Source organism: Myotis nattereri (assembly GCF_964212035.1).
Source record: "Myotis nattereri genome assembly, chromosome: 8".
In the NCBI taxonomy this organism is placed as follows: Eukaryota; Metazoa; Chordata; class Mammalia; order Chiroptera; family Vespertilionidae; genus Myotis; species Myotis nattereri.
In genome coordinates, this window is record NC_138083.1 from 38977579 (window position 1) to 39037739 (window position 60161).

The following is a 60161-nucleotide window of genomic DNA, read 5'->3' on the forward strand; positions in this document are numbered from 1 at the left end:
GGAAAGCACCCAAAAAACCCTGTAGCTGGGGGCCAGGCCCTTGCTGGACTTGGGCAGGGGGGTGTGAAGCAGCCAGTCTGGCCTGTGTCTGGCCAGCATTGTTCTCCTGGGAGTGCGGGCTGGGCTGGGGAAGATGCTGACGCTTATCAAACACACCGCTCCGGGCCCTGCACGTCTTTTCAAAACCTTGCAAGGTCGGCCCTGTGCCTGTTTGCTAGAGTCGGCGCTTGGGGAGCCTGAGGGAGCCGAACCAACTTGCCCAAGGTCACACAGCTGAGGACGGAGCTGCGACTGGCCGCTGGAGCCTGTGCCTTCCGGATTCCAGGTACTGCGGGGTCCTTCCCTACAGCACCCTGCTTGCATACCTCCAGCCATGGTGAGCTCACCCCTCCTCCCCGCTTGCCCCCGGGCAGCCTGCCCAGCGGGAGGACAGCTCTGACTGTGGGATGTGTGTCCTTGTACAGACCTTGCCTCACCCCCTCCGGCCCCACCTTCAGGGCCCAGCTCTGCAGCTTGCCCACCTCCTTCACATCCCAGAGCAGAGACCTCCAGGCTGGGAAGAGCCTTAGAGGTCTCACCCAACTCACTCTTTCTCCTGGGGAAATGGAGGCCCAGAGAGGGCCCGAGACACCAGAGAGACACAGAGAGCTTCCCCAGGCTGAGGTACAACTCCGTTCCTTCTTCCGTTACTTCTTTCCCTCCTCCATCAAGGACATGTACGAGGCCCCCATGTGCTGGGCTCAGAGAACAAAAGAGTGGGGGAGATCAGACACCCTGGAGGTGCTCACAGCCCAGTCAGGGGCATCAGGGCTGCGAAGGAGAGGGGTGAGGGGTGAGCACCGGTGATAGGGAGTGCGGCCCCTCTGGGAAGTGGCGCTGGAGCCGGGTCTGGGGGGAGGGTACTCCAGGCAAAGGGAGCTTTGGTGGGAGGGAGCATGGTACATTCCAGAAACCGCCAGAAGGCAAAGTGGCTGGAAGTGAAAGTGAGGGGGAGCTAGTAGGAGGGGAGGTCACAGAAGGAAGCTGTTTGGATTTTATTCTAAGCAGCAGAAACCATTTGGAGTTTTAAGCAGAAGAGGATGATCGGATTTGCATTGGTAAAAGCGCACCCTCTGGCTCCCCTGGGGATGGGGCGGGGGCAGGGCAGAGGGGAACAGGAGGAACCTGCAGCTGGTGAGAGCTGGGGCTGCAGACCAGGCCTGCAAGGGGAGAGGTGGACAAATGAGTGGGCAGCGCTCAGGGCTGGATTAGACCCCGGGGTGCAGGGTAGGCGGATGCATGGGGGCTACTCTCAAGATGGGGAAGCCTGGAGGAGGGCAAGACAAGGGGAAGATGGAACATGGGTTGAGGGTGTGCTGGGCTGCAGGAGCAGTTCAGGAGGAGCTGTCTATAGGCAGTGAGGCCAGGGTCACGGCTGCTGAGAGCCAGAAGCAGACTTGAGGGTCCTCCCAGCTGCTGACAAACTCACGCGGCTGAAACGCGTGGTCCAAACTCCTTCCTGATGCCCGTCCCTGGTCAGCAAGTCAGTGTCAGGGGAGGAGGAGACCAAGGCTGGACAGAGCAGAGCCGACACCCCTCCCTCGCTCTCAGCTGTGTGCTCCCCATGGTGGTCAGTGGGGCTGGAAGCCTCCTGAGGGCTCTGGGCCTCACCTGACTCTCAGCTGCTCTTCCTCCTTAGACTCCTCCAGTCCTGGGCCGGAGCACCTGGAGAACGGCCACGGAACCAGACCAGTGACACAGGAAGTCAGGCCCTGCGGGGCCTTGGCTAGTGGGTGGCCAGTGATTCACTGCTCCATTACTGAGGGGCCCGTGCTTGCCGCCCACCAGGAGCTTCAGTGAGTGATGGATGTTTAATTCGTACAACAATCCTTTGTGATAAGCTATGCTTTTGTTCCCATTTTACAGATGAGGAAACCGAGGCCCAGAGAGGTGAAGAGACTTGTCCAAGGTCACACAGGTTAGGGTGTGCTCTCACCACTGCACCACACCAACAAAGAGCAAATATTGGATAGATGATCAATATTGGATGGAGGGAAGGATGGGTGGATAAGTGGGAAAGTGAAAACGTGCACAAACCTGGGAACAAACTCTCTGAAGCTGCCTTGTTGCTCTTAACCTGGTTTCTCATGGGGGCGGGAAGGCTTCTGGTCCAGGGTCATGGGCCTCAGCTCAGCCTGCTGCATCCCACACCCACTTCTGCTCCCAGAGGCTGCTTTCCCCCTGGGTGGGGAGGCTCTGAAAGCCGTGCATGCTGTGCTGCATTCTGGAGAAGTCTTGGATCAGAGGGGAACTTATCCCCTCCTAAGCTGTTCAGCATGATTTACAGGCCCCGCGAGCACCATGAAAGAATGGAGCAGGTTCCAACCATCCTATCTAATAAAGAGGGGAGATGCTAATTGACCCTCATGCCATCGTAAAGATGGTGGTACCCACAGCCAATAAGGAGGGAATATGCTAATTGATTGACATGCCCTCAAAGATGGCAGCACCCAGTCCCCTCAGCCCCACCAGGGCAGCAGGCGCATGCCTGCCTCTGGAGTCCCCCAGTCCCCTCAGCCCCCCAGTCGCTCAGGGCCGGCCCAAGGTGCAGGCAAGCCTCAGATGGCAGCTGCGCAGCTGCACAGGGCCGCCCAAGGCTCAGGTAACCAGAGCCGGCCAAGGTTTGTGCTGCCAGCAGTGGCAGCAGCAGAGGGCTCCCAGACTGTGAGAGGGGGCAGGCCGGGCTGAGGGACCCCCCCCTCCAGTGCATGAATTTTCATGCACTGGGCCTCTAGTTTTAATATAATTACTTGGCACCTCCACCCACATTCTGCCAATCAGTTATTAATATGAGAGGCCCAGGACACCCAACGATGCTGCCACTGTAGTAGGGACCCCTGGGAGAACCTCTCTGCCAAGACCCAGGCCCAGCAGCCTGGGTCAGTTTGGCCAAGCCTTTTCCCACCTCCATCCTGGCCTGAAATCTCACCATTAGAATGTCATTTCTTGGGTTTAACGCTCCGGCTCTGGTTTCAAAGCCTGGGTCCCTGCCGGGAGCCGGTCCATGCTTGCTGTTTCAAGGGACCTGGCATATATGGCATACTGTTCTTAATATGTTTTCTCACCTTCTTGGCACTATGTGTTTCAACTAAGGTCTCTGAGAAAGGTTGTTTCCCCAGGTAGGGATTTTCCCCTGAAGTTAGGGAGGGAATAAAACCTCTTAACTAAGTGCCAGGTGGATAATTAATCACTTTAATTATGAACAATCATGCTTAAGCTACATAATCTTTACTCCCTGGAATGGAGATAAGAAACGCCCTAACCTTTGGAATAGAGATTGATAGGATTGGAATCAACTGGTATAAATACAGATGTAACAAGACAGAACTTAGAAGACAGAACTTAGAAGACAGAACCTACACAGAACCTAGAGACAGAAGAACTTTGCTGGAGAGAACATGGCAAAAGATCCTGGACTGAACCTGACTACAGAAATTGGCAAGAGAACCTGACTAGAACCTGGTGACTGAATCTGGCTGGAGAACCTGGACAGAACCTGGCTGGAGAACCTAGCGAGGGAACATGGCTACAGAACCTGGCTGGAGAACCTGGAGAACCTAGCAAGAGAACACGGACACAGAACCTGGCTGGAGATCCTAAGCAGAACCTCTCTGGAGATCCTAACCAGAACTAAGCTGGAGATCCTGACCAGAACCTGGCTAGAGATCCTGGCTAGGCTGCTGATCAACGGAACGCTGCCTCTGTGTCGTTCCTTCTTCGCCGACTCCGTCCACACCTTGGGGAACCCCTGGACCTGCTGGGGTTGGACCCTAGCAGGTCCCTGAAGCTCTTTGTTGGAAACTGCGTATTTTGGTCAGGTCACTGTCCCTCCTTTCCTTCTAGAGCATTGAACTCGAGGGCTCTGCAGCGATGGTCAAGTTGCACGCTCCAACTTAGAGTTGGGAAAAGCTGCGGTAGGAGAGGGTGGCTGCCAGAGGTGGCCTGGAACTCAAGTAGAGGGCCTGAGGAGGGCCAGCTGTGCCTGTTTCCCAGGTCCACCTGACGGGGGGAGGGAAACCAAACCCCAACCGAAGGAGTTGGCTGGGCTGACCCTCTTCCCTCCACCCTGCTGAGGTCTGGGCCCCAAACAACACCTTTGGAGCCAAAGGAACCTCCTGGTGATTCAATGCTGAGGCCCTACAGACAGGCCACCTATTGTGTCATCTTCAGCACACCTCAGGGCGAGGCTGGGCGAACCCTCTGGGTCAGCGGTTCTCAACCTGTGGGTCGCCAACAATGAAAATACATCCTGCATATCAGATATTTACATGACGATTCATAACAGTAGCAACATTACAGTTATGAAGTAGCAACGAGAATAATTTTATGGTTGGGGGTCACCACAACATGAGGAACTGTATTAAAGGGCTGCGGCATCAGGAAGGTTGAGAGCCGCTGCGTCTGGGTGCTACCAGCTCTGCAGCAGGAAATCTCAAAAAGATGTTGCGACTCAGAGGAAGAAGCGAAAAGGAAATAACTCCCGAGGGAGTGTGCTCTGCAGACAGGCCCAGCCCTAGCTGCCCTCCCTGCTCCTCTCGGGCCTGAGCCTCCACCTGAGGGCTCCGACAGCCAGGCCTGCGGCAGCGGACCCTGGTTCTAGCCACTGTGGGACTTCAGCCCAGTCACTTCACCTCTCTGAGCCTCAGTTGGCTCAGCTATGAGATGGGTTGAATACCCGCTACCTCCCAGCCTTGTTGTGGGGATTTATGGAGACAAATCCCAGAGCCCGCACACAGTGAGTGTTCAGTAGATGCCCCTTCCCTCTTCCTGTGTGGGATTTATGGAGATTCTAGCCCCAGGCCTCACCTGGAAGGGTCTAGATCTGCACTGCCCACTCTGGTAGTCGTGAACACGTGTGACTATTGAATACTGGAAATGTGCCCAGTCTGAATTGAGATGTGCCACCAGTGTGGAATACACAAAGGATTCTGACAACCTGGCACATAAAGGAACGTAAAATATCTCATGAATAATGTTTTATATTGACTATGCGTTGAAATGACAATGTGCTTGGTAGATCGGGTTACATGAAATACATTAATAAATTAATTTCACTTGTTGCTTTTTCTTGAAAAAGAAAATTTAAAATTACACATCGGCTTGCATTTGATTTCTATTGGACAGCGCCGGTCTAGCTAATTACTCACAGTCGTAGAATATTTAGACTGGCATTAACCACGCCATTAAAGTCATTTCAGGATTTTAGAAACACTCTCACAAGCAGAGCCTTGAAATTGGCAGAGACCGTGCTGTCCCGTCGTGTTTAATAAGCACCCGGTTTGCAGGGTGAAGGGCCGTAGGAACCCCATCTCTCCGATGCAATTAATTGCCTTTGATGGGAATTATCATTAGGCTCCTTGCTGGGACAACACAGATACATGCCATATGAACACATCACTGGGCTTGGTAGAACACAGTTTATGGGCTCAGGTTCAAATTTGAGAGTTTAAGACCTAGAGGGATTCTTTGGACCTTGGAGAGGTGCTCCCTTTGAGAGGCCACAGAATTGGGGTGTCTCTGAAAGAGCTGCTGGACGGCAGAGGGGACAATGGGTCCTGTGTGCCCTCCCCAGACAGTGAGGCGTGAAGACCTCACGCGGGGTCGGGAGACCTGGTCCTGAGCCTGGCTCGGCCATCTCCTCCCTGTGAGATCCTAGGCTTGTCATCACCCCTCTCTGGGCTTCAGCTTCTCTATCTACACAACAGGGGCAGTGGTGATGATCCTTCTCTGTTAAATAAAAAACAGATATTTTAAATTCTATGTTTTAAACAAAATCTTCACTCTGTGTGACACACCCAGGCTAGAACCCAGAAAAAAAACCTCAGAGTGACCCAGGGGTCTTTATGGGGCTGTGAAGTCTGACAGGGGCAGGGGCAGGGGCAGGGGCCAGACTGAAATGACCTCCCCCTCCCCCTGGCCTCTGGCCTCTGGCCCAGGCACAGCCCTCAGCCTGGACAGAGGCTTCCTCATTGGCCCATGAGTTCTGAGGAGGCAGAGGGCAGATGAAGGCTCAGAATCCACGCAGATGGAGGACCTGGGTCTGCGTGAAGCGGGGCCACATGGGCGAAAGGGCCAGAACCTGGAGGCTCATATGACGGGGACAGGGCCTGACTGAAGAGGCCTCTCAGGGCTCCTGCCCAGCTTGTGGGGGGGATGTGGATAAAGAAACCAGTTATGAGAGGAGAGGAGTGTCCCAAACCCGGTGGGAGGTCACAGGTCGGATTCCTGAGCTGCCCTCGGTTTCCTGAGATTCCTGAGGGCGGGGTGGGGGTGGGGGGTGGGGGGGGAGGGGGTCTCTCATTAAGACCCTGGCTGGCCCAATTCCAGGAACCCAAGAGGAGGAGCCCCTGTCCTCGCCCCCTGTTGGAGTCCGCACTGTGGCCCATCGTGGATGCCTACGTGAGGTGCACCTGGGTACTGTGGGTACATGCAGGGCTGGCAGATTCCCAGATATCTCCCCCAGACAGGCTGAAAGATAACCCAGGGTGGGGCCTGGCCTCTGCAGGCACCACTGGCCTCCTAGAGCTTCTAAAGTCCACTAACATCTCAGAATTCTGAGCCTAGACTAGTGGTGTTCAATCCCAGCTGTGCGCTGGGATCACCTGGGGAAATTTTTAAAAGCTTAGGCCTCAGCCACACAGATTGTGTCAGAATTTCTGGGGTGTGGCCTGAGCATTAATACTTTTCAACGCTCCCCTAGCCACTTCCACGTGCATTCAAGGGCTGCCCCAGCCCCAAATCAATTCCAACAGCCTCAGATGGATATTTGGGGAAATAGGGAAGCCTGTGTGGCTCAGAGAATTCACTCGTCCTCTCCGGGTCTTCATTTCCTAAGCTGCAAAGAGGGTACATCGAACTAGGTCACACAGCGAGGTGATGGCAACCCAGCCCTAGAACCCAAGCCTCCTTCCTGAACCTGAGCCAATTTTTCTCCTGAGGTTGCATCTCCTTTTACAAACCAGAGCCCTGGCAGGCAATGCCCACAGTATTTCACTTTAATAATATCGGAACTGGTACAGTCAGGGCCACCACAGTGCTGGGGCGGGAACCGAGATGGCGATTAGCAGAGCCATAAGTCTCTCCCTTTATCCAAATCTTGGGCAGTAATTTAGGAAATTTAATTAAAGGGGGAGAAATGGGGACACCTCAAGCTCCTTGCCTCCTGTTATAATGAGTGAAATACACCAGGCTGTAAAAGGAAATGCTGTCTGAGACGCACTCCGATGTTTTATTGCCAAGTTTTATTCACTGATGTAAACGTAATCGCTGGAAACTGGAGCTCTATTAATGCACATATTTTCAGACATCTGGGCCCCGCCTGCCTGCCCCCTCTGGGCTTGTTCCCCCACCTCCCAGGGTCAGCTCTGGTGTTTTCCGGGCAGGTCTATACCAAGTCTGGCTTCCCCGGCTGGTTTCAGCCCTCCCATGGCAGATAAGAGTTTAATAGGATTCCATTGCTCCTCTGAGCTCAGTAATACATTCTGGAAATTAGGCAGCTACATACTGAAGCCATTGTTCCCCCTTATAAATGGGTTCCTTCGAAGCCAGTGACCGAGGGGTCTCTGATAAGCTCCTATGAAGCCGTGCTCCACATGTTATTGGTGTGTTAAAAGGTGCAACTCTGGGCTCACATTGCTCATTGTTAGGGGCTGATACATTTAAGTAGTTTCTCCATGAATCAGGCAGCTTAGGTATTTCCCCCATCTTGGCATTGATAGATGAGCAAAAGGAAGCCATTTAGACGGCACTATATAGGGTGCTGGCCCACACGGTGAATGATTTCCAATGCCTGGTTTAATTTATTTTTAAATGAAATTTGCTATTGATTCTGGATTAAAAGGACAAATCTTACGGCTGTTACCACTGACAGAGCCGTGGCGCTCAAGTGACACCTCTCAAGGAGGGAAGGGAGGGTGGCCTCCCTGAGTCAGGGGAGGGTGTGGACTCTCCAGGGAGCTTGGGTCAGAGGAGGGGACAGTGTGAGATCCCCTGCTTGGGGGGGGGGGGGGCACTTTAAAAAGATCATCTTTCCTGACAGAAATGCTTGACATGATGTTCGCCTTCTGAGCTTCATTTGGGTAATGGAAATAGCAGTGATATTTGCCTCCTGGTATCCACGAGACCACTGGATACTTGTTTAATTGCCGCCAGGGACGGGAAGCTTACTATCTCCTGGAGCGTTCCCCGAGTGAAATGAGTGACAAGAGTCACCCACCTTGGTGAATTCCCAGAGACCATTTTCCAGGATAGTCTGTGTTTACCACCAGCCTTCACTAGGCTCCCAGCTTCCACAGTGCCTGCAGTTGGCACTTGGATCAGTGAAGCAGAAAAGAGACAGGATGACACAGGGGAGGAATATGGGCCGAGGACTCATCCTGTCACATCTAGCTTCTGCCCCACCTCATTGCGCAACCTGTGCTGGATCATGGATGTGAATGTGCTTTATAAACTGTAAAGAGCAATGTAGGAAATTGCATAGGAAATGCATATGGGACAGAATGGTATAGTGGGGGAGCCGTGAACTGGGAGGCAGAGGACTTGGATCTAGTTTTGTCATGGTTGGCTGTGTAACTCTGAGGAATTCACTCATCCTCTCTGGGTCTTTTCCTACTCTTCAAAGGGGTACATTGAACTAGATGTGCTTAGGTATTATGCCTAAGAGCATGTGCCCTGCAATCAAACATATTATGCCTCTACAACTGTCTTGCTATGTGACATTGGATAAGATTCTTAACCTCTCTGAGCATGTTTCCTTACCTATTAATAATAATAGCCAACATGTATCATGTATTTGCTATGTGTCAGGCTGTTCTAAGACCTTTCCATGTAGCAAGTCATTTTAATCTTTATAACAATCATGCGACAGAGGCATTATTATCTCAGTTTTACAGATGACAAGCTCAGGCACAGAAAGGAGAAGTAACTTGTCTAAGGTCATATAGCTAGCAAGTGGCAGGATTTAAAACTAGAGTCCACACTTATAATCACACTATTCTACTCTATATGACCTGGTTGTTCTGAAGTATAAGTGAGATAATAAAAGTTCTTAGCATAGTGCTGGGTAGACAGCGATGGACCAATAGAGGCCTGGGGACTAGGAGAAGGCAGCAGGCATTACTTTCTGTGAAAGACTCAGGCTGGACCGTGGCCAATGGGGACTCAGCTAGATAGGAGAGAAGGCATGCATGCAAGCAGAGGGGAAGCACCGGGAAGGGTAAGGACATGCTGAAGTTAGGGCATGTTCAGGGAGGGAACATGGAGGGAATTGTGCCTGGAGCAGAAGGTATATTCAGGAGGTGAGGCTGGAACCTTGAATGCAAACTAAAGAAGTCAGGATTTCTCAAATAAACAAGGCCATTGGAGGGTTTTGAGCCAAGCCATCACAGCATGAGCCTTTTCAAAGTCATAAAATCCCTGGAGGTCTGTCCTTGAAGGAATCTTAGAGGTTACTGGGTTTAGCCCTGTCCCAGACTGTGAGGAGAAAGGACTCCTGAAGGTCAGCCGGTGGGTTACTGGCAGAGCAGCAGTGTTCCCGGCCTCCTTCCTCTGCAGCCCCCAGGCAACCACTTGTTTTCTCTTCTCTTTTCTAATCTCCTCTCCCTTCCTGCCTTCTTTCTTGATAACACCCCTCACCCCCAATCTGTGGTTTGTGAGAAGAAAGCCCTGAATTTGAGCGCCAGTTTTGCCACCACTTTTTTCTGGAAAGATCTCAGACTGGAATTAAAAGAGTCCTAGGTTTCAGACTCGGCACTGCTACGTGATCTTCAAGATTCTTAGTTTCTTCATCTTTATAATGGGGGCGATGGAGTCCTTTGCATTGGGAGCGGGGCTCAGATGAATTAATGAATGAAAACACGCTTTTGTAGAATCCATGACACTTCTGTGTCGGAAGGAAGCGATTAGTAAATCAATTCGGAAAAACAAACAACAACAGCAACAAAACCGGCCATTTCCTGTAGTGAATGCGGGCCCCAGAAGCTGGTTAAAAAGGGCCAGGATCTGTCTATGGTGCTGAAACAGCGCTGCGCCGCTGGTCCTGTGGGGGCTGTCAGTTGTGTTGAAACATTACTTGGAAGTGCACGACACTTCAGGAGGATGGCTAGTTTTGAATGAACTGCATCCTTGCTGGCGGCCACAGGCCCCATCCGGCGTGCTGCCCGCCCTAATATTAGAAGGGAGAGTGAGAGGACAGAGTAAAGACAGAGCGGTGGGGGGGCTGTCCCTAGGGTTCTAACCCCATTCTCAAACTTGGGGCGCTGTCCACAGTGCTATCTATCCACAGGATACTCCTGTGATCTGGAAGGGAGTGCGGGGCATCTGCGGTGCTGAACTCCGCGAGGGCTGGTGGGGAAATCGCTAGCTCTGTCCACGGTGCTGAATTCTCGCGTCTAAGAGCGGGCCGAGGCGCAGTACAGTCCGTGAGGCCTAAAGAGGCTGGTTGCCGGGTTGGCGCTATCCTCTCCGTGGTGCTGAAACCTCAGCAGAGCCGCCTGGAAAAGGACAAAGGATGAGAGAAGGAGGGACCTACCTGGTCGTCAGCGACCTCGCCCCAGACTCACCGTGGGACCTCGGAGGAGACACTTCTCTAATTTAATGTGCTTCCTCATCGTTTAGATGGGGCCATAGTCCACCCTTGTGTCTGTACTGAAAGTCTCTCCCAACAGCCCCAGCAAACCCGTCAGGGAAGGGATCAGAGGATCTAGTTGGATTCCTGCTCTTGTTAATGAGCGTGGCTTCGCTAGCTATCCCCTCCCCCCGCCCTAATATTCCATTAGGCCGGTCGTGCTAGGAAGGGAGCCCCAGAGTCCAGAAGGGAGTGATCCAGTCCACTGCACGGAGTCCAGCAACTCCGTTAGAAGGAGCCCCAGCAGCTAGCCCACCTCACTCCCATTATACAGACACGAAAACTGAGTCCCAGGGAGTGGAACAACAACAATAATAACTCTTGAGCTCCTACCATGACGGTGGCGTTATGCTAAGTGCTTTAGACACACGTTTTCGTAAATCCTCACCACGACCTCTGGAGGTAGCTATTATTTCCATGACTCAGATGAAGACCAAGCGATTCAGACAGGGGTGGACACCCGGACATGATCACACAGGATTCCAAAGGCTGCGGCAGGACTATAACCAGGTCCCTTGGGCTCTAGCCCTGATTTCTACCCTCCTCACTGTCACCTCCACCCCGACCTGCCCCCCTGACCCGGCACCTTCCTGCTAGCAAAGTTGAGGAGTCCCTCTCTGCGCGCTGGGTCTGGCGGCAGGTGGATTGGATTCCTTTCTTATCCCGCTGGATAGTATTTCTGCTTCTGAAGCCAGTGGTTTTATGTTTTGAGGGAACCGGGTTCCTGGGGTGGCTTCCTCCACCCCATCCCGCCCCCTACCTGTGCTCTCGGGCGGGGAAGTTGAGGGTACCGCTTTAAAAATTCCAGCCTGGGCAAAACTTTGATGATAAATCAAGCGGCAGATCCCTCCGCCACCGCCTCCTCGGGGCGGGCGGGAGGAGTGGGAAGGAGGGGGTGCGGCGGCAAGCCGCGCACAGTGGCCTTCCGCGGAAGGGAAGAGTCCCGCAGTCGGAGGCGGCCGGTTGGGCGTGCGCTCGCTACCAGCAGCTGGGGCTGGGCCGGAGCCCGGCGAGGGCTGGAGCCGGGTCGGGCCGGGTTCAGCGGGCAAGGGGCAGAGGTTGTAGCCGGGCAGCCAGGCCGCATCCGGCAGGGGACGGCGGGCGCAGGGTCTGCGGTCTCCTGAGCCCCGATGTGAGGCGGCGGCGCCCCTGGCCCGAGCGCGCACCATGGGAGCCCCGCTCGCGGTGGCGCTGGGCGCCCTCCACTACCTGGCACTTTTCCTGCAACTCGGCGGCGCCACGCGGCCCGCCGGCCACGCGCCCTGGGACAACCACGTCTCCGGCCACGGTGAGTTCGTCGCCGCCCCCGCGGACTTCCCCCACCAAACCCCACCCTGGCTGCGCGCTCCAACTTGGCGCTCCCCAGGCTCGAACCCGCACTCCCCGTGGCGGGAGTCCCGAGGCGCCCTCTGCCGGGTCCACGGACCTGCCCTCCTCCCCCCACCCCGCACTCTGGCCACCCCGTGCGCACCCGGGATCCGGCTCTTGAGGAGAGCCCCTTCCTCCGGCCCCCCCCACCCCCCGCCACACACACCCACTCTCGCTGATACACACACCTCCACGATCTCCACGATTCACAGCCACGGGCAAGCTAAGAGCCATACTCACTGCTTTCTCACACTCACAACACCTACCCTCACACATCTCCACACACCTTCTCAGTTCTCCTCCTCACTCATAAGCACTCACACTTATGCCCACCACACACACACACACACCCATCAGACACTGTGCTGCTGGGCTTACACCCTGCCAGCTGGCATTCGGGCTCACACACTCTGCACAACTCTTGCCTGCCCTCCCGCAGACATACTGGCAAATACACATACACACTTGTGAACACACTTTGCTCACCCACCTCTCCCTGCCCATCTGCCTTTCCCCTTTGTGGGTTTAACCCCACAGCTGCCCTTGTCCCCTCCCTCTCTGCACTTGTCCCTTATGCCCTGGGAAATGTGGGGAGGGTGAGACTCTGCCTCTAGAGCCCTGGGAGCCTGGGCTGCATCTGCCCCTGTGGGGTGGGTGCATCCCAGGGACAGAGGCTTGGTGGGAGCCCCTCAAAGACACTGGAATAGTTGGGATCGCTGCTTCCAGCCAAAGGCATAGAAGAGGGAAAAGGATACCAGATGTTTTTGTCTGCCTCTGGGGGTGGGCAGGAAGCCCCTGCCATCCCTCTATAGGGTACCACGACTCACCATTATCCTCTGCTTCCGAGGACTGAAATATGGGAAATCTCAACTCCAGCCGTGGGAGCTGGGGAGCAAGCATTCCCAGCACTAGTTGCCTAAGTGCCAGAGCTCATCTAGCCCCAGAGGAATCCAAGTTGGCAGCAGAGTTAGATCATCTAAGACGGCAGCTGTGGGGGCCCCTGTCCCCTGTGAGCCAGGCTGTTGTATGGGGTAGGGGGAGATACCAGGGCGCAGGTAAAATGGAGACCCTTCCTCCATCCACTCCGTCCCTGCAGAGGCCCCCAATCTGGCGGGGGAAGCTGCAGCACCAGTGCTGGGCACTGTATGCCCAGGGCTGGGGGGAGGTTTGCACAAAAGGCAGCGAACTGGGTGATTTATTCTTATGGGAAAGAGTAAGCTCTGGTACGGGTGGGGGCGTGGGGGTGGGGGTAGATGATGAGAGACGCTTTGGCTGGACTGGGGTGTGACGGATAAGTGGGATTCTCCAGAGGGTGTGGGGGCTTCCCAAGCTCTTCTTGGGGTCTCTCTTTTTGACAGCTCTGACTCCCTGCACCCTCTCTGCCTTAGCACGTTTGACAGTGACTGCTGTGTGTGTCGTTTGTGCACCCTTCACATCCCTCCTCTAATTTCTACTAATCTGTTTGGAGCAGTGGTAAATAGGAGAACGGTTGTTCTAATCCTCAATTACAGATGGAGAAGCCAAGGCTCAGAGAGGAGACGGGACTTGCCCAAGGTCACACAGTGAATGAGTGGCTGAGCTGGGACTGGCCCCAGGGTCTGCCGGAAAAGACAGCGCTTTTTCCAGGACATCCATCTCCCTGTCAGATTCCCTCCCATTCAAGGGAACCTGGGAATTCCTCCTTCCGCTCCCCTCCTTGCTCCGCTCATTTCCTTGGCAAGGTTGAAACTTCCTCTGGGAGGGTTTTCCAAGGAAGGGCTTTCCTGAGTTTGCAGTCCCGAGAGATCTGAGGACTGGGGCTCTGAGGGTGATGGTCACCTGTCCCTGGAGCACCAGACCCCAAGGATCTGGGTGCCACTCTCACTCCTGAGTTCAGGAGGCGGTCCTCTGTAGGGAAGCAGGATTTGTCCTTTGTGTGGCACTTTCCACTGGTGCCAGGTGTGCTTAGGGGCACAGCTCTGTCCACCAGCTGTATTGTCCCTCTGAACTCTGGAAAGGTCAGCTGCGTGGCCCAGAGGAGGGGGGCTGGAGGGGCTAGATGGAAGCGGACTTTTCTCACCCACTGCCGATGTGGCTCCGGGCAAGTGAGTCACCCCTTCGGGGCTCCTTTTGTCCCTCAAGAAACGAGGAAGCCAGGCAACTCTGCGGGGACCAGACTGCCTTTCCCCAGCATCGCAAGGTTCAAAGTCACCAAGTAGTGGCTGCCAAGGAGCCCACACAGCTGCCCCTCTTCGGGGCCAGGCGCCCGCCACCATAGGAAGGGTTTGGAGCCACTCACTTAATCACAAAAAGAAACTGTTATTAATGATAGTGAGACGCGGTGAATAAGTGGGTCATGTCTAATAAGCCATTTGTGTTCAGGAGGAGAATACCAATTTGATAAAAGCTGTGTGTGCTGAAAAAGCCCAGAAATTGCTGTTTAGCAGATTGGAGCCTGATCGTTTCATTATTCCTGGGCTCCGCATGTCCTGAGCTGATTCAGGAAATGCGGCCGGGTTAGGAAGGTGTCTCCATGTCTGGTGTGGGGGCGGAGGCCGCAAGCAGGGGCTCCTGGGGAGAGGCCCACTGACTCTGACTGCTTGCTGGCTGCTTACCTCTCCAGCTCAATCTGAGCCGAGCCCGGCAGCCCAGCTAACGCCTTCTGCCTGCCCGACCGAGGGCTTGTCACAGGGAGCGCCTGTGGTCAGATGGGTCCTCAAGGACATCTGTCTCGCTTCCCATCTCCTTGTTACCTCCCTTCAGCCCACTTCACAGAGAGCTTTCTAAAGGCATGAAGAATGAATTGGGGAATGAATGGTTATGCCTTTTAGGGAGGCATCAGGACTTTGGAGGCTGGGGTGGTACCGTCAGTGTCTGCTCAGTAAATAGCAGCTATCTTGAGTTTTCCTTATCAAAGAGGGTTAGATCACTGCCATGAGCACAGTCGGGGTGGGAGGAAAGGGAACTAACATTTATGAAACACCTACTGTATGCTAGGTGCTGCCATATCCTGCCAGTGTTAACTCACTGATGCTGACATTATTCACGGAAGGCTGGTGCTGGGCATAAGAGGATCTTGAGGTTCAGAGAGGACCAATGACTTGCCCAAGGTCGCTGAGTCTGTACAGAGAGCTGGAGGGCTGTGCCTAGAATAAAGGTGTGCCTGGCAGGTCTGGGCCTGCCTGCTTCAGGACAGCCTTGAGGTGGGCTTGGCAGGTCATGTGACAAGACTTGTTCCCCTGCACAGTTCCTACCAAGCACACCCGCTTCCAGCTCCCTAGAGGACTCGTAAGGCAGTGGGCTCCACCCAGAGGAACCAGCTGCTCAGAAAGATGGCAGGATCTTGCTGAGGCTACGGGCAAGTTAGACAAAGTCTGCTGGGCTGGACTCCTCCAGTAACCTTCCAGAACTAGCCCAAGGGAGGGGACCAGAGAGGGTCTTTGTGAGGATCTTTGCAAACCCCCTGCCTTGGAATAAAGAGAGTTTATTAAATGCAGATCCAGGGTTTCCCCAGACCCATTGGCCAAAATGATCATTTATGGAACCCTGGAACCTGCATTTTAATAAACTTCCCAGATGATTCTCCTGCAGCCTGGAGTTTGGGAGCCATTGCCTTAAGTATTCACACATAGGGGCAGGAAATTGCCCAGTGCCAGGAGCTGCTGGTTTGGTCTGGTTTTGCAAGAGAGGGAGAGGTCCAGGCTGGAGTAGGTATGTGGACCCTGAGAGGAGCCCTAGGGAGCCTTATACTGCAACAAACATCCATCCTTCCACCCCGCCCTGCCACACACACACACACACACACACACACACACACACACCTAGGCCAGCACCTTCAATTTCAATTATTAATGCACCCCAATGCAGACAAAGATCCTGACTTGGCGGGCACTTTGTCCATTGAGTGATTCACTGTCCTGAGGTTCTCTCTGTTGCCAGGAGGGAGTAGTGGGGCGCTGGGGGAGGGGTGGAAGCCATTGGGCCATTTGGCAAACAGCCTGCGTACTGAAAAATGACTGGCGTTCTCGTGTTCCTCGAGAACTGTTGGTATCTCGCCGTCAATAAGCTGGCTAGTTTGGTGGCTGGGAGATGGAGAAAATTGAATACTGTCTTCCGAAGGTTATGATGTTAAAAATGTGTCCGCCGTTGTCTTGGGTGTTAGTGATTATTCTATCAATTACGCCTGCAAACACTCTGCCTTGGGCTGAGGGTTTCCTGGCGTCCTGTGGGGAATTGGCCCTCACAAGCGGTTTTCCCCAAGTCCTTCACACCAATTGGCTTTGACACCTTGCCTATCAGCGGCTCCTGCGGCCTTTCCCCAAGCAAGGGGAACTGCGGGCGGCCAGCAGGATGGGGAATTCAGCTCATCACCATGGTGACAGTAGGGGTGTTGGGGAAATCTCCCACAAAGGGACAAGGTCAGGGTTGAGAGTGATCCCTTCCAACCCACCAGCTGCCAGGGCAGGAGATGGAGCACTTGGAATGAATCACCAAGGCTCAGACCTAGTCAGCAAGGCCCCTTGAACCATCTTCCTCAACCCCTTTCACAGAGGGGAGGACCGAGGCCATGGGCAAGAGAGCATTTCCCCGAAATCTCCTGGGCGGTATTTGACTTTTGGAATCGCCTTATCCAAGTCTGTACAAATAGGGAGAGAAATACGTGGAAGCAAATGTTTGAGTGTCATGGGAGGGCCTTAAATGGCCTCATCTCATTTGATCCTCAGAAGAAACCTAAGGGGGGGGGGGCTTTCCCTGGAGGGGAGGTTGAAAGGCTTGCTCAGGGCCATGCACGTAGCAAGTGTAGGAGCCTGGATCTGAACCCAGGAATGTGGCTCCAGAGTACGTGCTCACAGTGCTGTTGAGGCCCCAGAGAGAAGGAGGGAGAGGTGGCAGGACCAGGGACCGTGGTGACCACGTTCTGCACTGGGTGTGGGAGGGGAGCAGCAGCGGCAAACCTAGACCCAAACCCTGCCTCAGTGACCTTATAGCTGCCCTGGAGGCTGAGAAAATCAAATGGGGGGGAGGGGGTAGGAGATGTGACAGTGATGTAAATGCCCACATGAGGGTGGGTATTGGAAAGAGGGGCAAAATGGTGGCATGAAGCAAGCCCACCTCCAGGTGCTTGGCCATGACTTTGAACTTTAGGGACCAAAGCAGTTATTGATGAGATTATGGCAAGGGTGAGCCTCAAAGGGAATTCCAGAATCTGGGCCAGAATCTGGGCCAGAATCTGGGCCCTCTGACCCTCCTGCCTCTGCATTGTAATGACTGGGGCTCCAGGGCAGAGACAGGTCAAGAGTCCCTCGTGTCCTGGCACCCACTACAATGCCCAGCCCAGGGAGGTGGCAGGGAGTGAACAGATGGCAAGAAGCACAAGGCAGAGGTCTGAGGTCAGAATTCCTAAACTTTTGCTCATTCCAAGTTAATACACGTAATTTTAATTTCATAAGGAATCCAGGTTTTTTCGTAGAAGAATCACAAGATTGGAATATTGGAATCTTTCCTCAACCTACTGCCTATGGCAAGGACATCCTGGGGTGGGTAAGGCTGGTTTCACCTTGCGATTGGCAGACCCAGGCCCTGCCCCATGGAGTGCATGAGATGCTACAGCCTGGCGGGAAATGGGGTTTCAGGGTGTGTCCTCCGCTCCCAGACCCTGATGAGACTCTCTCATCAGCAAAAGGGTGGCGGTCTCACTAGGGGAAGAAATCCACCTCTCTGTGAACCCTTCTTCAAGTCCCCCAGGGACCTTCGGTGAGACTGGGTCCTACCGGAGAGATGATTTTAGGCAGAATCCAGACACACCTCTTCTGTTGTAATAGTTATGCATCTATTTTAATGTAGATTAGAAAAATATAACCAGCACATCAAAGCTGTGATTTCACGGATATGATTGCTTAGAATGGCAGTAACGGGGATATTAAAAAATAGTGGGTTAGTTTATAGGAAAACATTAAGGTCATAAGGGGTGGAACACAGGCACGTCATGTGTGGGAATGACAGGACTGGGCATGTGCTGGCCCACAGGCCACCCCTCCCACCTCATGCTCCCTACTTCTCATACTGGGAACCTCTGGTCGACCAGGTGCTGCTGCCATGAATTGGAAGTGTAATCATTCATTCATTCATTAATTCATTCAACAAATATTGACTGAGCGCCTGCCATGTACCAGGCTCGGTAAGCCACTGGAGACATATCAGTGAAGAAGACAGATATGTTTCTTGCTCAACTAAACCTATAAAAATATATGCATAAATTGTGCTAAGTAGCAGAGATGAAGCCCAACCTGGAGAAGGGCACTTGCCCCAGGCAGTGAGGGTATTCAGTAGTGAACGGCTCCTCACAGAGCGCATGCGTGCTGGACCCCACCAGCAGTTATTGGAGATGTTACAGAGGGGATTCCTGCTTTATTTCCCAAAGGAGCCAAAACTGGTGAAGTGGGCAGAAGCCGGAACACAGTGAGAGCTTAATAGAGCTCTGTCTGCCACACAGCAATTCAGTGATGGTGCTGGGAGAAGGCCCACGTGGCGGAGGATGCCTGGCCTCACACAGGGAGTGGCAGGGGTGGGGCCCTTGCTGTCCCCTGTCTTCAGGCGTGGGCGCAGTGACTGCTTTGTGACGTCACTTCAGCTCCGAGGTGAAGTGCTAGAGCTGAGGCAGGGGAATGGGCCCTGGGTTTTTATCCACCCTCCCCTGCTCCACCTTCTGGGTGGCTGGCAGGTCCTTGCCCCTCCATTGGGCCTCAGTTTCCCCACCTGAACCATGCTGAGTTCGCCCAAGCTCAGAGTACCTAGAATTCTTCCAAGCCCCACCCTTTGTCCTCCAATCAGCAGGTGAGGATGGGGCCGGTGGCGGAATTCCATCCAGCACTTGGTGCTCAGCTCTCAGTGGCCCTCCGGGGTCTGTAAACTGAAGTACCAGCCAGCGCTCATCCAGCATGTCCTGTGCCTACCCCTTCCCCACCCCCTCTCATGTAACCCCCATCGGCCCTAGGAGGAGGGCACTCCCATTCTACAGAGGAGGGCACTGAGGCTTCCGGGGGTGATGCCACTTGCCTGAGGGCACACAGATGTTGAATGGCAAAGCCAGGCTTGAGCCCAGCTTGTGGGACTGCAGAGCTGGAGCTCTCGGCCGGCCGCTCATCTGTCCGCTCCTGGCTGCCAAGCAGGTGGGTGTGCGGGCAGGTGCTTTGTTCCGGAGCGCGCTCTGGCCTCATGGGGTCCTCTCAGAGTTCACAATCCAACACAATCCAGGCCCGGGCCTGGCTGAAAGAGCAAGGGTCCGAGAGTCTGGGCTCCTAGATCTAAGTCCAGGACAGCGGGTGGGGAGTGTGGGACCCGGGGGCATGCCTGTGACCCTGGGTGCACCTGCCTAGTATTCTAGGAGGGGCTGGCATTTCTGTCTGAGCGAATGTGTGGAGGGAGTGTGTTTGGGTGGGAAGGACCCTGGGTGGTCCTTTAGCATCCTGGCCAGGCTGGTTTCCTCTGCCCAGTAGCCTTTGCCTCAATGCCAGCCTCCCTGCCCGCCCCCCCTGCAAGCTGTTGCCCTTGGGACAGAGCATAGAGGCTCTGGGAGCATCTGGAGCTGGGAGAGGGGGCCTCACTCAGAGCTATCAATTAGGGGGGCTGACAGTGCCCATCTGTGGCAAATGCTCTGCTGTCCCTCGTTCCCTGGATCTTCCTCTCCCATGGTTTGTCTCTATCTTTATCTGGTCTCTCTCTCTCTCTCTCTTTCTCTTCCTCTTTTGCTCTCTATCTTTGTCTTTCAGTCTCTCTCCATCTTTCTTTGTTCCTTTCTTGGTGTCTGCTGTATCCATTTCCCTCCCTCTTCTCACCTCTGTCCTCCCTTTCTCTGCCTCTCTGCACACGCACACACACACACACACACACACACGCACGCACACACACGTGCGCACACACACCGCTCTTCAGGTGACATCTCGGATTATACACACATATATTCTGTATATCATAATGACTTCCACACGGACAAGGCACTCAAGAAATGTTAGTTGAATGAATGAAGTGAATAGAAGAATGAATGACCAAATGATGAAGCTACAAGGGACACGAACCCGTGTGGACTAGCGGTTCCTAACTATTTTGGAGAACACAATCCTCTTGACAATCTGATGAAAACTGGATCTTTTCCTCAGAAAAAAATACCACATTGTTTGCCGAGGGTTTGTTGAGGTGCCAAAGCCCACCTGTGGTCCTTAGGAGAAGCAGCCTTCATTTCACCAAGGGGGAAACTGAGGCTCAGAGAGGAACCAGGGCTGGCCCCAAGACACAGGGCAAGTGTGCAGCAGGGCCAGGCGTGGACCTGGAACCTTCCCCTCCCCCACAGTCCTCTCACGTGACCGGGGGAGGGGGCAGCCCCTGGAATGAAACCTCATTCACTTTCCCCAGCAAGCCCTTGGTGAGTGAGTGTCTTCAGGGGGTGGGTGTTGGGGAGAGACAATGGAGGACAGAAAACCAGAGATGAGAGCCCAGGAAATGCAAGAGAAGGTGAGTCATCCCTAAGGAGGTCTCTGCAGGTTTCCAGTGAGAGTGGTTGCTGTGTCCTGGTGCAGTCAGGGAAGACTTCCTGAGGGAGGTGGTCTCTTTCTCAGCCAGTATCCAGGGATCTCCAGGGCTGAGAGCCTGGCCTGACGGCCTGGGTCTGGCAGGGGCTTCATTTGGAGAATCGTGTGAATCTGGCAAAGCAGACCACGGTGCTTGGTCTTGATCTCCAGGGCAGGGGAAGCCTCGGAAGATTCCTCAGTGGGGAGGGAAGGCTGTGGCTGGTGTTTGGGTGGGTGTGGCCGGGGAAGTGGGGAGTGGCAAGGGACTGGAGCCCAGCGGCTGGCGGAGGAGGAGCTGCTCCCTGAGCGAGGGGCTGAGTCTGTGGGCTCAGGATGCTGGGCTGGCCGCAGTGTCCAGGGGATGATGGAAACCTGGGTGTGTAGCCTGCGTGCCTGGGTGTACAAGTACCCTGGGGTTCTGCCTAGGGCTTGAGCACACCCAACTCCTTCCTCCTCAGGGCCATTTCCCGAGCATTTTCCTCCCCTGGCAGCCTCTTTTCCGACCTCTCCTGCCTTCTAACTCTCTCCTTCGTGCTTCATGTAGCTCCTCAGAGAGGCCCATGACCTCCTGTCAGAGCCTCGTCCTGACCACCCCTTGAGGCACCCCCGGCGTCCATCAACGTACCCATCTTGCAGAGGGGAAACTGAGGGCTAGAGATTTGCAGCGGGCCAGGGGCCCCACACCTGGTTCAGAGCAAGGGGGCAAAGCCCGAACTTTGTTTTCTCCCAGCCTGGCATGTTAAGGGTGTCTCTTGGAGTTGGGGGTCTTAATTGACCCCCCTTTCTTAGAACCCTCAGGCTTGGTTCCCTGCTGAGGGCAGGGAAGGCAAGAGCAGGGGGGCAGAGTGTCTGTTTTGCTTTGTGAGGTTTTAAAAAAATTATTTCCAGCCTCGGAGGCGGCAGCAATTACGGCCAGCTCACAGGGGAGCTGTTTGCTGGCTGTCATCGGCCAGAGAAAGGGTCTCTAATGGAGGCCGGCGGCCAGAGCGCATGGCAGTGGAAACAGCGCTCAGAACGAAGCAGCACTAATGGTCCCAGGCAGGCAGAGGCGAGGGAGGGGGAGGGCAGGCTGGCTGTCGGCTGACAGGAGGCCGAGGGAGCAGGGGCTCTGAGACGCACCGGCTGGTCTCTTTATGCCCCTAGAGACCCAGGAGCGGTCCCTGAACTCCAGCGAGGTGCTGGGTGCCCAAGCCCCACCCTGCTTCGCTGCTGCTGTTAAATCCCCTCCCAGGCAGAGGAAACAGTAAGTGCAAAGGCCTCGGGGAGGGGCAGAACCCTTCAACTAGTTCTAGAATAGTCCTTGCGTTTGAAAAGGCCAGGCTAGTCTTCTAGGTGAGGAAAGGGAGGTGGGAGCTTTGGGGACAGGGAAGCAGGAAAAAGACTTCCCAGGGAGAGGCAGCATAAATAGCAGCCTGGTCATCACCACCATGATAATGCCCCACGGAGCCCGCTGTTGTGACAGACACAGGTATGTATGAGCCTGTTGAGTCCCCACAGCACCCATTTTACAGATGAGGAAACTGAGGCTCAGAGATTGGCCCAACACGAGAAAGTGTAGTTGGGGTTCAAATCTGGCTCAGCCTGAGCCCACATATTTACTGCTGCAACCTTGAGGTTTCCCAAGAACACCTGGGCAGGAGGGGGAGGGGCTGGGAAGTGGGGGGCTGGGCTCCACCCAGGCCAGGTTCGGCAGGGAAGGGCAGCATGGGCACTCTGTCTCTGCCGGTGCCCTCCGGGAGCATCCCTGGGATCTGCCTCAGTTCTCCCCGCCTCTTGGTCTCTGCACCTGGCTTTCTGGTGCCCTCATCCCTGCCTCTCCCCTTCTGCTCTGTCCCCCGTGGCTTCACCCAGGGTGCCTCCCCACACCTCTCACTTTCCTTTCTCCTCAGTGGATCGGGGGGGGGGGGGTACTTCTCTCTGGGTTCTGGGATACCTGCTTATCCCTGTGGCTGCTGCATCCTCCTTTTCTTCCTCTGTCACCCCCTCTCTGCCTCCAGCAGGCAGCCTGGACGAGTACATGCCTGGGCTTTGGGGTCAGACGCTCATGGGCTCCAATCCTGGCCCCACTCAACCTCTCTGAGCCTCACTAGCCATCGGTGCAATGGGCTCACCCACTGACTCGGCAGGATGTGCAGGTGAGGATGAGGGGAGATGCCTGTGTGCCTTCCCCCATCCGCGGATCCCTGCGCATTCCCACACTTGCCTCTCTCCCTCCCAAACCCTTTTCCTCCGTGTAGCTCAGGCGTGTGGGAAGCGGAGGCGGGAATTCCACGGGGGAAACCTGCTCAACTCCCACACTCCTGCAAGTGCCAGGATATTTTCACTCCTCAAATCTTCCTAGATTTGCAGTTCCACTGCCGTCTCCCTCCATATGCTCCCGTGGCCTTGGGAGGCACCCTGCCCCCAGCCCCAGGTGCCAGCACGGCCCCCTGGCTGTGTCAGGGCTGCCTGGCAGGGGACCCTCGCAAGTCCCCACCCTCTCTGTGTCTCAGTTTCCCCATCTGTAAGGAGAATGAGGACAGTGGCTACTTTCCAGGTTTTTTGGGGGGATTCAGTGAGAGATTTTATTTTGTTCAAGAAACAATTCTATAAAAAGGAATGGAATACGATATGTGCTACAATGTGGATGAACCTCAAAAACATTATGCTAAGTGAAAAAAGCCAATCCCAAAAGACCATAGACTTTATGATTTCATTTATGCGAACTATCCAGCACAGGCAACTCCACAGAGACAGGAGGCAGGCTGGTGGTTGCCAGGGGTTGGGGAGTGACCGCTTAATGGGGACGTGGTGGGGGGGGGGGGGGTTGAAATGTTTTGGGACAAGATGGAGGGGGTGGTTACACAACACTATGAATGCACTAAATGCCACTGATTTGTTATTTTAAAATGGTTAATTTTATGTTATGTGTATTTCACTTCAATTGAAACTAATTAAATAAGGAAACAACCCCATAGCATACACTCTGTGCCAGGCAGTCCACTTTATAAATCTTAACACATTTAATCCTTACAACACCCCTTCGAGGTAGCTATTATTATCCCCATTTACAGATGAGGAAATTGGGACACACCATCACCAGGTACTTAGTGTGTGGTAGGTGCTCAAAAACGTTAGCCATTTTAATGGTTATTAGGCTGAGCAGGGGCCCACCTGCGTGAATATGCCTGTGTGTGTGTCTAGATCTCAGCAGGGAGTCGTGCCACCTGACCTGAGGCTCCACTGTGTCCCAAACCCTGAAACAGGCCCTTCACGTGTATTAGTTCATCTAATCCTCAAGCTTTTCCAGTGGTTCTCAACCTTCTGGCCCTTTAAGTACAGTTCCTCATGTTGTGACCCAACCATAAAATTATTTTCGTTGCTACTTCCTAACTGTAATGTTGCTACTGTTATGAATCATCATGTAAATATCTGATATCCAGGATGGTCTTAGGCGACCCCTGTGAAAGGGTCGTTCGACCGCCAAAGGGGTCGCGACCCACAGGTTGAGAACCGCTGCTTTAAGCCATGACACACGTGGGACCCAAAGCTCAGAGAAGTGGAGCAGCGTACACAAAGCCACACAGCAAGCCAGGGTGAGCTGTGACTTACATCCTCACCTGTAAATCCTGGGCTCCACCCACCCCGTTCCCTCTCTTTCCTCCTGGGCCCCTTCCCCCTTAAGCCACACATCCACACTCCTGTGCACAGTCTGAGGACCCCCCAGGCTGCAGAAATGAACAAGACCTCCGATTGTGTGGGTCAGGAGGCCTCCGATGTGTGTGTGTGTGTGGCGGGGGGAGGTTGCGCCCCCACATAGAAGAGTGAACAGCTCCCACCAGGGCCAGCGTTTCTTTGATGTCTCCTATTCCATTTAAAATTCATAAATTCTGTGTTGTGCTCCGTAATATATTCATGTTTGTTTTAAGACGGAAATAATGTTCTCTCCCCGTTCGGGGGAGGGAAGGCAGTGCCTCTGGAAGTGCCATAGGGCGTCCTCCGTCCTCCATTCGTTTCTTTGTTCCTTCGTCCTGTGAGCGCACATTCGGACCTCCTGCTCCTAACGTAGGTGTCAGTCCTCGCCATGCGCAAGGCACGGGAACCCTGTGGGGAATCAGCCAGACGGGAAGACTAGGTAGGACTGTGGTAGGTGAGTGGCTGGGAAGGCTTCCCAGTGGCCGAGGGAGCCAGAGCCGGGTGGTGGAGGGGGCGGGGCGGGGGGGTGAGGGGGGGCGGGGGATGGTGGTGGAGGTGGCTGCCCGCTGGTGTCCGCCTTCGGCAGGACCTGCATCCAAACCCCTTCTCCTCAAGAAGAACGTCTCTGCTCCGTGCTGCTTTGAATTTGACACCTCACTCTCGCCTGTCTCCCTTGTTAATGAGAGAAATGGAGATGGAGGCCTGTAGCCTCCGATAAACAACCCTTCCTGGCTAGAATTTACAAACGCTGTTTGGTTTTCATCGTGTTTATTTTTACACTTACCCTCTATTTATGGCAGATGATGCTGATTTTCTGTTTATGGCAGTAATAAAAGTCTCCTTTTAAGCTGAATTTTTTCAAGTAAAAAGGGAAAGAGGCTTTGAAAATAAACATCAAGTAAATGACAGTGCAGGTGGTACAGGAACGCTGCAGAGACCGTGAGGGTGATCCCCAAAAGGCTGAACTTGGGAAGCCCTCTCTCTGGTATGTCCTTTCTTGTTCTGAGCTCCCCCTGACTGTTCAAACCCCACTCAAGTTCAAGCATGCCCCCTCCTCCGAGAAGCCTTCCCTGACTCTCCAGTTACACATAGGCTGGCCGTGGCCCCTCCTAGCACTGCACTTTGCACAGCTATGTGACTAGTGCACACCCTGGACAACTGTACATTTATTGTCCACACAACAGTCCCTGGCGTATGTCTCCTGTGGACTGTGGGCTCCTGGAGGGGCAGGGCCTGGTCTGAGCCTTTTGGAAGCCCAGCAGCATGGAGCCTGGCCCAGTGGGGGATCATTCCCCGAGCTTCTACTGCATGCGGGGACCAGCGTGTCTCCACTCAGCACGGCAATTCTGTAAGCTTTTGTACAAGATACCTCCCTCTCCACCTCTGGAGAAGAGGAAATTTGTCCACTCCAAGATGAAACAACCTTTCATCGCCTCACAACCTCGATTCCTCTTGCTGCAGGCAGCCTGCCAGGGCCCGGGAGGGAACAAAGAGAACGCTCAGTGCCTCCCCGGCCCATCCCAGGGCAGTCACTCTGCACCCATCCCTGGGGAGGAGGGGAGGCCCGCCTTCTCAGTCCTTGGGGGGTTTCCATCTGCTTATCTAGGTCCTTCTCTAATGGACAGTTCCATCTCCTGATTTCAGGGGTGCAGTGAGGCTCACGGTGAGCAGGGTGTCACTGAACACTCCCTCTGTGGCCCTTTCCCCCTACCCTGCCTCCCACAGGAGTTAAGGTGGTCACACACGCTTCCAGCCCCAGCACCCAGCTGCGCTGGGCACAGAGCAGGCAGGCTCTCTGGAGATGGCTCCCACAGTCACACTTTTTACAGCTGAGGCGGAGCAGGAGCTTAGAGAGGACTCGGGTTTTGGCTGGGAAACTTTGTGGTCCACGGTGGGGTTGAAATCTGGCTTTGTTCCTTCGTGCTGTGCGACGTCAAGCACCAACACATCCTCGCTGAGCCCTGGTCCTCCTGTGAAGTGGGGCTGACAATAAATGGAACCACTGGCCCTGGCCGGTGTGGCTCAGTTGGTTGAGTGTCGTCTCGTGCGTACTCTGACGTGCGTGCTCTGAAAAGGCCGCCGGCTCCATTCCCGGTCAGGCCACACACCCAGGTTTCGGTTCAAATCCTGTTCGGGGTGCGGGAAGGAGGCAATGGATCGCTGTTTTCCTCTCACATTGATGTCTCTCTCTCTCCCTCCCTCTCCCTTTCTTTCTCTTAAAAAAGAAATAAAACACGTTTTTAAAATAGAGCCACCTCCTAAGGTCCTTGGGAGGATGAAGTGGGTCCCGTGTACCGTGTCTGGCACAGAGGCGGGTTTCCTTCCGCCGGCATGGGGGTAGGGGACTGGCCACGCTGGCCCCCGGTTCTCTGAGCCTCCGTTTCTCCTCCTGGAGTAAAAGGGCAGTGATCCCTGCTCGGCGGGTTGCTGCGAGGCTTTTGTGGGATGAGGCACATCAACTTTCTGGCTTGTGGGCCTCTGCTCAGAAGGATGACCCACAGGGTTGATGGGGCTGGTCCTGGACCTCAAGGTTGGTCAGGGTGGGGAGCTGCCAGCAAAGCAGCCCCGGCCCTTCCTGCACGGCCAGCATTTGTTCATTCCCCTTGCATTCTTGGTTGCACTTCACATGATGACTTTATGGGCCCTCGGGGGAGCTGCCAGCTTGCCGATCCATTTGGCTGGGCACCCCCTCGGCTTGGGCACCAATGGTCGTGAGGGCCACAAGGAGGGTGGCTGAGGAGGGGCTGTCCTGCTGGGGCCTGATCAGGCTGCCTGTGCCCATGTGTCTGTCCCCATCCCTCCTCTTCTGAGTGCAGTCTCCCCGAAAACTAGTCTGGCAAATAGTAGGTGCCCAATAAATGTTGCATGAATGAACGACTGTATGAATGAATGATGTCTATCTTTTTTGTTTTCTTTCTCTTACAGTCTCTAACTTAAGTTCTCTGGGTTTCTGCCTGACCTTTCTCACTTTCTTTCTTTTTAAAATATATTTTTTTATTATTTATTTCAGAGAGAAAGGGAGAGAGAGAGATAGAAACATCAATGATGAGAGAGAATCATTGATCGGCAGCCTCCTGCACGACCCACACTGGGGATTGAGCCTACAACCCGGCATGTGCCCTGACCAGGAATCGAACCATGACCTCCTGGTTCAGAGGTCGACGCTCAACCGCTGAGCCATGCAGCCGGGCTATTTCTTTACTTATTCAACAAATGCCTAATAGCACCTCCTCGTGCCTGCTCCCTGCTGGACAATGCGGGGGCCCTGTCCTGGGGAAGCTCTCAGGCTGGGGGAGACACAGACACTCATTATCTTCCTCTTACGCATTCTAGTGGGGCAGGGAGGGGAGGACTCGGAGACGCGGGGGACACCAAGGAGGGCCTGGTCAGAGAGGTGACCAAGGGCCCGCAGGGCCACCCACACTGGTTCTCTCCGCTCTCTTCCTTTGCTTCTCTCACGCTCCAGCTCCGCCTGGGTTCCCCTGCCCAGGTGCTGCCCCCACCACCAGTCCCCCTGCTCTCACTCTGGCAGAGATTGATGGGTGGGCTGGGGTCTAATTCCTGCAGGCTTCCTGGAGGAAGCAGCCTCAAACAAGAACTTTGAAGATTGGAACAGCAGGGAAGACTGTGCAGAGGGAAAGGAGACTTGCGACTGAACCAGAGGGTCTGGGATGGGGAATCTGAACTCAGAGACAGAGGGAGCTGGGGCCTGGGCTGGGACTGCCTTTGTCGGACAAACCCCTTTTTGGGGCCTATTGGTTGCTTGGGAGAGAAATGAGGAAGCAGAGGAGATACAAGACTGATGATGAGAAGTCGTGGGGCCGGGTGTGAATGAAATACAGATGTTGTGTCCACTGCATAATCTAATGAGGCTACAAAGAAGCATCTTTAAAATCTTTCTTGGGAGAGAATTTTGAGCTAGAAGGTGAGAGAAAGCAGTGCTGTTTCTTGAGCACCTACTGTGTGCATGAGGCATATGTTGCCTTGTGTAATCCTCCCCTGCATACCCTCATTCTCTATGAGATAAAGAATCCAAGGCTCAGGAAGGTAGACAGGCTTGTCCTGTCACACAGCTAGGGGGTAGAGGAAACAGGATTTGAACCCAGACCTGAAGGCAAAGCCCTAGGTATTCCAGGGTCTGAAAGTTTTGGAAGAAGGTCAGGCCCCTGCTCTTGAAGGGCGGGTAAGCTCTTCCAGGTCACTCCTGCCTTTCCAGAAGCCAAGCTGAGGGGGTGCGCTGGGGCCACAAGCTCTTTCCTGCAGGTGATGCCCTGATAACTGGTATTAAGTACCGCCCCCCCCCCCCAATTAAAAGCAGAAAGGAAGATGTTGCATACAATCAAGCCTCCTCCTCCTTTTCCTGCAGAACCCTAATTTGCGGACGGTGGTTTTAATTGTCTTCCCAGCAAGCCCAGCCCTGCTGGGGCCCTGGGGCTGGAGAACACAATTGTGTCCTCAAAAATCTATAATTATACCCGCCTCCCCAGGGGCTGGCTGTGAGGAGTTACCTGGCAGGGAGGAGGGCTCAGGGACAGGAGGAAGTCAAAGAGGAGACATGGATTTTATGTCCTAAACTCAGCAGGGATGCTAATGTGGAGATTGGGGGTCTGGGTGGCTGGAGGGAGGAGGTGGGGGTGGGGGATCGGGAAGAGGAGCTGCAGGAGCAAGTTCTAGAAATTATCGGCTTCCACTCCAGAGCCCTCTAGAACTGGGTGCAAATGTAACTACCTACTCACTCTTAACCTCCCTGAGCCTGTCTTGGGCATCATAGTGATCACACCTGCTCCTTAGCATGGCGGTGGGAACATGAGAAATGAGTGTAAAGCAGCGGTTCTCAACCTGTGGGTCGCGACCACTTTGGGGGTCAAATGACCCTTTCACAGGGGTCGCCTAAGACCATCAGAAAACGGATCTATAATTACATATTGTTTTTGTGATTAATCACTGTGCTTTAATTATGTTCAATTTGTAACAATGAAATTGGGGGTCACCACAACATGAGGAACTGTATTAAAGGGTCACGGCATTAGGAAGGTTGAGAACCACTGGTGTAAAGGGTTTGGCTCAGTGCCTGCCACAAACCAAGGACTCTGTATGTATTAGAGTTTGTTATTGCATCATCATCATCAGAATCAGGGCGGGTCACCTACCAGTTTCTGGTGCCAATAGGAGGTTTTCACTCACAGAGTTAGGAGAGGGAGCAAGAACCTCTCGCCCGTGAGCGCTGCCACTTTCGGGGGAGGTGGGAGGAACTGGCTGCCCTTGTCAGAGTTAGGAAGCAGATGCTGAAGTGTGGAGCCTGGCGGCTGAATTTCACCTGATAATTCGGACCAGATTCTGAGGCTGATGGACCCCTGGGTCTTGGTCACAACTGCTGGTCAGATGTAGGTTCAAAACCCAGTTCTGTGAATCTTGGGCAAGTCCTGTCATCTTTCTGAGCCTCGTTTTCCTCACCTGTCGAATGGGAGTGAGTGGATTAGAGACAGTGTCTGCCTGGTGCTAAGATGCTCAATGAATGTTGTGCTTTTTTTTTTTTTTAAGGCTCTCTGGCTTTCCCTTCTTATTGCCTTGGCTCACAACACTCCCTTTCTTCTTGCCTCTGCCACCCGTCCTTCGGGGCCCAGCTGACATGCCACCTCCTCCTCCCTCAAGCTTCCCTTCCCCCAGTAGCAGTGACCCATCCCTCAGATTGTCTGAGCTGGTGGGGTTCTCCAACCATGAATTCTAATCCCCATTGTACAGAGGAGCAAATTGAGGTTCAGAGAGGAGGAAAGATTCTCCCAAAGTCACACAGCAAGTCTTTGGCAAAAACAGGCTCAGCTCTCCGTTCCTGGCTCCCAATCCTGCACTCGGGGTGCCGTCTCAAATGCACAGCTTCTCCCTGAGTGAAGGGTCCCCCGGTGGTGGGTCCTTGGGGCGGCGCCTCCTGGAACAGGCCTTCATGTTGCCACCGGTAAACAGGGAGGGAGACTCAGATATGCCATCCAATGCCCAGAGCCTCAGTTTCCCCACTTGTCCTGAAGACATACTGCCCCCTTCACCACTAAGGTTGGAGCCAATGGATCCTGAGGGGCCCTTCCCCACCCCACCCCACCTAGGCAGTTCCTAGGAGGGTCCGAGGGGATCAGAGAGAATCTGGGACCAGAGCCCACGCCCACAGCCAACTCACGTGGCTCCATGAGTTCTCGGAGCCAGACTCTCTCTCCGTCTTCTGACCAAAAGCCACTCTGTGCCCACTCCTGACTCAGGACTGTCTGGGCAACACCTCCTCTAGGAAGCCTCCCCGATGGCCTCAGGCTGGGACACATGTCTCCTCTGTGCCCGCCCGGGCCTTGCGCTCAGAATAAAACAGACCCCTCTGGCCCCACAGCCCTTCCTTCCACCTGTGTTTCTGCCCTGCTGGGCGGGGCCTGGAGGGCTGCAGTGGCAAGATGGGGCCGGGTGGGAGGGGGGGGCGGGGAGGGCCGACAGAGGCAACATTCCTGGGTGACCCTACACTGAGCATTCGGGTTGGGAATAACCCGGGAGGGGCCTGGGGTGCAGGCGCCTGGAGAAATCAGGAAGAATTGATGAGACGGGCAGCTTCCTTCCTGGCCTCCTGGCCTCCTTGCTCACACCTTGCAACCCCGCCTCCTCTGACCCATTGCTCCCTGCGTGAGTCTCTGGTGGTGCCACGGGCTCTGGGACAGAAGCCGGGCTCCAGTGGGGCATTCGGGGCCCTGGGCCAACTCCTTCCTCCCCCGTCTAGCCAGCTGCTGCTGCACACCCCTCGCTGACTTCTCCAGGGGCCCCACCCGCAGGCCTGGCGGCTCCCACCTTCCACCTCCCCCAGCCACCAGCGCTGTGCCCGTGGCCCGGTTTCCTGAGCCCCGGCTACTCCTCCCCCGTTTCTCCGCACAGCCCTGTTCACAGAGACGCCCCACGACATGACGGCGCGGACGGGCGAGGACGTGGAGATGGCCTGCTCCTTCCGCGGCAGCGGCTCCCCCTCCTACTCGCTGGAGATCCAGTGGTGGTACGTGCGGAGCCACAGGGACTGGACCGACAAGCAGGCGTGGGCCTCGAATCAGGTACTGCCGCCCAGAACCCGGCCCCGGGTGGGGTGTCTCTGACCCTCATCTCTTCTGAGGGGTCTGTCCCCTGCAGCACCCATCTCTCCCCCCCCTCCCCCGAAATGGAGGCTTGGTTTCTGGCAGGAGGCAGAGCCGGGCTGAGCACTTGGGATGGGCACCACCAGAGAGCCCTCCATAGAGCACAGAGTGCACCCTGGGCAGCTACACTTCCGTGTACAGGTGGGGAAACCAAGGCAGAGGGACAGAAGCTGGTTCCAGGTGATCTCCTGACTCACCTCCCCCCACTGCTCCGAGCTGAAGGACAGCTGTGTTGGAAAGGCCCCTGCGAACACGGCAGACACTGTTGCCGAGTTCGCAGCATCATGCATGTCCCCTTCCACACACGTGCAGCACACCCCTGCGGCCGGCCTCCGTGCATGCATTGGCCTCCACGCACCGACACGTTCATATGTGCCCGCCACGGGACCAGATGCTGTTGATGTCCCTGCCCACACACCCGGGCATACACCATCCCCTGCCGCCAGCCCCACTGCCAACTGCCAACCCCGTGACTCTAGCTGAGGGTTTTCTGTGGACAACAGAGCCTGCTGGACCGTGAGGCCGGCTGGAGGAGCCCTCCGCCGTGAGCCACAGGGGTTGGAGGATAGGCCCCCAGTGCCCTCGCCCCGCAGCTGGGAGAAATGAAGAGGTCTGTGCTCTCTCCTGAGGTGCCCAGTGGGAGTAAGTCCCAGCTGCCCACGTGGGTGCTGGCTTGGTGATGCACCCATTACTGACCTCCTCCCTTTCTTGTCCCCCTCACTCACTCCCCTACTGATGTTTCCTGGGGTCACCTCCTAATACGCTACTTGCACTCAAGTCTTTGTCTTGGGGCTGCATCTGGGGGAACCAAAGCTGAAACTCTTTTATTCTCACACTTGTGTACTAGTATATGCAAATCATATGCAAACACACCCTCTCTGCCCACCCACTCCCATCTGAACACATACATTCACACACCTCCCTGTGCACACATGGGGGTGGTCACACATTCTCGCAGGTTCAGGAGAGAGCTGCTCACATAGTCACAAACGCCTGTTAAACTGTCCTGCTCCTGGGAGTGGCGACTCCCCCCACACAGGCTCAGAGGACTCCGGTGCTCAGAGACGGCCCTGAGGCCGGTGCTGGTCTTTGCAGCTGGGTCCCTCCGGGCCAGCTTGCAGGGTCCCTCCGGGCCAGCTTGCAGGGTCCCTCCGGGCCAGCTTGCAGGGTCCCTCCTGGCCAGCTTGCAGGGTCCCTCCGGGCCAGCTTGCAGGGTCCCTCCGGGCCAGCTTGCAGGGTCCCTCCGGGCCAGCTTGCAGGGTCCCTCCTGGCCAGCTTGCAGGGTCCCTCCTGGCCAGCTTGCAGGTTCCCTCCTGGCCAGCTTGCAGGGTCCCTCCGGGCCAGCTTGCAGGGTCCCTCCGGGCCAGCTTGCAGGTTCCCTCCTGGCCAGCTTGCAGGGTCCCTCCGGGCCAGCTTGCAGGGTCCCTCTGGGCCAGCTTGCAGGGTCCCTCCTGGCCAGCTTGCAGGGTCCCTCCTGGCCAGCTTGCAGGGTCCCTCCTGGCCAGCTTGCAGGGTCCCTCCTGGCCAGCTTGCAGGGTCCCTCCGGGCCAGCTTGCAGGGTCCCTCCGGGCCAGCTTGCAGGGTCCCTCCGGGCCAGCTTGCAGGGAACAGCTTGCGGGCAGGGCTCCGACAGTTTCTGCTGCAGACACTCGCTCATGTGTGTGACACACCTGAAAATACAACCCCTTCACAGATACAGGCACACGTGTACAGGCACACCACACAGACTCAGGTTTCTGCCTTAACACATACCCACCCCGTTTATCGCCAGATACAGTCGGTTTTACCCGGACTCACTTCCTCTTCCTGAGTGGACACAGAGCTGAGGGACCCCCAGCTCTGGATCCCAGGGTCCCCAGAGTTCACCTGCTGCTAGAATCTTAGCTGTTGTCCGAACCCCCACCCAGTGGTGCTAATGGCTTCTCTCTGCTTTCTCCGCCCCTCCTGCTCCCAACAGCTAAAAGCATCTCAGCAGGAAGACGCAGGGAAGGACGCCACCAAAATAAGTGTGAGTTCTGTAATGACTTCTCGCAAGGGCTCTAATGGAGGACACAGCTGTAATTTAAAAAAAATTTTTTGTCCAGAACCGCAGGGAGCTTGGGCAAGAGGATGGAGGAGAAGAAAAACAAGGGGGAGGGGAAATGGCTCTGATCTGTTTTTTAAAAGCTGGAGATTTTTCAAGTTCATTGAATGACAGGCACAAAAAATGACAGGGGGAGAGAAGACGCATTCCCTCCTATCGGGAACCAAGGCTGTGTGCGTCCCTGATGCTTCATGTCTGTCTCAGCAGCATTTTTTATTTGGGGAACCAACAGGGCCTAATGAGACCGAGCTGGCTTTTTTCGGCCCATCACGACTGACAGCCGCAGCCTCTCACGGTCACTTGGGTGCTCTGGCTCCTGGGGTGAGGCGGGTGGGGGAGCTGTGCCAAAGGATTTGAGGACTGGCTAGGCCTTTTATGCATTGACTCGTTTTATCATTGCTCCACCTCCACAGGGAAGGGCAAGCACTCACCCATTTTACAGGTGGGGCAACTGAGGCCTAGAGACTTGCTAGAGGGCATGGTGTGACTGAGCTGACTCCAGTTCTTTGTCTGTAGGCTATGCTGGAGAGAGTGGCATTTTCTGTGGTGGAGGGGCACCCAGAGAGGGGCCTAGGAGAGGCAGGCACAATGGAGAAAGGAGGCGAAAGTGACTGAGCAAAAGGGACGGCCTGCGGATGCATGTGGCCATGAGTCCAGCTGGGATTGCGCGTGGGGCAGGAGGTCATCCTGGCAGGAAGCCAGAGCCCACACCAACACACTCAGAAAATGCAGGTGCTCAGGGGTATGGGTGTGTACGCGTGGGGAGTGGCCTCCAAGTTCGTTCTTCTGCTGCTTCTTCCACAACTTTTCAAGGACTTGGGGAGCTCAGGACCCCAAAGGCGACTAGACACAGACGCACCAAGGAGCCACTGCAGAAGTCACAGTGTCGAGCAGGCACTGGGAGGGATGGGGTGGCAGAGTGGAGGCAGGAGGCCTGGGAGGAGGCTCCCACAGCTCCTCAGACAAAAGGTGGGCAGACAGAGGGGAGGAGAGGGCCGTAAAAGCATCATTTGTGCTGTTTGCTGCAGGGCCTTTCAGAGTTGGGGTCTAGAAATTTGAGCCATTTCCAGTTTAGGGTGGATGCTGGTCCACCCCTCTCCACCCCCGGCCCCTCACCCTCACCCTCTCTGCCAGGGGCACATCCATATGTGATGTCCCGTTTCTTGCTCAAACACCACCTGGTAAGTCCAGGCAGGTGGACATCTCTGTATATTTATACACCCCGCTTATCGAAACTCTCTCTCCTATGATTTTGTTTGGGGTTTAAGGAGCACCTCAGGCAAAGGAGAGAATAATCTAATTGATTTTAGAGGATTAGAATTAGAGGCTGCTGGCCCCACGTGAGGAGAATGCGAAGATGCTAATTAGATAATAAAATAAACGCACTCAGACTGATTGTGCAACCACTCTCCCCCAACCCTGGCCCCTGATTTCCTGCACCAGCTGGGGCTCTCGGGGTCTGGTTGGGGTCTCACAGACAGCATCACACACGTGACGGCTCTTAAATACACGGACGTTTAGTTGGCGGCACCATCAGCAGATGCCCACTCTGGTTTCCTGCAGTCTAGGAGAAGCTCAGACTTTTCCTGTCGCCTTCAAGGCTCTGGGCTCCCTGCTCACCCTCTGGGCTGTCTCATCTTGCTTGACCCGGCTCCCTGCCCCTCCCAACCCTGCTGCCTTCCTGCCTTCTCACAGGCCAGTCCCTGTCTGTTCCTCTCTCTTCCTTTAGCGCTAAAGTCATGAAACCTTCCTTGACCCTGTGACTCAGCGGGCATCTTACTTTCCCCTGCTGGCTGCATTTCCTTTTGTAATTATCCATCCTGTGACTCCCCTGGAGACAGTAGGGCTGAATTGTGCCTGCTTGATTCACTGTTACAGTTCCAGAGCCTAGCACAGTGCCTGGCCGGTGTGGCTCAGTTGGTTGGGCATCATCCTGTGCACTGAAAGATTGCTGGTTCGATTTCTCATCAGGGCACATGCCTAGGTTTTCGGGGTTGGTCCCGACAGGGGGCGTGCAGGCGGCAGCTAATCGATGTTACTCTCTCACATTGATGTTTCTCTCTCTCTCTCCCTCTCCCTTCCTATCTCTCTAAAAATCAATAAACTATTCTTTAAAAAAATTATCAAATGACTATTACACATGCATACGTAGCCTCAGTATGTGTACAGGTGATGTGAAGGACTCGTGCAGGGCTTCACTCCTTCATGTCCAGCAGAACCCAGGCACTGTACTGGCCCAACAGTTCCATGTCTTCTAAAAATCCCAATTTTAGTGGAATATCTCCTGATATTTATTTATTTATTTATTTATTCATTTATTTTTGTTAATCCTCACCTGAGGATATTTTTTCCATTGATTTTCAGAGAGTGGAAGGGAGGGAGGCCGGGGGTGGGGGTGGGGCAGAGAGAGAAACATTAATTGGTTGCCTCCTGTAGGTGCCCCAACTGGGGCTAGGGATTGAACCTGAAACCCAGGTATGTGCCCTTGACTGGGAATTGAACCCAAGACCCTTTGGTCCACAGGCCAACATGCTAACCACAGAGTCTAACCAACCAGGGCAATATCTCCTGATTTTTAACTATTGGGACCTAATTTGATTTTTGGAAACATCATTGGAGCCAAACAATGCAGCCTACCAGCTGGGTAGCATTGGGGTTCTGAAGGAGGGAGTACAGTTAGCTTCCAGGGGCTTCATGGGCTCAGGAACCTGTTGGGGGAGCGGGGGCATGGTAACCCTCGGAGGGTGCAGAGGGTCTGTGCTGAGCTGGGGGCGGGGGGGATTATGAGGACACACTGGGGCCAGCACTGAAGTCCCAGGAGCTGAGTCCTGGCTCCAGCTCTGCCACCTCCCTGCGCCTCCCTTTCCCCCTCACTGATGTCCGACACCTATATGCAAACCCTTTGGAAACTGTAAAGTCCTATGGATAGGGCCGTGTGGATGACTGTGGTTACTAGAGTGGAAACAACATGAATCTGTAAATTACAGATTTCTATTCCCGGCGCACGGGGTGGGGGCGGGGGTGGAGCAGTGAAAGAGGCCCAGCTTTTCTGCAGGAAATCGGAGGGGAACCAAGGGATGGCTTCTGTGGGTGGGAGGACAGGCACCTGGGATAAAATAGTAATAACAATAATAATAATGCAGTTATCATTCATTGAGTGCTTAGCATGTCAGGAGCCATGCTGAGTGCTTTACAGGAATTATCTCATTTAGCTAGGGGCCTGGGGAAGGGCCTCTGGCCTTAGAAACATCTCCCTGGGCGGTTGAGTCTCATTCCTGTGATTCAGGCAAATCCTCCTGCTTATCGGCCATTTTCACGTTCTGGAAGTTGTTCTTTTGATCCAATTGAAGTTCTTTGTTTTACACGTTAGGTTAAGTTCCCCTTAGCCAGTTTTGCAAGTAGAGATGGTTCCCAACTTCCTAATTTTAGGATGAGGTGAAGTTCTCCACACACACCTTTGTTCCCAGTGGCCCAACTGCCTTCTTCACCGGTAGTTCCTCCTTCCGTCCCACTGACGTTGGTGCTGTAGACTCAGTTCACGTCACCTGCTTCAGTCTGAAAGAGCCACGGAAGCCCAGGTCCCGTGTACACGTGGCTTAGTGCTCTGGCCCACTCATCCCAACCTGCTAACCCCCCCCCCCGCCAGCCAAACCCCCAAAGCCAGGAACAGCCCAAGAGGTCTCAGGAAGCACTCTGCAGCCCCACCGAGCATCTCCGTAATTGGTTAGTTAAGAGGCAGCTGCGTTTGTGAGGTCAACCAAGTGGCCTGCAGGTCAAGCCCCTCCTGCCCTGCCTGGCTGCCCCCCACGTGTGGTGCACCTGTGGGTGCCGCACGGATGGGGGTGGGGGTGGGGGCCGGGAGCAGTCCACGAAGTCTGCATTATCAGGCCAAGCGGTGGGTCAGGGTGCCCTGTGATTTCATTTTCTGCTGTAGACATTTCTATCTTTTCTTGAAATTCCTGCCGTAACTCACAGCACACATTAGGCATTAAGTCCTGCAGTCTGCAAGGAAGGCAAGGCGAGACTCATGTGGAGGCAGAAATCACTCCATCTGTTACCAGGGAAGTTGAGGTGTCCCTTTCCCCCCCTGAGTGCTGGGGGTGGAGTCCTTATGATATCTCCAGAAAAGGAATTTTCTGAGACTCACACGGGAGGATGAGTTATTTATTTGTGTGGTTACACCCCTGGGTTTCCCAAGTCCCATTTCCCTCAGTCCAGTCATAGAAGACGTGTAGTGGGGGCTTCGGTACAGTTAGAAGCAAAGCCATTGCCCTGAGTTTCTGTTCCATGTTGCAGCCAGGTCCAGTCCAGCATCAGGCTGGTTACGGTCCATTCGTCCATTGTGTGTGAGGTCCACATGGCTATGGGCCACAGGGGAGAATGCCAGGAAGCATGTGTTTAGGGGATTAAATATCTCAAGTTTCACACCCTTGCAGTGGCCAGGCCCAATTCTGGCCAATGACCTGTCCCCAGGTGTGACTGACAGACAAGTGCATTCCTGATGTCACCCCCGCTTTCCTGGGCATGCACCCATCTTCCCTTCCCCTGGGGAGTGCAGAGTTGTAGCTTCCTGGCGAAGCTGCCCAAATGACATGCCTGTAATAGTCTGGGTTTTAGGTTCAATCCTTAGCCCCAATATAATAGTTGGCCTTCCCTTTGCTCCTTTCCTGTCATTAATAACTAGGCTAATTACAACAGTAACACATCCATCCTGGGAATCCCTTGAAACATCCATAGAGCAGCTGGGCTCCAGTTGAGAGCCATGAAGATGCCTGTGAAGGCCATGGTCACACACACCCAAGCCCTCAGGGTGCTCCCAGTCGGTGTGGGAGACGGATGGTAACCCAATAATCACATGATGAAAAATCAAATGACAATTGTGATCATCAACATGAAGAGAGCTGCTTGGGAGTCTGAGCCAGTAACAGGACCTGACCTAGACTGGGGGGCCTGGAGGGCTTCCAGAAGGAGGTGCTATTTGAGGTGAGCACTGAAGTATAGAGGGGTTGACTAGCAGAAAAGGGAACGTCTCTGGCTGTGTGTGTTGGAGGAACGACTGGAGGCTGGTGTGGCTGCGGAGAGGCAGGGATGAGACCCCAAAGTGCTCCCCCTCCTGACAGTCACTTCAGGGAGCCATAGAAGGAAGGCTTCTAAGTTGGGGGCATTTTGAAAAGATCTGTCTGGCTGTCATGGGAGGACAGGTTGGAAGAGGCCAGAGTGGCTCCACAGGGACCGGGAGGAGGCTGGGGTGATGACCCAGGTGAGACAAGCTGGGGCCTTGCTCTGGCCAGTGCACGAGGGTCTGGATTCTGGAGGGAAGGAGAGGGGCCCAGTGATGTTCAGGGGAAAGATCAATGGGCTTCGGAGATGGACTGTGCCTGAGTGTGGAAGCAGCGTTGGGAATGATGACTTGGGAGGGTCAAGCTACAGTGGGTGAGGCTTTCTGGGGCCCAGAATTGGGGAGACCCTGAGTTGGGTTCTTGAACACGCCGGCAGGCTGCTGGCGTGGCTGGGTGCTGCTGATGGAGGCACGGGAGTAGCAAAGCTCCGAGCAGGAGCTGGCCTGGGACAGGGACCATCTGACCCCTGTTCCCCACCCCGGGCCCACCGCATCACTCTTAGGCCTCAGCCGTGAGGCCACACGTAGGAAAGGCCTGGCACCAGGCACCCACATTGACGGTGCTCAGGAGAAATACCAGCCTGTCTGCCGGATGGCCCAGGGGCCCTGCCGTGCCTGCAAAGGCCTGGGCCACAGGCGAGCAGGGAAGAGGCTGAGCCTGGTCATGGTGTGGACTTGCCTTGTTTCTTTCAGCGTAATTAGGTGCTTAATTGCACCACTAGGGCCTGTCGATGCCTGTGCTGCAGTGATTATGATTTACAGCCGGGCGGCCGTGGGGGGCCTCTTCTTCTGGCCTCTTCCGTCTCATTGGACGTCTGGGCCGCAGGATCTTCTGCCCAGTTTGGGAATGATCAGATCCAACAGGGTGCTTCTGCCACCCCCAGGAAGCAGGGCAGGATAATGGGGCCCCTCCCACAGGCTGTCTCTGAGAAGGGCTGGGCCCCCCTAAAGCACGGAGGGTTGGGGGCCTGGGGAATGAGGTAGGGGTGAAGAGACAGGCTGAGGTTCCCTGGTCCTGGGAGGCTCCCCAGTGCTGTGTTTAAGGCCTGGTTTCTCTCATCACCTTGAGCCAAGCACGTCACCTCTCTGAGCCTCACTTTCCTGACTCATACAATGGGTATTTTGGGTATTTCAGAAGTGCCTGCATCACGGAGTTATCTCGAGATTTAGATAAGATGTGTGAAGCTTTAGCACATCATCTCACAGTGACCACAGACGCCATAAACACTAGCTCCCAGCACCAGGATCACTGTTATTGTTCTCAGTATTTGCCTGCTCCAGACGGTGCTTGGCACAGATCACTGGGGCTGGGAGGGGGCAGTGTCCTATTAGAACCAGCTCACTGTGGTGCTGGATTACAGGTGTGAGGTCTGGATCCTCCATGTGACCATGAGCCCATGCGGGCATTGCTCAGAGGGGGTGCTTGATCAATGTGTGTCAAATGAATGGATGATCTAGCCCAAGAAAACCAGGGCCAGGGCGCCTTGACTGTCGGGATCAGAGCCCAGCCTCCCGCACCCCTACAGTGTGCTCAGTCCCCCTCCTCCTCTGGGGTGGGGAGGGGACTGGGGAAGAGCTTCTGAAAGCCACATGTGTTTGCTGGCAGAGGGGTGACAGGGTGGGAGGGAGCTGGGGGAGGAGGGAGCCTGTCCAAGCCTTAGCGCCCTGAGGTGAGTGAGGGTGGGCTGAGGGGTGGGCCACGCTCCATGCTCCCTCCCTAGGAGCTGGCTGCTCCCAGCGCTTCGCATTATTACTCCATTAGCGCCTTGTAGGGTTGACAAATGAAGGATAATTAATATCCGTGAGGGAAACAGATGTTGAGGTAATTCATTTCCCGCTGCGCATTTGCAACAGCATCCCCTCACTCCCCGAGAGCATGGCAGGGCCAGAGGACCTCTCCCTGCCCTTGGCCAGAGGTGATGGAATCAGCAGGGCTGACAGCCTCCAGCTGGGCCCAGCCTGGCACTGGGAAGGGGCGCCTGCCCCCACACCAAGAGGGCTGCTGTCAGGTTTCCCACGGCTTGCTGTTGGGAAGTTCTGTCTATGGCCCATGGCCCACCTCATGCCTCCTGCTGTGCCGCAGCCCATGTTTTCCCGCTTCCTGGGGATGATGGCCAGCATAGTGCTTGGAATCAGGGCGGATGGGCAGGCTCCCTGCTGCTGCCCACCTGCCCTCTTTCCTTCCGGAGCCTGGGAAGCACCCCCCTCACCACGGCCCTGCCAGCTCCTGGTGACCCTGTGTGGGCCTGTCACACCATTTTGAGGGATAGAATGCGTGGAGTCAGGCCTGGGTTCAGTTCCTAGCGCTGCCACTCACTGATTCAGTGCCCATGGGAGAGTCACTCCTCCTTCTGGAGCCTTCGTCTCACCATCTGTGAAGTGGGTATAATTGTGTGTATGTGACCTCAAGTTAGCAAGGCTGGGTACCACTTCATTTGGAGAAAGAAGGAACTACAGTGAGTCCATTCATCCAACAATTTATTATTATTATTATTATTACTATTATTTACAGGGTACCAGACCCAGTGGTGGTCACTAAAGTGAACAAAATATATATTCCTGTCTTCATGGAATTTATAGTTGAGCCAGAGAGAAAAACAAAAATCAAATCAACAGACAAATCAATTAAATGGTTCTCAAATTGTGATGCCTGCTATGAAGGAAACAGTTGTGATGGAAGGCTTCTTGGAGGAGGTGATGTTCGAGAATGAATGGGAGTCAAGTAGGTGAAGAGAGATGGGGCAGAGCACCCAGGTAGGGAAACCAGCCTATGCAAAGGCCCTGGGGTCAGAAAGAGCTTAGCATTTGGGAGGAGATGAGAAGGCACCAGGGAGGCCAGAGCAGACCAGGAGGTGATTGGAAGTTACATGTGTGAGTGCCCAGCAGAGTCTCTGAAACAAGTCTGCAGAGTGAACGAACCCCGTCAGAGACTGCCCTCCTTCTCATCCTGGCCTCACTGTGTGCCTGATCAGCAGGGGCTTCCGCCTCCAGGAGTTGGGGCCTGGCAAGAACAGACCTGCTGAGGGGCCAGTAGAGCCCAGTGCCAGGGCCCCAGGTCTGGAGCCTACGCAGCTCCCACCTGAGCCTGGAGAGCCTGTGTGTGAGAGGTGGGGAGACCACCGGGAAGGGGGTCACGAGCTGGCAGTTGGGGACTGATCTCCAATGTCCTGTCTAGGGGGGGTGGGGGCTGCAGGAGGTGGGGCAGGGAAGTGGGAAGGGTCTAAGTACTAAGGGGCAGGGAAGGATGAAAGCCCCGCTCACTATTACCCTCCTCTCCACAGGCCCAACTCCCCCCCCCCCTTTTGTAACTTTCTAAATTTTGAATTATAGACTCACAGGAAGTTGCAAAAACAGTCTCTTGTATCCTTCACCTAGCTTTCCCAGTGATCGCATGATGGAATGCTACACAGCGATGAAAAAGAACAAACACAGACATGCAATATGTCGATGGAGAATCTCGCTGGTACTATGTTCTGTGAAAGAAGCTACCCATGAAAGAGTTCAAGAACAGGCTGCACTGAACTATAGTGATAGGAGTCAGAGCAGTGGTTAACCCCATGGGGGGAACGTTGGCGAGGAAGGGCCACAAGGGTGCGCTCTAGGGTTATAAATGGTCTTGCCTTGCTCTGGTTGGTGGTGGCACAAGGAAACACTTGTGCGCACTTATAAAATTTTATCAAGTGTGCACTTTGCTGTGTATAAGTTAAATTTCAATTTTTAAATAAAATTTAAAATCCCAATCGAAGACATAAACAAAAAGCCAAAGTAGAAAGACAAGTATCACAGACACTTGTTCTGTTCACCCCAACAGAGATGAACAATTATTGAAATGCTGATATATTTGTGATCAGCCTGTATTTTTAAAAAATATATTTTTATTGATCTCAGAGAGGAAAGGAAAGGGAGAGGGAGATAGAAACATCAGTGGTAAGAGAAAAATCATTGAGCGGATTGAGCCTGCAACCTGGGCCTATGTCCTGACCGAGAATTGAACCAGGACCTCCTGGTTCATAGGTCGATGCTCAACCCCTGGGCCACGTTTGCCAGGCTGTGTTTGTTTGTTTACGAAATAAGACATTTTGGACTAAGCTAAGAACTCACTTTGCATTCCACCCCAGTCCACAGCCCTCTCCTGGGCTGTATCCTCAAGGCAGCCTCTGATATGAGGCCGGTGTTCCCTGCTGTGTGTTTTGAACTTGTACACACACAAGTCTCCAAAACCAGAATAGAGTGTTTTTATGTGTTTATGTACAGAAATGGTAGGAGTTTTGCAATGAGATCTCACTTCCTGCGTGTCACCGAGCTGTGACATGCCTGGCTCTAGGGTATTCCTTTTAACTGTTGTGCCGTGTTCCATGGAATGAACTGACTTCCGCTTATATGTCTGCTCTGTGGATAGACATTTAAGTTGCTTCTACCTTTTTGCTATTGAACTCCCCGTGCCCTGGTGGGGGTGTCTCTGGGGCCCCGCCCTAGCAGTGGGCTGACACTCTCGTCTTCCCGCTGCCCCAAGGCCAGGTCACGGTCTCTCTGTCGCCCCCAGGTGGTCAAAGTGGTGGGCAGTAACATCTCCCACAAGCTGCGCCTGTCCCGGGTGAAGCCCACAGACGAAGGCACCTACGAGTGCCGGGTCATCGATTTCAGCGACGGCAAGGCCCGGCACCACAAGGTCAAGGCCTACCTGCGGGTGCAGCCCGGGGAGAACTCGGTCCTGCATCTGCCCGAAGCCCCGCCCGCCGCGCCCGCCCCGCCGCCCCCCAAGCCGGGCAAGGAGCTGCGGAAGCGGTCTGTGGACGAGGAGGCCTGCAGCCTCTGACGCTACCCCGCCGCGTGCCCCCCGCGCCCCTAGGCTGTACAGAGTGCATGAGGAGCTGCTGGACTGTGGGGACGGGACTGCCGGGTCCAGCCGCCTCCCCATCCCCGAGACCTGTGGCCACCACGTGGGCCCTCCGACCACCACCCCTTTGCTCAGCATGTAAGCCCCACTCAGCCCTTCCTTTTCAGATCCGTTCGGTGACCTGACCTGGCTCGGAGGAGGTAGCCTTGGGCACCAAGGGGACAACTACTCCAAACATGGGGGCGGGACACCATGCTGGGGCAGGCTGCCCTCTTTGGCCACCAGCTTCAGTGGAGTCCAGTGTTTCGCTTTGCTTGCTTGTCCCCCAATCCTGTCCCTAGCCAGGGCCTCCCAGCCTTACTCTCCCTCCTTTCCACTCTCCCCCACTTGAGCCTGGGGATGTGGACAGCAACCCCTCCCCAGATTTGGACTTGAATCTCTGAGTAGAGCTAGGGCCTCTCCCCTGGGGAAGAGACGGGGCAAGAGCCCCCGGGAGAGCCTTGCTCTGGGGCTGTGGCCTGTTGGGGTCACTCATAGGGACCCTGGGAGGAAAGGGAGACGCCCCACTGCCTCCTGGTGGGTCATTCGTGTTCAGCCTCCTTAGTCCTAAGAAACAGCTCCCTGCCCCACCCTCTAGGGAGGTGGGCGACCAGGAATCTCTGCCCTTCCTGCAGAGGGCCTCCCCCTCTGACTCCATGGCCCCATGCAGAGTTTTGCACCAGCAGGACCCCTTTGAGGGTCTTTGAGGCTCTCCCAGGAGCCCCCTCTGCCAGCTCCCAATGTCCCAGCCCTCTCTCTCGGGGTCCATGCCAAGCCCACCCAAGGGCCTGGGGCTGTTGGGACCCCAGTACCAATCCCCTCACAATTCCTGATCAGGGGGACACCCGCCCCTGGTGATGTGTAAATATTTCTATTGGGCCCAACACCCCCTCAGAACTGGCTCAAACCTCTGGCCACCCCTCAGCAATGGCATGGGGGATGTGGGAGAGGCCGAGGGCTTTGCCCCGGGGGGTGGGGGGTGGGCAACCCTATATACATGATTCAATCTGTAACTACCAGCCAACCTGAATAAAGTGGTTTAAGAAAACCTCTGGGCAGTGTCTTTTGGGGGCATTTGTGTCTGGGAGCAGTACAGCAGGGGAGGGGGAGGGGACAGCGGAGGGCTTGGCCAGCCCACACCCACACCTCCCTCAGCATTTTCTCACTTCTGCTTTCTGCTCCCAAGCACAGAACAAGAGCTGGGAGGCGCACAGGGAGAGAGAGAAGGAAAACCAGCCTTTGTCCAGCACCAGGCACTTGAATTATTCTTAGATTTTGAAGTAATCACAGGTAAAGAAGAGCACAGAAAACATGTGTACACTGTTTTGTGAATAAATAAGTCATAAAGCAAGTAAGGGCGAGCCACTGCCACCCAAGTGCCACCCAAGCAGCACCCAGAACAGAACCTCCTGGTCGGGCCCGCGTGCCTTTCTGATCCACAGCCCCTCCTCTCTCAGGTAACCAGCACCCTGACTTTTAAGGTCATCATATTCTTAATCATTTTTACAGTTTCATTGCCTATATGAATGTCATCTTAAGCACTATAGCTGAGTATTGCCTATCTTTTTGAACTTTATATACATGGAATCTTACCATCTCTATTTTTTTTTAAAGCACTTTTTTTAAATATACTTTATTGATTTTTTACAGAGAGGAAGGGAGAGAGAGATAGTTAGAAACATCGATGAGAGAGAAACATCAATCAGCTGCCTCCTGCACACCCCCCACTGGGAATGTGCCCGCAACCAAGGTACATGCCCCTGAGCGGAATGAACCTGGGACCCCTCAGTCCGCAGGCCAACGCTCTATCCACTGAGCCAAACCGGTTTCGGCACCATCTCTATTCTTGATGCACCGCTATATTTGTGAGGTTCATCCATGTTGTCACGTGTCTGTGATCTGCCCATTTTTATTGCTATATAACATTCCACTGCAGGAATATCCTACAACCTATCAACTTATTTATCCATCCTGCTGCCGACAAGAATCTGTTTCCCTCTGAGTGCTGCCACCGGCCACACTGCGTGAGCATTCTAGTCCGTGGCTCCTGAGGCACATGAGCCCGAGAATCTCGGGTGGATTGGCCAGGTCGGCGGGCTGGGCATTGACTGCACTTCAGGGATCTCGTTTTCCTCCCGTGAGGTATCGCCATCCCCTGTTACAGCGGAGGGAACAGGCTCAGAGGAGCTAAATAGCTCACCAAGTTCACACATTGAACTCTGCCCTGCCAGCCCGAACCCTTCCCCTAAACCAGTGGTTCTCAACCTTCCTAATGCCGTGACCCTTTAATACAGTTCCTCATGTGGTGGTGACCCCCAATTTCATTGTTACAAATTGAACGTAATTAAAGCATAGTGATTAATCACAAAAACAATGTGTCATTATATATGTGTTTTCCGATGGTCTCAGGCGACCCCTGTGAAAGAGTCGTTCGACCCCCAAAGGGGTCGCGACCCACAGGTTGAGAACCGCTGCCCTAAACTCTCCCATCATGCCCTGCGCTTTGGACTCCCCAGGGTTCATTGCAGTGGGAGGCCCCACCCACCGCGGGGGGGTTGAGACTCTGCCTGAAGGTGTGCCCGGCTGGGGCTCTCAGGTCAAGCCCTGTCGCCAGGGTGGCCAGCTGGCCCCTCCTCTGTGCAGAGACCACAGGCACCGCCCCCAATGAGCCGGGCACTGCCTGTCTCCAAGCCGCCCTGGCAGGCAGCCGGGCTGAAGGAGCCTCCCCCTCACGGCGGGGCCTGGGAGCTGTGGAAATGGTGAGTGATGCTGGAGGAGCTCTGTGCGCCCAGGCCCTGTGCTGATCGCGACGGCCCTGAAGATGAGGACACTGAGGTTCGAGAAGGGTGGGGTGGAGGATGGGTGAATGGGTGAATGGGTGGAGAGGAAAGGAATGCGCCAGGCTAGGATGCAGGCGGGGCTCCGCACCTGTTGCAGAACCCAGGGCGAGATGCTCTCTGACCTGTGGTCCTCTCAGGCCAGCAGCCAGCCTTTACTGAGGGCAGGGTCCGCCTTTACTCGACAAACATGGTCCCCAGTATCTCCAAGACGATGTTCAATTATGGAACTCCTAGAGGACATTCTCTGCCTTGCTTTTACCTTGAATGTAATGCCTCCTGTTTCCAGGGCTGGCTTGTGAGTAGCCGGTTGGGGTCTCCTGTGAATGCTTTAGGATACTCAGCACTTATTGATGAGGCACCCAAACACTTCAGTGTGAATGCCCATCTCAAGTGGGCACCTTCCAAGCCAGGTTGAGGAGTATGCCCACTCCACCCCTTTAAAAAAACGAAAAACATTTCTGGACCGATGCTTATTGTAGTCACCTTCGTGTATAGCTCTGGAAGCCAACAGGTATGGATGGCATTTAGAGCATGGATTTTGGGGTGTGATAGTCATGCATTGACATTTCAGCTGTGCTACTTATGAGGAATGCGACGTTAGGCCCACCTCCCCTCCCTGAACCTTCAGGTTTCCTTGCAGAATTTAAGGGGCACAGTGAGCTCAGTTCACATTCACCAGCCTGGGGGAGGGCAGGGCCCAGGAACCTGCACTGCCAACTAGTTTCTCTGCAAAGAAAGTGTGTGAGCTGCTGGGATAGCACGTGTGCACGGCAGGTTGTCTGAAAAGACACCCACCAAGCTGAGCTGTGGTTACTTTTAAGAAGTGGGCTAGCAGGAGTACCCCAGTAGGTTGACAATTTGTCAAGGGCAAGTATTATATCTATCACTTGATATGCATATAAATATTTAAAGAAAACCAACCAGAAAACAAAAGAAAATAAAATGGGGGAAATGGAAGAAGGCCGAGGTTGGTGGCAATCCTGGTAGGGGCCCCATCTGGTGTCTGCATCCCATGGACAAGGTCTCTTCCTCGGGTGATGAGAAGTGTTCTCCCTCTGAAAGCAGGCCCCGGAGCCAGGCCCGCCCCACCCCTCCTCCACCTTACTCTCCCCCCCTCCTCCCACACTCACTTCTGTTTCGGGCTGTGATTTAGCTTAGGTATTCACACTCCTTCGGAAAGGCCACTTGTCTCAGAAAAGACTTGCCCACTCCCAGCCCGGAGTGTGAATCTTGATGAATCTAAGCTAGGGGCTCTTAATGCGAAGTCCACAGAAAACCCCAACCCAGGGTGGCGGATGAAATGCATGGGATTCGGAAACCTGCATGAAGGGGGGAGGGAGGGAAAGCTACTTCGTTTTCACCAGCCTCCAACTGAAATTTAGCATTTCCTTGCATCATGAATGTAAGCAACAAGCCACAGCAGCATTCGCAGTAACTTGTGATTTGTCACCAACAGAAAGCACAGATACCTTCCCATCACAAAACAGTGATTCCAGGGATCTCAGAACGCTGTTTACACTCATCACTACTTCAATTTACGGTTGTTATTAGATCTGCCACTGGATTTTGTTGTTTAATGTGCTAATAAAGAAGCAGTTTATTCCTATATCACACTTTAAGAAATATATTTTGAAAATCATATTTCAATACAATTGGTTCGTTTTGTAATCCCATCATTTTGTTTTATGTCCTTAAAGACACTATGCTGAGAAGGGTCCGTAGGTTTGGCCAGTCTGTGGAAGGCGCTTATGGGGCAGATATGGTGGATGAGCACTGGTCTAAGCAAATACCAGTAATTCCATGACCCCAGCCTGGGACCAGCTTAGGAAGTGTCATGTGACCTGGGATGTCAAATTCATAATGAGATGCCAGGGGACATCTGCTGGAGGGAGAGGGGATTAAAAGGAGAGACAAGGAAGACATACTTTCTTCCTCTGCCTCTTACTGTATGAGCAGGAGACCTGGGAAGTTCTTCCATCACTGGGCAGCCGTAAGGAGAGAAGCTGATCCAACTGAGATGCAGAAAGGAGGGATAGGAAAAGCCTGGGTCCTTGAGGATGTAGCTGGCCTGGTGTATTAGCCAGATATGGAACCTCTCTACCTCTGGACTCCGCTTATCAATAGATCCCTTATGATTTAGGCCCATTGGATCAGTTGTCATTTACTTGCAGCCAAGAGCACCTTCTCTAGTCCCCTCTGCTAGTCTTTTCCCCGAAGCTCTCCACGCTTGACCTAAGTGTCATTGGACTGACTGGAGAAACAAGCCAGCTCCTTCTTCCATCTGATCCTTATTTGGACTGGTCAGGTCTTCTTTCCTTGAGGCTGACATCTTCAACTAGACTCAAAAGGCATGGTTTGGAGACCTTTATCTCCCCCTAACATGTATGTCTATCTAGGTCAGTGGCTCTCAACCTTTAGCATGCAGCAGAATCACGCTGATGGTTGTTGACATTAACTTGTTAAAACACATTTCTAGGTCTCACCCCCACAGATTTAGATTCAGTAGGGCTGGAGTGGTCCCGATAATTTGCATTTATAAGAAATCCCTATAGGATGCTGATGCTGCTGGTCTTGGGGACCACAGTTTGAGAACCTCTGGTCTAGGTCCCTCTGAAAACATGGCTCCCCAAAATGAAACCACTACTCAAGATGGAGTTTGATGAGTGCTAAGCAGAATAGAAATATCACCTCCCTCCCTCAATGTCAACAGTTTGTTCCTGTTATTTCAGCCTAAATTACAAAGTGCTTTTTCATACTGTTGAACTCTATGTTGCCAAAACTCTGAAAACCTATATATCTCTGTCCTAAACTCTCTCCATAGTCTATAGAATGGGAAGCATCACTTGAGGAGTGCTTAATATATGTGCCAAGGGCTTTTTTTGAAAAAAATATATTTTTAAATTAATTTCTAGAGAGAGAGCAAGGGAGAGGGGGAAAGAGAGAAACATCAATTAGCTGTCTCCTGCATGTTCCCTACCAGGGATTGGGCCTGCAACCTAGACATGTGCCCTGACTGGGAATCGAACCGGCAATCTCTCAGTGCATGGGATGATGCCCAACCAACTGAGCCACACTGGCCAGGGCTATGTGCCCAGAACTTTAATGAGCTATCTCATTTAATTATCATAAGAAGCCTTGAAATGGGCAGTTATCTATTTCTGGGGTGACTGATGCACAGAGAAATAAAGAAAAAAACTTCCCAAGGTCACCCAGCTGGTAAATAAATGAGGGACCCAGTATTTAAGCCTGGGTTATAGAACTCTGTAATTAAGAACTCTCTCCTGCTTAACAGCATCTATTAATCAGCTGCCCTTTGAGGCCCAAGACAAATTTACCTAATTGCACCTCATCCAGCTCATTTCTCTTTTTCGTCTACAAGGTCATCAAATGTGGTTTTTGTCAAATGTCCCAGGTTTCTTGAATCTCCCATTTCTCTTTCATTTGAAACTCAGCCCTTTCACTGCCCTGACTCTTACCATGCCCCCTTTCCCCCGAAATGAGGTCAGGATTGCTGAGTTGCATTTCCACCCACATGGCTTTGGTATCTGAAAGTGTTAACTGTGGGCACATTTTAATAAAGGCCATTTTCTAGGCTACAGCTACTAAATGTTCCAATTTAATATGCAAATGTACCCCAAGTGATTTAGGGTATGCTGGGCCCTTATTGTCCTGGTTGCAGTTATGTTGATTTAGCCTGCAGCATTGTGGTTAATAATTTAGTAAGCAACCTTGTTTTTTAATCTTCTTTTTTCTTCATGCCTCATCCTTTTCCACATTAAGGGACTCATGCCTGCAAGAACATTCAACTTGATTAGCCATCAATCCTTGAGTAAGTGTAGCTGCAAAAGGACTCCATCCAAATGCTAGAAAAGGCTTTAAGTTCATGACTTTTCAACTTCTTGGTGTGATTCTTGGTTTCGACATAATGAAATACATTGGCTCATTTCATCGCTAGCAGTGCTTTTCATATTATGTTCTATTTTACTTTAGATTAACGTTGTTAGACAAATTTTCTTTAGTTAGTATTCAACTGAGATATCTTTTCTGTCTATCTGCAACATTTCTGTGTTATTGTTTTAGGCATATCTCTTTACACAGCTTAGAGCTGAATTTTGATTTTTAAAAAGATCTCATCTGATAGTCTCTGTCTTTAATAAGTAAGTTTAATCCACTTATGTTTATTGTGATTACTGATTTATTTGGACTTATTTTCTACAATCTTATTTTGTGTGTGTGTGCATTGTGTTTTATATTACCATGAGATTTCTTTTTGGGGTGGCAGAAGCACATGTGGTTACCTTTTCTTTCTTTCTTGACTTTTGATAGATAATGTTCTTTAGCACCCAGTCCCTTTTCTCCCCAAACGTGAATTGAAGGCTGTAAATCACATTTCTTTCAGTGATTTCATTTTAATTTTTTAATATGAAAGTACTTAACTATGTATTTTCCAAACAAAATAAAGTTATTCAGTATCTCTATTTTCCTCTTTACATGACACTTTTAACACTATGTAACTACCAACTGAACTGCCCCATCCCATCTTCATTGTTATTGTTTAGAATTTTAGTTCCACTATTTATCACAAAATTCATATTAATATAGTCAGACATTAATTAGATTTACCAATATATTGGCCAATTTCTGTACTTAATGTTTTCCTTCTTTCATTTTCCCTTTTGCTGAGGTATATACTTTAGTAATTCTTTCAGTGAAGGTAAGGGTGGAAAACTCTCTTCATCTGTGCAAGTCTGGAAATGTCTGTAATATGTTTTCCTTTTTCACTGTCCATCTACCTGTGCATTGAGGTCGGTTGATTGCAACTTTCCCTTTGCCTGTTCAGAGTGTTACTTCTCTGTCTCTGTCATCCATTGCTATTGATGAGAAACCTGTCACTGCAATTGGCATTCCTTTGTAGGCAATTTTCTTTTCTTGTAACTCAAGATTTTTCTCGTTATCTTTGACATTCTGCTCTGTCATTACAATGTTTCTGGCTCAGATTTATTTTTAATCACCTTGTTTAGCACATGGAAAGTGTTTTCCATCTCAGGACTTCCTTTTTGGTTCTGAAATATTCTCAGCCATCATCTGAATATTGTACAATGGATATTATGTCCCCATTACATTCTTTATTCTATCCTGGAATTTCTATTACATATCTGTTGCAGTTTTTCAATCTGCTCACCACGTCTTAACTGCTCTTTCATACTTTCCATTTCTTTATCTCTCTGTGTTGCTTTCTGGGTGAATTACTCAGGAATATCTTTCAATTCACTAACTGTTTCTTCAACTGTGTCTGCTTTGGAGTTTGTCCTATTTGAATTCACTTCAAGAATGATACTTTTCATTTTTAGGATTTCTCGTGGTTCCTTTTTCACACCAATAGTTAATACCTACTTTTATTTCATGACTTTTTCCTTTTACAACTCATTCCTTTCTTTACGTTTGTTAAGGTCTTAAACTTATGTTAAGGTCATTCCCAGATTGCTCTATTATTTGCACTTATCACAAGTGAACTCATCTGTTTAGAGTTGAGTTTTTGGCTGTCTCTCTGAGTGTCAGTTTTCTTCACATGCGTTAGAATTTTGTTTTACAGGATTATGTGGAAGAGGAATTGTTCTGTCCACTTTCTTTTTTTGCATGTATCTGAACCCAGACCCTCAGGACCCTAGTCCCAAAACAGGCTTCCTATTGGCTGCTCAGGATTCCCAGTTTCGGGTGATATCAGAGATGTCACCGAGGCAGCTAATGCGTCAAGGTGGCTTGATTCAGGTCCCAATTGCCAGACCTGCCTCTGCTCCCATTCACCTAAGATATGGTTTCAAGCAGTGAGTCTGACATTAGACCTCCAGTTCTCAAAGAATCCTTCTGGTCCCTGTTGACCCTGCAGGATGTGAATTCCTGGTCACTTCCGCCTGTTTCCAGACCCAGAGCCTGGCAGGCCTGGGCTTCAGCCTCCTTTTACTTCGTGTGTCTGTTCCCTTTCTATTCCCAAGAGAAGTTGATCATGTTTGTGAGTGTGGCTATACCATTTTATTTATTTATTTAAACATTTAACTTGCCCTAGCTGGTTTGGCTCAGTGGCTAGAGCGTTGGTCTGCGGACTGAAGGGTCCTGGGTTCAATTCCGGTCAAGGGCACATGCTGGATCCCCAGTAGGGGTGTGCAGGAGGCAGCCAGTCAGTGATTCTCATCATTGATGTTTCTAGCGCTCCCTCCCTCTCCCTTCCTCTCTGAAATCAATAAAAACAGAACCAAAAAACATATAACTTACCTAATATTGCAGTGTATGAACAAAGGTTATTTTTCTCCCACAATTCATGACTATCTGATCAATTTTTCTTATGTCAGTTTTTATTGAGGTATTATCTATAAACAATAAAAGCACCAATTTTAAGTGTATACTTCAAAAAGTTTTTATAAATATACAGTAATCTCCATTGCAATCAAGAAAAGAAGACTTTCATCCTCCTCCCAACTTCCCTCTGCCCCTCGGCTATCAATTGCCTTTCCCAAACTCCACCCCCGTGTCACCACGGATCTGCTTTTGATAGATTAGTTTTGCCTTTCCTACAGTTTCATAGAAATTGAATCAGACAGTATATACTCTTGTGTGTCTGGCCTCTCACACTAAGCCTCGTGATTTTGAGATTTATCCACATTGTGTGAGCCAGTACTTCATTCCTCTTTTTACTGCTGAGTAGTATTTTGTTGTGTGGATACATCACAATCTCTGTTGTTCTATAAGAGAACATTTGCATTGTTTCTAATTTGAGGCTGTGTACACAACTCAGCCATGAACATGCCTATCCACGTCTTTGTGTGCACATGTTTTCATTACCGTTACTCTAGGATAAACACATAAGATGGGGTTACTGGGCAGTATGTAAGTTTAACTTTATGAGAAACTTCCAAGCTGTTTGGCAAAGGGTCGGTATCATTTTGCATTCCCGTCTGCAGTAAGAGTTCTAGTTGAGGAGCAGGATTTTTAAAGCATCAGCTCGGTGCCCCCGTGACCGGAGGTGACTGTAAAACACGTTAGAACGTGCACTGAGCGGTGCCACGTCAGGAACGGTAACGGCGGCTCCGTGAGGGCACAGACTCTAAGTGCCCTGTTTACTCCCGTGTCCCCAATGCCTAGCACAGGCCTTGGCTCATTGCACACATTCAATAAATGAATCGATGAATAAAGATCTGTCTCTGACAAACAGGAACAGCTTATCAGGCTTGAGTGAAAGCGTGGGCCTACCGCATTTTAGTTAATCAAAGGGAGTGCTTTTGAGCTCTGTTTTCTCCTTTCCTAAATGTCACAAGACGCTTGTTTGAAATAAGTCGGCATTTCTATCCCATTTCTATGAGGTCAACTATCCCTTCAGCCTGGATTCTCTCTCCAGCTCAAGATGGCCATTCTACCTCCCAGCACCAGGTCTGCATTTCAGCGAGCAGAAAGGAGAAGAAGGGCAAGAAGGGCACACACCCTCTCTTTAAGGATATGTGCTTGAAGTTGTAGATCATTTCTGCTTATCTATCACTAAAGGCCCAGTGCACAAAAATTTGTGCACTCAGGGGGGTGTGCCTCAGCCCGGCCTGTGCCCTCTCACAGTCTGGGACCCCTCGGGGGATGACCATCTGCTGGCTGAGGCCTGCTCCCCAGGGGATTGGGCCTAAGCTGGCAATCAGACATTCCTCTGGCAGCCCGGCAGCCCTTGGGGGATGTCCACTTGCCAGCGGGGAGCAGACCTAAGCTGCAGTCAGACATCCTTAGCACTGCTGAGGAGGCAGGAGAGGTTCCCACCACCACTGCTATACTGGCAGCCATCAGCCTGGCTTGTGGCTGAGCAGAGCTCCTCCATGTGGGAGCTCACAGACCACCAGAGGGCAGCTCCTGCATTGAGCGTCTGACTCCTGGTGGTCAGTGTGTGTCATAGTGACCAGTCATTCCCAGTCTTTCTGCTGTTAGGGTCAGTTTGCATATTACCCTTTTATTATATAGAATAGAGGCCTGGTGCATGGGTGGGGGCCGGCTGGTTTGCCCTGAATGGTGTCCCGGATCAGGGTGGAGGTCCCACTTGGGTGCCTGGCCAGCCTGGGTGAGGGGCTGATGGGTGTTTGCAGGCTGGTCACACTCCCCTCAGGGTGGGGGTCCCCACTGGGGTGCCTGGCCAGCCTGGATGAGGGGCTGAGGGCTGTTTTCAGGCAGGCCAAGCCTGCAACTGAAGCTCCCAGTCTCTCCTTTTTTTCTTTTTTTTATTCTGGGATTTATTTACCTTCTGTAATTGAAACTTTGTTGTGGCTCCAGCTCTGAGGCCAGCTGGCTGAAAGCAGGTATCTGGGGTTTGTTTACCTTCTATAATTGCAACATTGTTGCATCCAGAGCTCAGAGCTTGGCCTCGGCAGGCCCAGGCCGGGGAAACTTCACTTCCTCCATCGCTGGGGCAACCAAGCCTCATGTTCCCTTCAGCCGCATGGCTGCCGGCCGCCATCTTGGTTGGCAGTTAATTTGCATATCATCCTGATTAGCTAATGGGAAGCGTAGTGGAGGTATGGTTAATTACCATGTTTGTCTATTATTAGATAGGATGGGCCAGAGCTTAGTCACATGACCAACTGTAGCTGCAAGGGAGACAGGAAAATGTGGCTTTTATTCTGACCGGCTGTATGACTAGATAAGTACCGGGGTTCTTTTACTTAGTTTTAGACAAAGGGGAGGAGAGATATTGGATCACTTCTAATAGGCCGTACAGTTAGCCTGTTTTGTCTTAAACTCTAGGCACTTTGAGCTCAATATACTATATTGTTTGGAAAACATGGTTATTCCTCAACTCCAGGGAGAACCTTTCAATTCACTACCTGGCCAAAAGCCATCGTCTCCCTCAGCGCCACCCATCAGCCACCCCACCCAGCCCCTCCCTCAGGGCTGTCTGCTCCAGCTACAGGCGTGGGGAGCAGCTGAAAGACGATGCATGCACAGAAGGGGGAGTTAATATTGGGCTCTGCAGACCAGCCCACACTGCTGACCTCCCTGAGTCCGAGTGGGTGCCTTCTGGGTCATCTACTACGGAAGCTCTGGTGGGCCCTGTGGCTGAGCTGGTGCAAAGAGCTGGGTTCACTCAGCTGCCTTTCCCACCGTCCATCAGGCTTGGGCCCCAGGGAACTTAGCAGGGGATGGGCATGTCTCAGAGCTGTGTGTCCAATATGGTAGCCATTAGCCACATGTGTGTATTTAAATTTAAATTAATAACATAAATAAATATTTACTTCCCCATCTTTATTAGCCACATTTCAAGTGCTCAGTAGACACCTGTGGCTGGTGGCTACTATATTGAATGGTGCCGATACAGAACATGTCCATCACTGAAGGAAGTTGTATTGGACAGCACTGCCCCAGAGGAAAGACATCTCAGTTGTATTAACGGAGGCAGAGTACAAGAAAGAGGCTGTGCCAGGCAGAGCCTGGCTGGGCTACCATAGTCCACGGGTTCCAGGGGGAAACTAACGAGAGGGAAAGCGGTTCAGACAAGGGCAACCGGGGTGCAGAGGGGGCTGGAGACACATCTGTGTCTTGTGTAAAGGATGTTGACCATGGGTTCCTCCAGATGCAACGCTGGGACAAAGATGTAAGGGCAAGCAGTTTACTTGGGAGGGAAGTGGGAAGTGAGACAGGGAAAGTGTTCATGGTCAGGCAAGTGAGCACTGTGAACCCTGGGCTCCAGCCTACCATGGATCTCTGGGAGCCAGTGTAGAGCAGCAGCTCAGTCATTCAGCCAGAGGGTGGGGGGAGCTGGGGTTTTTATACACCAGCATTCATCAGTCATTGGCTGAGGGCTGCTTCTAGGGTACTAGTTTTGCCAGGACGTCTGGCCTGCCAAATATGGAGACAGAGGCCTTCTGTACTTGTAGAAAGTCCTCAGGCCAAGAGATGCAAACATGAGGCAGGTTGAAGTTGGCTGGAGCACATTGGGGTGGTAAGACCTGAAGGGATATGGGCTGGGCACCCAGCACTGTCTGCTACAGAAGAGTAAGCCCAACATCCTTCCCGTCCACTCCCCTCCGCCTCCCCCCCCCCCCCCCCGCCTCATCTCACACATACACACACACATCACACACACACACACACCACACACCACACCACACACACACACACACACACACACACACACACACACCCCTTACATACTTCTTACACTGGCTTCTTCCTTCTCCTTAGACCCACCCTGCCCCCTCCCATCACAGGACCTTTGCATATACTGTTCTGTGTGTCTGGAATTCTCTTCTACTCTTTCCTATTTTTAACTAGTTAAGTCCTACTTATTTTTTAGATCTTGGCTCAAACATCCCTTCCTGTAGGTACCCTTCTCTGAGGGACACCATAGCCCCACCCAAGGACAAGATCAAGTCCTGTTGCATGAGGTCCCAGCTTCCTGTCCTATAAGTGTGTCCTTCTATGTTTATGAGATTAATTAACACTGTTTTCCCCATGAGACTGAGGAAGTGACCTTGTTTGTCTTGTTCATAGCGACACATAGTAGGTCTATAAGAAATGCACGTTTAAGTGAATGAATGAATAAATGAATGAATGAATTCCAGTCAGATTGTCTAAGACTCCCAGTAGCCAGAGAGGGAATTTACCAGCGAAAGACCCCAGGAGGAGGAGGCTAATTAGCAATTCATTAGGATCTATTTTCACGTCTGTAGTCAATGCTAATCACTTGTTTGTTTAAAACAGGAAGTTCTGCACTCATTAAATCCATTAGTAAATGAAAATGTTTCTCAGGAAAGTCTGGCCTCCCACACTGGAGTGTAAATTCAAGGGTTCCACCCCCTCTTTTGTAGAGACTTGCCAGGAGTCAGCAAGTACTCACAAGCTGAGAATAGCCTGGCCTAGGACCCCAGACCTCCCTCAAAGCAGGATCTTAGGAACCTGCCTCTTCAGCTCTCTGAGCTCCGTTTCTGTCCCTGTGAAATGGGGACAATCTTCCATTTCATGGCTAGTTGTGAAGGTGGCTGCCTGCACAGCACACACCTTTGGGGCATTGAATAGACCAGCCTCCCTCCCTGAAGCTTCACCTTTTCTTCAGTCGCCTTGCCGACTGTCCCCACCTCCCATTAATGTGAAAACACCCTGAACCTATTGTACGAGCCTCTGCACGCGCTGTTCCCTCTGCCCAGAGGAACCCTTCCCTCCCTGTGTAATGAGCAAACATTGCAAAGCTAGCTTGGATGGGTTCTCCTCCATGAAGCTTTAGTGTCCTCTCATTTCAGCCCCATCATTTTCATGGTGAAACCCAATCCCTTCAGAGCACTGCCCAGGGGCCCTGCATCTAGCACTTTATTAGTCTAATTCGCACCCTGCTCTCAGGGAGATATTATTTCTATTCCCACTTCACCACATCTCAGAGCGATGAAGAGACTTGCCTATAGCAGCAGGGGCAGGGTTCACATCCTGGCTGTCGTCTCCAAAGGCTGTGCTAACTGCTGATCCAGACCTCCTTCTGATACAGACTTTATCTCGGCCTTTCTCAGGATGACTTGTCTTGGCTAGCTCTCCTATGAGCTGGGCTCCTAGGAGGCAGCATTTACGTCTTTTTGTCTCTGGGCCTGGCACATGGAAAGCCAGGTTGAAGTTTCCAACCTGCATATTTTAGATTCTGTGGTCCAAGCTCTAATGTAACTGGTCATGTGACTCATCATATGCTGATGAGCAGCTTCAGGTTCGAATCCTAACTTTGCCTCTTTACCTGATGCCTCGGGGCCCATCAATGGATAGCTCAGCCATCCTAATGAGAGGAAAGTGCAAGGCATAGCTCTGTCCAAGGTGCTGAAGATGCAAATATGCATTTGACCCCTCGGTGGGGGGAAAAAGCTGTAAGCCCCAGACAGCTGCGGTGGGGGCGGAACAGAGGGCACTTAGTAGGATCCCTGAATTCTGCCTTTGAGGCTCAGATGAGCCAGGGCATGAGTGGCAGGTCACCTGCCTGCGTGCGTACGGAGGCCATGGGGCGGCCGCCTGCATGGCACACAACCCAACCCCTGAAGGGCATCCTCTTTGCTTATCTGGATTAAGCAATTAGGGCTCCCCTCCCCCATCCCTAGTTCTCTAGAGAAATGCAAAGCACAGGTGAGGGGACCAGATGATGTTAGGCTCCTAACATCAAAATGTGTTTACCATAGAATTTTAGACTCACAAGTGCTTTTATTTAATAATAAACAATTTTGTAAGTTACACAAGTATATGGCTAAAAATAAGTATAAAGGGTATTATGTGAAAAGACTTCTCATCACTGGTCCCGTTACTCTTCCTAGAGGCTGCCACTTGGTTGTTCTTTAAGAGACATTCCACACACAATGTGCCCCTGCTCCCCATAAATAGTAGCATTGTTCTGCTTGCTACCATTTCTTTAATAATATATATGCACAGAGAGCTAGCTCTTTCTTTTTAAAGGTTACATGGCACACTACACGTTAGTAAGGCACTTAATTAGCCAGGCCTGTCTGGATGGACCTTTCGGCTGTTTTCAATCTTTTATTAATGCAAACAATGCTTCAATGAACATTTTGTTCATCGTCTTTGCACATGGACAAGGGAATTCCTAAAAGCAGGATTGCTGAGTCCAAGGGTATGTGCACTGTAAGTTCTGAGAGCCATTGCTGTTTTATTCATTTTGTTATATGGATGTAACATACAGAGTGGGGCAAAAGTAGGTTTATAGTTGTAAGTACTAGAAACATAGTTTATTCTTGTATTATTTATTTTTGTACTAGAGGGCCGGCGCACAAAATTTGTGTGTGGGTACAGTCCATAGGCCTGGCCTGCAATCAGCGCCATTTTCCCCAGCTGCCTACAGCCAGCCCCATCCCCCACTACCATCTCCCCCACCCCCGGTTCCCCGTTTGCCATCAGGTGATCGGTGCCTGACGGCCAGGAGAAGGGACTGAGAGGTCAGCTGTTCCCACCCGCTTGCCAGCCCTGCCCCCGCCGCGGGTGACCATCAGGTGATCGGACCCTGCCAGCTGGGGAAAGGGACCAAGAGGTGGTCAGTGTGCCTCATAGTGACTGGTCCAGCGGTCATTCTGCTATTAGGGTCAATTTGCATATTACCCTTTTATTATATAGACTAGAGGCTTGGTGCATGGGTGGGGGGGACCCTGCTGGGGGTGGGGCCAGCCTGGGTGAGGGACCCCTGGCAGTTTGCAGGCTGGCTATGCCCCTGGCTTTGTCAGAAAGGACGTCTGGTCTATCTGGTCTAATTAGCATGTTACCCTTTTATTAGTATAGATTATTTTCCAAACAAACAACTGTAAACCTACTTTTTCCCCACCCTGTAGTTCATTTAACCAGACCATCCCTCCTCTCTCCCAACACCTTCTGCAGCTTTCTTTTAAATTCCATATTTACTTTTAGGAAATAGTCAACAGTAACTTTTATGACTGCTGATGTCCATTCTTCAGTAGAGAATTTCTGAGTTGGGAGGTGGGACGGTGTGGGGAGGGTTTCAGCCTCATCTGGGTGCATGTCAAAGTCCTATGATGAGGTTATTTCCTACCTTTTGCTTCCAGTCTCTCGAGGTATTAATGCACAGACCGGGCATTTGATATTTGTGAGTTTCTGTAAAAAACAATGTTGCGGTGAATTGCCCATGTGTGTGATCTTAGTGCATGCGTGCGTACTAAATTCTTAGAGGCAGAATTGCTGGTGGGAAGGCTTGCACGTTTAAATTTGATAGTTACTGCCAACTGACCTCGAAGGACCTTGTGCCAATTTACACACCCATTTCCCCACATATTTGCCAACACTATAATTCAGTCAGATGTTTAAGAGGGTGGAACGTGCTGGGAGACTATTTGTT

General features: G+C 52.7%; 1 protein-coding gene across 1 annotated transcript; it reads left to right on the plus strand.

Annotated features, from left to right (window-relative positions):
* The first annotated feature begins 11562 nt into the window (after positions 1 to 11562).
* VSTM2L (V-set and transmembrane domain containing 2 like) lies at positions 11563 to 44530 on the plus strand. The gene is made up of 4 exons (XM_081097604.1): positions 11563 to 11951; positions 31150 to 31319; positions 33358 to 33408; positions 43146 to 44530. The coding sequence occupies exons 1-4, from the start codon at positions 11831 to 11833 to the stop codon at positions 43416 to 43418; spliced, it is 615 nt and encodes a 204-aa protein (XP_080953730.1). The 5' UTR covers positions 11563 to 11830; the 3' UTR covers positions 43419 to 44530.
* The last annotated feature ends 15631 nt before the right edge of the window (positions 44531 to 60161 follow it).

What these genes read in the sequence shown, in the direction of transcription:
- VSTM2L (XM_081097604.1), top strand. Translation starts at nt 11,831, where the DNA reads ATGGGAGCCCCGCTCGCGGTGGCGCTGGGCGCCCTCCACTACCTGGCA. An exon ending in CAACCACGTCTCCGGCCACG is followed by an intron (nt 11,952 to 31,149) that starts GTGAGTTCGTCG and finishes TTCTCCGCACAG; the next exon opens with CCCTGTTCACAGAGACGCCC. An exon ending in AGGCGTGGGCCTCGAATCAG is followed by an intron (nt 31,320 to 33,357) that starts GTACTGCCGCCC and finishes TGCTCCCAACAG; the next exon opens with CTAAAAGCATCTCAGCAGGA.